The 72,089-nt window shown below is 38.3% G+C and overlaps 1 protein-coding gene and 3 long non-coding RNA genes across 5 annotated transcripts; 1 reads left to right on the forward strand and 3 right to left on the reverse strand.

The window, feature by feature from the left end:
- Positions 1–28,729: 28,729 nt before the first annotated feature.
- On the reverse strand, positions 28,730–31,034 carry LOC141623434 (uncharacterized). Its single transcript, XR_012533373.1, has 2 exons — positions 30,841–31,034; positions 28,730–28,960 (listed from the first exon to the last, which is right to left on the reverse strand). It is a non-coding gene; the product is annotated as an uncharacterized LOC141623434 (long non-coding RNA).
- Positions 29,472–34,104, forward strand: LOC141623433 (polygalacturonase At1g48100-like). The gene is made up of 7 exons (XM_074439542.1): positions 29,472–30,113; positions 31,316–31,447; positions 31,617–31,847; positions 31,948–31,989; positions 32,193–32,400; positions 33,030–33,220; positions 33,427–34,104. The coding sequence occupies exons 1-7, from the start codon at positions 29,712–29,714 to the stop codon at positions 33,817–33,819; spliced, it is 1,599 nt and encodes a 532-aa protein (XP_074295643.1). The 5' UTR covers positions 29,472–29,711; the 3' UTR covers positions 33,820–34,104.
- A 6,235-nt stretch (positions 34,105–40,339) lies between these two features.
- LOC141621471 (uncharacterized) lies at positions 40,340–43,628 on the reverse strand. 2 transcript variants are annotated; one of them, XR_012532359.1, is made up of 4 exons: positions 43,455–43,628; positions 43,288–43,355; positions 42,131–42,216; positions 40,340–40,704 (listed from the first exon to the last, which is right to left on the reverse strand). It is a non-coding gene; the product is annotated as an uncharacterized LOC141621471 (long non-coding RNA). The 2 variants fall into 2 exon arrangements; XR_012532360.1 differs by lacking the exon at positions 42,131–42,216 and having other exon boundaries at positions 40,353–40,704.
- Positions 43,629–50,719: 7,091 nt separating this feature from the next.
- On the reverse strand, positions 50,720–53,927 carry LOC141621472 (uncharacterized). Its single transcript, XR_012532361.1, has 3 exons — positions 53,794–53,927; positions 53,627–53,694; positions 50,720–51,042 (listed from the first exon to the last, which is right to left on the reverse strand). It is a non-coding gene; the product is annotated as an uncharacterized LOC141621472 (long non-coding RNA).
- Positions 53,928–72,089: the final 18,162 nt, after the last annotated feature.

Here is a 72,089-nt window from a genome sequence, read left to right on the forward strand (position 1 = left end):
CTACATCCGGCACACAACGCCGAATGACTTGATCTTGGCACATCTTCCATAGGTATGGCTCATCCCATATGTAGAATCTAGAATCGGCCTTTATCCTATTCCTTTGACTTGATGAGAGTGAGGGTGGAAATTTCTTTGTTACCATATAGTTGACAGGGTTAGCATACCAAGGCTCAACGGCCTTCATAGAATATAGAGATTCAAGTGGTAAGCTACCATCTACTACTCCCATGGTCTTCACTAGATCCTCATTGATGTGAATCCGACTCAAATGGTCGGCCACCACATTAGCACTCCCTTGCTTGTCCTTGATCTCGATATCAAACTCACTCAACAAAAGAACCCATCTCATTAGCCTTGCTTTGGTGTCCTTCTTGTCTACAAGTTGTCTTATAGACTTGTGGTTGGTATAAATGATGAACTTGGCACCCAAGAGATAAGCCCGGAACTTTTCAATAGCATACACCACCGCCAAGAATTCCTTCTCCGTGGTAGTGTAGTTCCGTTGAGCATCATTCAAAAGTGAAGAAGCATATTGTATCACATGAGCAACCTTTCCGTCCCTTTGGCCTAAAACCGCGCTAAGGGCATAATCACTAGCTTCGGTCATGATTTCAAAAGGGAGGTCCCATCTTGGAGCTTGAATTATCGGGGCCGTCACAAGCTTTTCCTTCAAAGAATCGAATGCCAACCTACACGCATCATCAAAAACAAACTCCACTTCCTTGTGCAAAAGCTTGCACAAGGGGTAAGCAATCTTGGAGAAGTCCTTAATAAATCAACGGTAGAAGCCCGCGTGTCCTAGGAACGACCTTATCTCCCGAGTATTAGTGGGATATGGCAAGATTTTTATTACTTCAACCTTAGCCACATCCACCTCAATCCCTCTCTTTGAGACTATGTGACCTAACACGATGCCGCTTTTAACCATAAAGTGACATTTTTCAGAATTCAACACAAGGTGTGACTCCGTGCATCGTGATATGACCATAGTTAGGTGGTCCAAGCAAGCTTCAAAATTATCTCCATGGACGGTGAAGTCGTCCATGAAAACCTCTAAGACTCTTTCTACAAGATCCGAGAAAAGACTCACCATGCAACGTTGAAATGTACGCGGAGCATTACACAAAACGAAGGGCATCCTTCGGTATGCATATGTTCTAAAAGGGCATGTGAATGTTGTCTTGGATTGATCCTCCGGACGTATGGGAATTTGAAAGTATCCGGAATATCCGTCCAAGAAACAATAGAATTCCTCTCCCCCTAGCCTCTCTAGCATTTGGTCTAGAAAGGGTAGAGGAAAATGATCTTTGAAAGTCACGGCATTTAGGCGGCGATAATCGATGCAAACTCTCCACCCGGTTTGAATCCGGGTGGGAATTAAAGCTCCTTCTTTGCCCTCGATTACCATCACACCACCCTTTTTAGGTACACATTGAGTGGGACTTACCCATTGAGAATCGCTAATGGGGTAGATGATTCCCATTTGGAGTAGTTTGATGATCTCTTCCTTCACCACTTCCATCATTGGTGGGTTCAATCTTCTTTGTGGTTGCCGAACCGGCTTTGCTTCCCCTTCCAACCAGATCTTGTGCATGCAAACACTTGGGCTTATCCCTTTAAGATCCGCAATGCTCCACCCAAAAGCTTCCTTGTACTTGTGCAATACATCCACCAATCTCCTTTCTTGATCACCCTCAAGTTGGTTTGAAATTATGAGGGGTAAAGTATTGTTTTCCCCAAGAAAGACGTACTTCAAGTGGTCGGGGAGTGGTTTTAGATTGGGGGTGGGTGGCTTAATGATGGATGGAAGTGGTCTTTCAAGGGAGGCCTCTAGGGGAAGGAATTTGTGGTAGCTAGGATTTGTCTTTCAGCAAAACAAGTATTCGTGGAACAGGGGATTTGGCAGACTGCCATGGGGCTGGCAGACTGCGGTTTGTCCGGCAGACTGCCGTGGGGTTTGGCAGTCTGCCAAATTCCCTGATTCCGCCCTCTTTCTTTTCCTGTTGGTCATCTTCAAGGGTTATTTCCTCCTCTAACTTGTTGACATAATCCTGCACATCATTAGACAACAAAAACCGCAACCCTTCTTTCTCGACATTGTTAGTGAGGGCCACCTCAAGTGGGTCCCTATGACTCAATTGGTAAACTCGATTTTCTAAAGGTTCAATTTTATCAAGAAAGTAGCAAAAACTCAAATCATCGGTCTTTTTCATCGTCTCATACACATTATACTTCAAAACTTTCCCTTCAAATTCCATGGTCAAAGTTCCATCATACATGTCAAGTTTGGTTTTGGAGGTTCTCATAAAAAGCCTCCCTAGAAAGAGGGGTGTAGCCTTAGAGTCCGGTTCCATGTCCAAAACATAAAAATTGGCCGGAAATATGAATTTATCAACCTCTACCAACACATCTTCTACAAGACCTTTGGGGTGAATTGTAGAGCGATCCGCCAATTGGATCACAACATTGGTCTTAGACAAGGGAGGCAATTCTAAGGTCTCATAAATGGAATAAGGCATGACATTAATAGAGGACCCCGAGTCTAGCATAGCTCTAGCAAAAGCTTTGCCTCCAATTGAGCACGGTATAGTTAGCATGCCCGAATCATCGCACTTTTTGGGAAGATTTTGTTTGAAAATTGCCGAGACATGCCTACTAACCATGACTCTTTCAACTCCTTTCCTTAGCTTCCGTTTAGGGGTGCAAAGTTCTTTGAGAAAGTTTGGATACCTAGGAACGGTTTTGATGATAGTAAAAAGAGGAATGTTGACCTCACATTTCCTAAAAGTTTCATAAAGATCGGAGTCTTTATCAAACTTCTTGGGATTTGTGAGGGCACTTGGAAATGGTACCTCCGGTTCATATTCCTTTTCAATCTCTTCAAGTTGATACTTTGTTTTGGTGCTTCCCTCCTTTTATTTGTCAATGCTCAAAGAACTCTTTTCTTTTTCCTCATTAGCTTTTGAAAATGACCCTTTCTCTTGTTCAACCACAAGCTCTTCTTCAATTTGCTCTTCAATTTTAATAACCCTTTCTTGTGACTTGCCCCTTCTCTTCTTCTTGGGAGGGAATTCTAAAGTTATCCCCTTCCTCAATGTCATAGCACTAGCATTCTCTCTAGGGGAAAATGTAGTGGAGGGGATAGAAGTGGAATTCCTTTGGTTTTGCTTGGCAGGTTCTTGGGCAATTTGTCCAAGTTAGACCTCAAGGTTGGCAACCTTGGCATCACTAACACCCTTGTCGGCTTCAATCTTGTCAAACCTCTTGTTTGTTTTGACTTGCTCTTGCAAAATATTTTTAAGCAAGTCTTGAACACTTGGTTCCTTTTGAGAATTGGTGTTGTTACCTTGATTGCCAAATTGGGATGATTGACCTTGGTTTTGGTTTCTACCTTGGTTGTTGAAATTCCCATTCCTATTTCCTTGAGAATTTGAGCCTTGACCTTGTCGGGAATTTTGGTCCCTCAAGTGGTTGAATTGGCCATTCACAAAGCTCTTTGAGGTGTCACCACCCCAACCAAGTCGAGGGTTGTCTCTACTCCCAACATTGTAAGTGTTGCCACTAGGATCATAGTTGTAATATCCTCCCCCGGAAGGATTCCTAACATTGTAATTCCCATAACCCATTGCACTTACATTTTCCACCCCAATGCCTTCTTCAATCATAATGGGGCAAGCTTCCTCCATATAAGGACCTTGGCAATAGTTGCATTCCACTTGATTCCCTTTACCCCCATCTTTGTTTGGATTGTTCACTATCATATTCTTCACTAGGTGCGTTAAGTCATTCACACTTTGCTCAAGATTTTGAGTAGATGAGGAAGAGGTTCCCATTGAAGATGTATTCCTTGTTCCCCTTTGGCTTCTACCATAATTCCTTGTAGTTGAGGCAAGTCTCTCAATGATTTCCTTGGCATCCACTATGGAAAAATTCTCCAAACCTCCTCCGGTAGCGTAATTAACCATTCTTTGATCATCTTGGCCTAACCCTTCATAAAAGTTCACAAGGAGATCATCATCACTCAACCCATGGTATGGGCATTGAGCCACCAACTTCTTAAATCTCTCCCAATACTCATACATGGTTTCACCATTGGGGTCTTGTTCTATGGTGGTAATGGCCTTCTTTGGACGGTTGTGGCGTGAATCGGGGTAAAATTTTTCAAGGAAGGCCGCTTTCATTTCCTTCCAAGTTCTTATAGACCCCGGAGCAAGATAGAAGAGCCAATCTTTGGCCGAATCCAACAAGGAAAATGGGAAGGCCCGTAGTTTGAATTGATCCTCCGTCACTCCATTCGGAATGGCACCTTCACACATCATGTGAAATTCCGAAAGGTGACGGTTTGGGTCATTTCCCGCATGGCCGTGAAACTTAGGCAAGTTATGAATAAAGAAGCCCTTGAGTTCGAAATTTGCATTGGCTCCTAAAGGGGGGTAGGTGATACACAAGGGTTGCTCATCATAATTCCTTGCTCTTATCTCCCGGATGGTTCTCGTGTCATTCGCCATAGGGGGATACTCTACTTCAATCGGATTTACTTCAATAGGATCTTCCGAAGGTGCTTCTTCTACTCGATGTTCCCTTTGTGCTCTTTGGTACCAAGGATTGGTAAATAACCACGAATATGCTCCAAAAGAGTCCTCTTCAACGGGGGTTGAATCACCGTTTTGAAAAGGACTAAACATAAACCTTTACACTACACACACAAGTTAGAACTTCCACTTACTTTCAAAAACAAAGAGAAGAAAAATAACTAACATGTAATTAACAATCAAGCCTTTAGCTATGTTGCCCTTCCCCGGCAACGGCGCCAAAATTTGATAGAGGAATAAACTAGGTCGTTAAATGCTAGAATTAACCTATCAAATTAACAATTTATAAACCAAACTCAACTCTACACTATGCAATTAAGAATAGTAGTAAAGGGAAGTAAGGGTCGAACCCAAGAGAAGGGAATTAAGACTAAAAACTTGAATTTAGACTAATGGAAATGGACAAAGCACAAGACTATAAACAAACAATGGTTATCAACAATGATAAACAATGGATGAACATAGACAAAAGGGGGGGTTTTGAGTTGATTGGTGACATGAAAACAAAGTAAAGTTGCAATCTTGTCTAACAAACAATTTAACAAACACTTGGTGAGCAAGAAAATTCAATATTTAAGAGGACTTGATGTAATCCTTCCTTAGTAACCAACAATGATAAAGTTTGACTCTTTTGTAACTCTCTTCTTATTATCCACCCAATACTCTCTAGTCAAGATGCTAACATACACAAATTAAACCATCCATGTATATTCTTCAAGTTTAATCAACAATTCATTAAACCATGAGTGCAAATCAAACATGAGCATTAAGAATTATGCCAAGATAAGAGGCTAGGATCAATTCTCACAAGATTAAACCATACAAATGAGAAAAGAAACGAAATTCCTACTTATTGCATGAATCCTTTAAACCAAATCAACATACAACAAGCTTGCTCCAAACAATCCTAGATAGATTAAACCATTTCTCTATAATTTGCTATAGTTGAACAAATAACAAGCATGGATGGCCAACCCAAAACATAAACTCATTCAACATAAGACATTAAGCATAAGGAAAGATCAATGGATAAATAAAAATAGATTAAAAGAGTCTTACAGTACCAAAGTTGGAAACTTTGGATGAATTACACCAAGCAAAGAAGGATTTAGCCTTCCATAATCTTGTTACAACCCACAAAATGAAGAAAGATTAACATCCAAACCCAAAGATTACAATTTTCTTCCTAAAGTTCCAAGTTTTCTTAACACACAAGCCTTTTTGAATTATTGCTAAACAAGATGATCTTTAGGTCTCTCAAAATGTGAACTATTTATAGGGTTGCACGAAATTCTAGGGTAATACGGAAATTTGGGCTTCCATTTAAGCCAACGGGCTAAACAAAAGTCACGAGTACAACACATCGGCAGACTGCCGGCTGAATGGCAGACTGCCGTGGCAGACTGCTGGCTGGATGGCAGACTGCCGTGGCAGACTGCTGTGGCTGGTGGCAATCTGCCAAAATGCCTGAACGCGAATTATTTCTTCACTTCCTCAACACGAGTTCTCCACTACTTAGCCTTCATGTTTCCTATCAAGGAATTTCGGCTCCGCAACTGGTTCATGTAAGGCCGTCTCCACGTGATTGCTTGTCTACTAGTGTGGCTAGAGGTTCGTGCTCGGGATTCCGGGTTCTCTCCTCATACGAAGCTCCACACATGAATCAAAATGCATTAGTTATGACAATCATCGGGACGGGAAGATTAACTCTTTATTCCGACAAAATGACCCTTAATTAAAACATACTTGGCCTAAGAAGGCCCTAGTGAATCGACACTTTTTGACTCTATCAGTCACCATGATTTACTTTTAACTTTTTTGTATCCGTTAAAAAACTAAAGTACGAAAACGGGTTCAAGATATACGCCAACTAGCCAAACCAGTGAGACTCGAGATGGGATACGAGAAATAGTTTACACATTGCCAACACAACACCTTGTGATCGAAACGAAACCCAACAGAGAATGTCATGGAGTCACTACTACAAATCCAGGCAACTACAACGCCCCTTTAACAACGATTATTCACGAAAATCACAATAGACGTTGTAGAATGTATGGCGCGAATTTTACTAAAATTAATTACAACGGGCATGGTTATATAACCGTTGTTATAAGTTTTAACAACGGGTCACACATGCACAACCGTTGTTAATAATTTGGCGCAAAATTTGACGCAAAGTTAGTGAAAAGTAATCACAACGGTTACTTTTGAAACTCGTTGTTAAAACTTATTTAACAACGGTTGTTGTTTTACAGTCGTTGTTAAAACATTTTAACAACGGTTTTTGTTTAATAACCGTTGTCAATACTTTCCATACTATAAACCACACAAACACAAATCAGCTACAGCCACAAAACACAAACCTTAATACAAAAACACAAACACAAACACAAACACAGACAAACACAAACACAAACACAAAACACACACTTTCTCATCGTCTCTTTCTCTCTTTCTCATCGTCGCTTTATCTTCTCGCCGTCACTGTTGATTTCATCATCTCTTACTTTCTCTAATTATCAGGTAAATCTCGCCGTCACTGTTGGTTTCATCGTCTTTCATCGTCATTATTTTCTTTTTCTAATTATTTCATTTGCATGTATGTGTTTTTATCGATCATTATGTTATTTCTTTAAATATTATTCGCTTAATTAGCTAGTAAAACAAATTAAATAAACTAACAAAGAAGAAGCAAGATGATAGAGAGGAATGCATGATAAAGTTAATATATATATATATATATATATATATATATATATATATATATAAATTAAAAAAAATTACATTAATAAAAATGCAATTCTTATATTTTCATAGAGAGTCTTATCCTCTTCTATGATATCCGTCCTCTCCTCCTTAGCTATTTGAGGTTCCGTTCGCAGATTGCTATATCGTCATATAGCAATGCAATCTTTCTTGCTGCTCTGTCAAGCCATCTTTTTTGGCGTCCTTCAGTACGGATCGAGCATCCACAAGGTAGCTCCTGAAATTGTCCTCAATGTGGAGCAACCGGCGGATGAAACTGTTGTTGTTCTCGATCATAGTAAGAGTCTTAAGGATGATATCATTCATTTTGTTGATGGATTTTGGAGTTAGTTTGAAAGATTAATTAGGGTTTATTTGGAGTTTGTTTTAGCAGTTAGAGTTTGGAGATGTATAGTGAGATAATGGAATGTTAGTTGAGATAATGCATGTATTTATACTAAGTAATGTGTGGTTTGAGTTGTTTTTTAATTAATATATATGTTAGGAAGTTGTGCCATAATCATCATCATATCTCTCTCTGCTGCTTCAAATCTTATTACAACCCTTCTCATTCCATATTGTCCATTCAGATGCACAGGGATGGCAGTAATAATGCATGCATCGGAATTATAACGGGCCGTAATTATGCATGCATCTAGTAATATTTAATTTAATTTTTTTTTATTTTTTAAAAACAAACAACAACGGTTATTGATAAACAACCTGTTGTCTTTAGTTATAACAACGGTTTTGTATATTACAACCCGTTGTTATAACTTTCCCCCCAAAATTGAGTCACACTTTCCACAACGGGTTTTTGTACTTAAAACCGTTGTTAATAGTTTTAACAACGGGTTCCTTAAGAAAACCAACCGTTGTTAAAACCTTTTACAACGGACGCTTTAACAACGTCCGCTTTTTTATATAACAACGGTTTTTAACCGTTGTTATAGCCTATATCTGTAGTAGTGAGTGGGAATATAGAATGATAGGAAGGCTATAGATTGGCTTGTTCTTGTTGTCATACATGGACCTCACGATATATAGAGTTAAGAGATACACTTTATCTTATAGCATTGAGAAGATATTGAAGAAAATGAGCACCTCACACTTAGCATATGGTTTAAATTGAAATAATGTCGTGTGTGTCAAACGCATGCAATGCAATGCATACCCGTCATAATAATGACATGACCAAATAAAAGAACATGAAACAATACCCTAAGAAATAGGATATTAAATTAAATTAAATGCATTTATATTTTCATGTGGATTTTGTTCAATTAATAATAATAATAATAATAATAATAATAATAATAATAATAATAATAATAATAATAATAATAATAATAATAATAATAATAATAATAATAATAATAATAATAATAATAATAATAATAATAATAATAATAATAATAATAATAATAATAATAATAATAATAATAATAATAATAATAATAATAATAATAATAATAATAATAATAATAATAATAATAATAATAATAATAATAATAATAATAATAATAATAATAATAATAATAATAATAATAATAATAATAATAATAATAATAATAATAATAATAATAATAATAATAATAATAATAATAATAATAATAATAATAATAATAATAATAATAATAATAATAGGGTAAGACTTGAGAGAGTCCTAATTGTGATTCCCCAATCATGTTAGGAACAGTGGAACACCATTGAGTTCTATTAGGAATGAATATAGGAATATCGTAATCTTAGGCATATTTGTTATGTTTGTTAAGCATAATATCTTCTTTGATTTAGTCCTCCTAATTATGAGGATATTGTAACCTATTTATACTGACAAATGTGAAGAGCCAAACACACGATATTCACGCAAATTATATCATGGTATCGAGCTTGGTTCAAAAAATTTTCTCAAAACCCTAAATCATCTTCATCATCTTCCTCACTATGTCGGGTGACAGTGCCGATAAATCTACAGGCGGCCAAATTGGCTCGTCTGAGTTCAAAATTGATCTTCTTTCCCATTTTATCTCGGATCTCACGATATTCTGGGAATTAAAATATCAAATGTTCTATTAAACAGTAACAATTACGACGACTGGAGCCGTTCTATGCGAATGTCTCTCAAATCTCTTCGCAAATTTGGCTTTTGCGACGGTACCATATCAAAACTGACTGAATCAAAATTGCTAGAACAATTGGAGGTGGTGAATTGCAGCATTGTTCAATGGCTTCGACACACGATTGATCTAACTGTTCTGTCCAGAGTACCATATGTGGAAGACGCGGCGACCCTATGGAAGGAATTGGAGGAACGCTTTGCAGTGGTTGATGGTACGTCCAGTCACTCCCTTAAAACTGAACTCAAAAATTGCAAGCAACTAAAAGATGTGTCGGTAACTGAATATTATGGCAAATTAAAATCGTTGTGGGATGCTCTTGTTATTTATGAACCGCCTTTTGCGTGTAAGTGCGGTCGTTGCCTCTGTGACATTTCCTCTAAAGCACTTCAGTGCCTTGACAATGAAAGACTCTGTCAATTTTTAATGGGTCTCGATAATAGCTTGTACGGTACCCTCCGCAGTCAGCAATTTCAATTGACCCGCTTCTGACTCTTAACCGCGGCTATCATGCTGTACTTCAGGCGGAATGCCTCTTTGGGTCTGTTCCGTCATAACCCGACACACCGGACATTGTTGCCTTCGCTGTCCCAGGAGCCTCCCGTACTCCGGCTAAATGGAAGGCTCTTCGAGAGGTCGAGAAAAATGAGCGCAGGAAGTTGTTCTGTACTCACTGTACAGTGAATGGCCATGAAATTTCTTCTTGTTTCATTAAACAAAACAAATTTCCTGACTGGTGGGGATCTCGGTCGCGCACTCTTGCTGAGTTACACCGTAAGAGAGGTGTCGGGTCTGCAACCGGGGCTGCTGGTGGGGGTGCTACTGTTCGTGCTAATGTAGTCTTTGTTACTGTCGATTCCCCTGTTTCTACCCATTCCGTCTCCTCGACCAACCAGTTATCTGGTATGTCTTCTCCTTGGATTATAGATACAGGTGCCTCTAACCATGTCACAGGCGATTTACGGTGTTTTGTGGAGACAATTTCGATACCCGCGCCAGCCGTTGTCCTTCCTAATGGGCAGCAGGTCATGGCTTCTCTTATGTATAGGAACAGTACATGTCAATAATGCAATTGTACTTCGTCGGGTTTTGTTTGTTCCTAGTCTTACGTGTAGCCTTATCTCCGTATCCCAATTGACACTTGATAATGATTATACATTACAATTTGCTAAAGACTCGTGTTATATACAAGACCATTGCTCGAGGACGATGATTAGAGTAGGTGAGATGCGGGATTGAATTTACTTTCTTCGCTTGGATGACAAACTTTCGGTTCATACAGTGGGCATGGTGGGTTCGGCTGATTTGTGGCACCGTCGTCTTGGACACCCGGCTGAGAAAGTGGTTCAATTTATACCTTATGTTCGTACTTTTAACTCCAAATAAAAGCAAGGTGTGCAATGTGTGCCATCTTGCTAAGCAACATTTTAATTCGTTCGATTTAAGTGACAACTAGTTTTGTGACCCGTGCAATGCACGGGTTTTATCAAGATGCTTCTTTAAAACTTTGTTCTGATACGAAAATTTAATGAAGGGGAAGGAAAATGAAAACCAATTTTTTTTCAACTATAAATAAAAGATTTTAAGATAAAATGTAAAATGGTTGACACATGTTGTGAAATAATCCATGTTGTGGTAAGATTTAAAATAGGGAAGAATTTAGTTTGAGAAGTGGGTAGTTAATACAGAGTATAATCCTTCTTAAAACTTATTCATGCATATGTTTGTTCAAAGTGGGTTGTGAAGTTGAAATGTACTTTTTTGTTAGTAAGTCGACGTGTACTTAATGTGATGACATTATAAACAAAGAAGGAACACGTAGTTTTATTTACGTGGAAATTCTTATGTTAATGACAAAGTATACACACTTAAATTCATTTTGGTGGACTATCTTGTGAATTTGAGTTGTTTTACAATTATAATCTACACAACATTCTAAACATGATGATGTAACTTGTTGCCTCAAGTTATATGCATAATCATTTTTCATTGTATTTAATTACTTTGTAGGGTAACAACCGAATATTCTACATCACGTTTCAAACCAAACAATTGTTGTGCTAATCACATACTGCAAATCTGTCGGAATCTTGAAATAGGAAAAATTTGTCTTAGCAATGTAAATCAAACTACTTAATGAATGCACAACATCTTCCATATTGGCTTATTCAATTACATAATCTATACGTACTACCTGCATGTTAACAAAAAAGTACATGTAAGCAAATTAATCACCTTATAAGCAGATTACAAATACTAATCACGTGATTTAGAGATTAGCAAGGAATGAACCAGAGTTGGTTATTTGACTTCATAACTATGAAGTTGAACTTTTTTATTTTACACAGAACTTAAATATTAATTTTTAAAATTTTGTAGCTTTATACTATGAAAACTATGAACAATCAGGAGAAATCAACATGCAAACAAACTAAAACGTTTAAACTTTAGTAGTAATATAGCGCCTTTGAGATCCAAAATTTATATGAAATTGAACCATTGATTTTCAAAGCACAATAAAACGGAGGCGGATGGAATGTTTGTCTTCAAATTACATTTCACATGACCCATGGAGAATTAATGATGAGTAATATAATATGTGTTTGACTTTAGAGAGTTACAATATTGATTTTGTATTTGCTTGGTTCTCTTATTTATCTATGAGGAGATATTTATACAAACTCAGTGAGCAACTGAAAAGTCCCCACTAATACACTTAGTTATGCAAATTCATTGTATCATAATTTCACTAATAAACTTAATTATGATAATTCATTGTGTCATAATTTATACATACCAACTCATAGTCTCTTACTATTCCTAATCAAATGCAAAGAAAAATAACATAAAATGTGGCACTTAAAATTGCTTAACATGACACACATCAAATAATAAACTACTCATCTTGCCTTTTTATTGTATTGTATAGATACTAATAGTTAAGTCATTTATCATACTAAATTTTGAAAAAACAATTAATTTGGAATAAATTTTAAAGGATAACTAAACAATAAAAGTGAAATGGAGAAGGTCTCATTTAAATTCATCATGAACACAAAATTATAAATATAATTATTTTAGTTTTACTTACTAAATATATTGCTAAACAATGCAATTTTTTTTTACATAACTTTATCCTTTATGTGAAATAATTTCATGATTTAAATACATGGTATTACTACCCTTTTAAAATTCTATTATTAGTGTTTAATTTACTTAAGTATTTACAGAATTTATTTGTAAATTACTTAAATTAAATAAATATTTTCTTTTCCATATATTTTATATTTTCCAAAATCTTATCCTTTACGTGAAATAATTTCATGAACTAAATACACGGTATTACTAACCTTTAAAAATTCTATTATTAGTGTTTAATTTCACTTAAGTATTTACAGAATTTGTTTGTAAATTACTTAAATTAAATAAATATTTTTTTTTCCATATATTTTATATTTTCCTAAGAAAATATTTTATATGATCTTCAATACTCATGACACGGCTGTCGCAACCCTATTAAAAATAAAACCAACTGGCTCTACTAATGCAACAGAGTTAAGTCGGGTATCATATCCACAGGGAGGCGGTCACTATCTACTCATTATTCGGTCTGTCTGAAGTCACAAAACGTGGGGTTGAGTTGTTTAAACTAGACTAATAAAAGAAAGGGTTGAGAGAAAATAAAGAGAGAGATGCTAGGATGTCGGGTTATCATGGTATTACACAAATCAGCTAAAGGTAGGTCAGTCGATCTGGTGTGAGAAAGGTAAAGGAAAGGTCCTTCCGGTCCGCTATCCGCCCTAAAATACAACTAGCTTAGCTTCCACCCTCACTAGTGTAGTCTATTGCTCATAACAGGTCTATTCATTCCAATCTTCTGATCTAGGTCTGAACTTAACCAGATTAACTAGTTCAGTTGCATGCATTCAACCAAACGATTATAGGTATATTGTTAATGAAACAATTCTCACATTAAATCTCCTAAACCGACTATCGCCTCATCGTTTTACTACCATGGTTCCCCTAATCCTAGCATTAAGGGATTAGCTAAGCATAACAAATAAAACAAGAATGAGAAATAAGGCAAGGATAAGCATGATGAAGAAATAAGCAAAAGAGAATTAATATAAAAGAGAGAAGAAAGGTTACAAAGAATTAGATCCGGAAAAGAGAGAAACAGTAACGTATGATTAATGCTGAATGAAAGATGTCTCAAACCTAATTAACTCTCTCCTATTTATAGGAAAGATAATTATTAACCTAATACGATATTAAAACCCTGCGGCAGATAGAAAAGTACTCGATCGAGTACTTTAAAACTCCTCTATCGAGTAACTTCTAGCAAAACCTCTCGATCAAGTAGAAAACCTACTCGATCGAACACTATCAAAAAGAGGCCATTCGATCGAAGACAATAGGTGCTCGATCGAGCAAGATAGTACTCGATCGAGTACTTTTCAGCGCACAATCTCTGCTTCGCGCACTGAATTTCAAACGGCTTCCATTTCTTCGTTACTTGGGCAAACAGAGCGTTTCTGGTGGCGTTGAAAAGCTAAGAGGACAAGATTTCATCTCCAATTGGAATCACTTGAAAATCGTTTGTATAACTCAAGATATGGCTATTCAAATTAGGCACTAGTAATTTGAAGCTCTTCTTTTGCTCGCCTAGCTATCTTACTTCTATGTGCATCTCAAAATAGTAGTCTCCAAACTCCGATTCAACTCATATCCTAAATGCATGTATAGGGACATGTATTAAGCTTGATTATGCTCCTCTCCGGTTCATACCTGCAAATAATACAAGACAAACCAAAGTAGACAATTCGGGGGACATTTGTAGCTAAACACTACTAAATATACATAAAGATGCGTGCAAATATGGTACAATAAGTCTATATAAAATGCACGCATCAAACTTCCCTAAACCAAACATTTGCTTGTCCCCAAGCAAACTAAATGCAACTAACTAATGGAACGGAGTAAAGCTCAGAGCTAGCTACAAATCGTCCACCTAAACTAATTTAATGCAGCAAACTAACACTTATAGCAAAAACTGTCAAATGCAAACGAGTTGTAAGATGTCTATAAATAAGCTGAATTGTCGACCTTGCAAGACCTTTAAAATTGGACTCTCACGGGTCACTCTTCTCTCATGAAGCAAAGGGTAAGCATATGAGTGTAAGAGAGAAGAAAATTAGACGCTCACCTAGACTACGACCCACATAAACATGCTTGCAGCTAAAATGATAGACAATTCTAATCACCATGCATACATTCCAACCAAACAGGGCCGGCCCTGGGGCCGTGCAAGCGGTGCAGCCGCACAGGGGCCCCGACTTGAAGGGGCCCGAATTTCAATAAATATCTGTAATAGTTAATAATTAATTTAGCGCGTATTTTTAGTATAATAATCTGGTTGACTCAGTGGTAAGATTAATGGTATATATTGTCAAATGGACTTGGGTTCGATTCCTGCTCCAAGTTTAATTTTGTTAAATTTTTACACAATAGTGTTATTCAATTTTTAGCAAAATAAGGTTGTCAGGAATCGAACCCGGGTTGCAATTATTATTTATCTTGGAACTAACAATTGTACTACTTAATTGTTGTTAAAGAATGGAAAAGAAATTTATCTATGTGCTACATTATTTCTAAAATTGAGAAATAAACTAGCCATATAAAAGTTACTCAAAATAGTTAACATATATTTTTCCTATTATTCTTTTTATAAAAATGGTATCGGGGCCCCTCTTTAAGATTTCGCATAGGGCCCCCAAAACTACAGGAACGGCCCTGCAACCAAACAATGTCTGTCACAGCCGAGGGCTTACAAAAGTTATGGGAAAGTGAGGCTATGGTAAGAGAAGGCAAAACAATTATGGCATTGTGAGGCAATAGTCAAGCTAGCTACCTAACGAAACCATACTAAACTATATCCGATTCTTAACCAATTATAAAATTAAGCACATGTACCCTTCAATTGGCACAAATACTCACTAAACCAAACAACCACTCCTCAAAAGGTATAAGTAAGGCATAGGAGTGAGATCGTCACAAACACAAACTTTTCTTTTTTTTTCTTTTCCACACGGTCCTTTTTTTTTCTTTTCTTTCACGTTTTTTTTCTTTTCTTTCACGTTTTTCTCTTTTTTTTTCTTTTCAATTTTTTTTTCAATTTCAACACATCCTCCTTCCTTCTCTTTTTCTACCAACTCCAAAACGATACAATACAAACCAAACTTGATCAACAAAATATGTACCGCAAAACACACTAAACTAGCTTGACGGGCAGGCTTAATTGGGTGTAGTTAAGGGTCAAAAAGGCTAAGTTTGGCTAATGTGGAGCTAAATGGGTGAAAATGAAAGAAAGGGAAATTGCAAGCGCCTCCCTACATGTGACACCGACCACAAACCGAATGTATGCAAGCAAAAAGCAATCGAATTTCATAGAAATGCAAAAATAGTGAACATCTTATGCAAGGAGTATACTACTCTCAATTCCTACATGAACTGGTCATAAATGACACCAGTTATACGGCTCTAAAAACTTAGAAATTTTAAGTAGTTTGTCAATTTTATCAGGTCAAGTCTATATGTTCAGCTGTATTTTTAACATTAACTCGTAGATCATGCAAAATGACCAAGCTAAAGATATTATTTTATGCAAGGCTTAAGCGAAAAGACAAATTATAGTGCAATTTCATCATTGAAATCTACTGTTCCGACTCAACCTATATGCAAAAATAAACGTGAAAATTTTTGAAATTTTCGAATTTTCTATTTTTTATGAGATTTTTAATTTTTATAAAAATAAACAACAATGCATACAGAAACTAAACGTGGTAACAGAAATGCAATAAAAATGACATGCAGACACAGATATGGATGCATAACATCCCCAAACCAAACCGTACAATGGCCTCATTGTACCCAAAAATAGGGAAAGGAAATGCAAACTGAAAAGGAGAGAGTGAAGATGTGGAAAACTCACAAGATTACGCGAAGTAGGGACCTCCCCAAACCAACCAGCAACATGAGAGGTCGCTAAATAGCCCTAGAACAGCGTCATTAGAAGTAAATCCACCAAATCTACCTGATGGTACTCGATCGAGAGGAGGTAGTACTCGATCGAGTACAAGTGGTTGCCAAAGTGTTCCATCGAGGACGTCAGACACCCGATCGAGTGGAATAGTGCTCGATCGAGTGGTACCTGCAGACAAAAGATGACCAAAAACCAGCCCTAAATCGTTCACAGTCTATGGTTTAAAAACCAATTATTACACACAACAAAGCTAAAATGTTCGAAAATTAACTAAGAACTTAAACTCCGGGTTGCCTCCCGGTCAGCGCTAGTTTCAGACAGGTCCCAGCTCGACCTTCTTTTCTTCATCCAGTTGCTCCAGTCAGTCACAATCAAAGAAACTCAAAGCTCTTAGCAGAAGATCATAAATTTGCGCGTGTGCTACACAAGAGCATAAGTAGCACCAAAATAAAGAAGGATCATATGAAAGAAATCTAAAGTACCGTCTCAGCCTAACAAATTTTTGATGACAAATATGGTGAAACATTATTAGCTTATTTGCCCAACTGGGAGGGGGTGGAGTATTGAAACATAAGGCATAAGTCAAATGAGGTAATTTACTATTAGTCATAGCAATAAGCAAAAGTTATCTCTAATTACCTCAGGTCGGTTGCTCCTAACATCGGAATCATTGATAAAAGAATGTATTACCTCTACCGTGCTAGGAACATTTTTGGACTCAACTACCTTCTCATTCCCCTCCTTTTCGGGTCCTATCCTGTAAATCGCAGCCTCTAACGCGTCCAGCTCGGCTTTGAAAATGGGGGATTCACCATAACCATTGTCTTCGTCCAAATTGTCATTCAAAACGGACCAAAATAACATATCATTGCTCTCTGTGGCCATTACGTTCGATCGAGCAAAGATGGAACTCGATCGATAACTCTCCTCCTGAATATTGCTCGATCGAGCAACCAAATCTGCTCGATTGAAGTCTTCCTTGTGCAAAGTGTTCGATCGAGTAGTGTAATCCATTCGATCAACCACTTCCCCATAGAATCCACTCGATCGAACAGTGTTACTAGTTCGATCGAGTGATTGTTGCTGTACAGTGCAGAAATCTTTGTATCGTGCCTCATTTTCAGATAGACCTTCGTACTCCGAGTCATACAAATCATCAGTGTCGATAGGCAACTCAGGTCCTTCATGGGAAAGACCACTCTCGGTGTAGGTAACGTATACCTTCTCTGCGTGCCTAAAGTTCATCTCAGTAGCTAACTGAGTTATTTGAGACTCAAGCTAATTTATTTGAGCATCTACAAATCTATCATCTTCTTGCAATTGGAGTGCAAGTGCCTTCACCAAAGACTTCAGTTCAGCAATCTCTTCTTTCTGTTTATCAAGAGGAGGAGCTTGTTATTGCGGTGGCCAAACAAATGGAGGATTTTGATAGCCTCGTTCTTGAAGCGGGTGTGGTGGCCCAAATGCAAAGGGTTGACTAGCGTGCCTATGATGCCTAAACGCATAGACTTCGTCGTTCCCCGCCAAGCAAATAACAGCATTGTGCCCAGCAGTATCACATCTCTCACAGTAAACCACCTGTTGCGCCATAGGATGGAACATAGGTGGAAGATCAAAGGTACTCAAGCCTTCCCTTTGATGATCTTCGAACTGTCTAGGTAGGACCTGTAGGGCTTATAAAAACAATACTAGAGAAAAGATGAGAACTGCCTCAAGGAATAAATCCCTTGAGGCTAAAGACAGACAAAATTAAATAAGTAAATAAAGTAGTTGCCTCCCCGACAACGGCGCCAAAATTTGACACGGCTGTCGCAACCCTATCAAAAATAAAACCAACTGGCTCTACTAATACAACATAGGTAAGTCGGGTATCATATCCACAGGGAGGCGGTCCCTATCTACTCATTATTCGGTCTGTCTGAAGTCATAAAACGGGGGATTGAGTTGTTTAAACTAGACTAATAAAAGAAAGGGTTGAGAGAAAATAAAGAGAGAGATGCTAGGATGTCGGGTTATCATGGTATTACACAAATCAGCTAAAGGTAGGTCAGTCGATCTGGTGTGAGAAAGGTAAAGAAAATGTCCTTCCGGTCCGCTATCCGCCCTAAAATACAACTAGCTTAGCTTCCACCCTCACTAGTGTAGTCTATTGTTCATAACAGGTCTATTCATTCCAATCTTCCGATCTAGGTCTGAACTTAACCAGATTAACTAGTTCAGTTGCATGCATTCAACCAAACGATTATAGGTATATTGTTAATGAAATAATTCTCACATTAATTCTCCTAAACCGACTATCGCATCATCGTTTTAATACCATGGTTCCCCTAATCCTAGCATTAAGGGATTAGCTAAGCATAACAAATAAAACAAGAATGAGAAATAAGGCAAGGATAAGCATGATGAAGAAATAAGCAAAAGAGAATTAATATAAAAGAGAGAAGAAAGGTTACAAAGAATTAGATCCGGAAAAGAGAGCAACAGTAACGTCTGATTAATGCTGAATGAAAGATGTCTCAAACCTAATTAACTCTCTCCTATTTATAGGAAAGATAATTATTAACCTAATACGATATTAAAACCATGCGGCAGATAGAAAAGTACTCGATCGAGTACTTTAAAACTCCTCTATCGAGTAACTTCTAGCAAAACCTCTCGATCGAGTAGAAAACCTACTCGATCGAACACTATCAAAAAGAGGCCATTCGATCGAAGACAATAGGTGCTCGATCGAGCAAGATAGTGCTCGATCGAGCATCCCTGCTTCGCGCACTGAATTTCAAACGGCTTCCATTTCTTCGTTACTTGGGCAAACATAGCGTTTCAGGTGGCGTTGAAAAGCTAAGAGGACAAGATTTCATCTCCAATTGGAATCACTTAAAAATCGTTTGTAGAACTCGAGATATGGCTATTCAAATTAGGCACTAGTAATTTGAAGCTCTTCCTTTGCTCGCCTAGCTACCTTACTTCTATGTGCATCTCAAAATAGTAGTCTCCAAACTCCGACTCAACTCATATCCTAAATGCATGCATAGGGACATGTATTAAGCTTGATTATGCTCTTCTCCGGTTCATACCTGCAAATAATACAAGACAAACCAAAGTAGACAATTCGGGGGACATTTGTAGCTAAACACTACTAAATATGCATAGAGATGCGTGCAAATATGGTACAATAAGTCTATATAAAATGCACGCATCAACTCATTTGTCGATTAATTAGTTCTGTAAAACATCTTCTATATATAACAAAGTTATAGTAACAACAATAGTGAATTAATGCCTTTAAAAAAAAAAAGTAGTGAATTAGTGACAATACAATTTTTTTTTTGTTTTTAACTTCATTTATTCTTCTTCGTTCTTAATTTCTTATGTCTTCAGTTTTTTTTTTTTCCGAATACATATAATCCTACACCATATGAAATATTTTGTAATTATTAACTTATAATTAATGCGTATTTTTTTATTGTAGTTTTTTTTAGTTAATTAAGTTTAAAGCTAATGGAATATGTATGGATTTTTAAAGGAAATAAGTGAATTAAATTAATGCAATATAATAATAAATTGATAATTCATGTCATATTAGTTTGCCAAGTCACATTGTTATTGTGTACGTGGATTTTTTTCATCCTATATGGCATTGTCTACGTGTCATTTTTAGGCTAGCCTTTTAATAATACTTTATAGATATTGCTACGGATATTTTTTATTTAATTCACTGCGATTAATGGGGTCCAAATCGTATTTTCTTCTTCTTGCGGTGCTAAATACTTTCTAACTATTGTTGATGATCGATCTCGGTCTGTGTGGGTTTATTTACTTTTGGACAAAACCGAGGTTACTCAGATGTTCATGAATTTTCTATCTATGGTTCATACGCAATTTTCTAAGCAGGTTAAAATGGTGAGAAGCGACAATGGAACTGAGTTTAATTCAATGGCAGCTTATTTTTTAAAGAATGGTATCCATTTTCAAAAATCTTGTGTAGGTACACCACAACAGAATGGGCGTGTCGAGCGTAAACACCATCACATTCTAAATGTAGCACGGGCCCTCCGTTTTCCAGGTAACATTCCTAAGAAATTTTAGGGTGAGTGTATTCTTACTACTGCTTATTTAATAAATCGTACACCATCTGCTTTGCTTGAGCATAAGACACCATATGAGGTTCTGTTAGGGGTCCCTCTGTCTTATAAAAATTTGCGGGTCTTTGGGGGTCTTTGTTTTGTTCAAAATCAAAAAACATACGGGGACAAGTTTGAACAAAGAAGTCGAAAATGTATATTCCTTGGTTACCCGCATAATACAAAAGGCTGGAAGGTATACGATCTTGAGACGGACACATTTTTTGTCTCTCGTGATGTTATATTTTATGAAGACTCGTTCCCAATTTCTACTCCCGAGGACACTGTTCCTTCTCTTGACCCGCATTCTCTCATATTTGATGATGAATCTCCTCATTCTCTTAGTGGGGGGGGATGTCTGACGGTTTGTCGTCACCCACTTCAAGTCCAACGACCCATTCTAAAACAGTGGGTCATGCGGAAATCGTGACAACTGCGGATCCTGATCAGGTTACTGAACCCACCGAGACATTTGAGCCCATACCGAGCACTGATCCCGCAACCACTGAGCTTGGTCGTGGCCAACGCATTAAGTTTCCTAACTCATGGCTGCGTGGATACGTCCTAGGTACGACTCAAAGTCCATCCCCGTCTAACTCATCGTGTCCTCCTTCATCGCCCTCAGGTAATCCTTATTCTTTAGCAAATTATGTCAATTGTGATAAATTTTCGTCTTGCCACAAAACATTCCTTGCAGCTATTACTACCGATGTTGAGCCTACCTCCTTTAAAGTTGTTGTACGGGATGACAATTGGTGTCAGGCTATGCAAAATGAAATTCGTGCTCTTGAAAACAATGGCACTTGAGAATTGACTACGCTTCCTCCCAACAAGAAGGCACTTGGTTGTCGTTGGGTGTATAAAATCAAATATAAATCCGATGGTTCAATTGAACACTATAAATCTCGGCTTGTTGTCTTTGGTAATCACCAGGTGGAAGGTTTGGACTATGGTGAAACTTTTGCTCCGGTCGTCAAATTGGTAACTATCCGCACCTTCCTCGATGTGGTTGTCGTAAAGAAATGGGAACTTCACCAAATGGATGTACATAATGCATTCCTTCATGGTGATTTAGCTGAAGAAGTTTATATGAAGCTCCCTCCGGGTTTTCATAACGAGAAAGTCAGTTAGGTATGCCGTTAAAAAAAGTCCCTCTAAAGCCTTCGTTAAGCCTCTCGGTGTTGGTTTGCCAAACTTACAAGTGCACTTCGTGAATATGGATTCGCCAGTCTTACTCGGATTATTCTTTATTCTCTTATTCAGTTGATAAGGTCCGTTTACATGTTCTTGTGTATGTCGACGATCTTGTTATAGCTGGTAATGATTCTATTGCGGTCGCCGCCTTCAAGTCCTATCTAAGTTTCTGTTTTCATATGAAAGATTTGGGTCTTTTGAAATACTTTCTTGGTCTTGAAGTAGCTCGCAGTAGTGAAGGAATTTTTCTTAATCAGCGTAAATACGCTCTTGATATTATATCTGAGACCGGTTTGTTAGGTGCTAAACCTGTTGTTACGCCTCTTGAACAACATCATCAGCTACGGATGGATGACAGTCCTCTACTCGATGATCCCGCCTGATATAGACGATTGGTGGGTCGTTTGGTTTATTTGGCTGTTACTCGCCCGGATTTGTCTTTTGTTGTTCACATTCTTTCCCAGTTCCTAAAGGAGCCACGGCATGCACACATGGAGGCCGCTTTAAGAGTAGTCCGTTATCTTAAGGGTAGTCCGTGTCAGGGAATTTTATTACGCTCTGATAGTGATTTAACTATTTCTGGTTGGTGTGATTCCGATTATGCTGGATGTCCCTTAACTCGGCGCTCTGTTAGTGGGTGGTTTGTCTTCCTTGGGCAATCACCAGTTTCCTGGAAGACCAAAAAGCAGCATACCATCTCTCTCTCTTCTGCTGAAGCGGAATATCGCTCCATGGCAGCTATCGTTTGTGAGCTTAAGTGGCTCAAAGGTCTTCTTACAAGCCTAGATGTTCTCGTCTCTTGTTCTATGCGGCTACTTTGCGACAATCAATCTGCTCTTCATCTTGCCCAGAATCCTGTATTTCATGAACGAACAAAGCACATCGAAGTTGATTGTCACTTTGTTCATGATGCCATATCGGAAGGCCTAATATCACCGGCACATATCTCTACGACCGAGCAACTAGCTGGCATTTTTACGAAGGCATTGGGTGTTCAACAATTCCATTATCTTCTCCGCAAGTTGGGTATTTTGGATCTCCATGCTCCAACTTGAGGGGGGTATTAGGAATGAATATAGGAATATCGTAATCTTAGGCATATTTGTTACGTTTGTTAAGCATAATATCTTCTTTGATTTAGTCCTCCTAATTATGAGGATATTGTAACCTATTTAAACTTACAAATGCCAAGAGCCAAATACACGATATTCACACAAATTATATCAAGTTCACGAGAGCGTCCCATAAAGTGGAGGAGCATGTGATCCCACACGATAACGGCTCATAAGGTCACATTCACCAAAAACAACCACTTCCCTTTTTTTCCAATTTTACATTATTCTCTTATCATCACATTTGTTCTCATAACAACTGTCGTCTAACTCTAATTGCTGCTATTGAGAGAGAGGTGTGACTAGCGAAATATATTGAAAATATGGAACAAATGTTTTTTTCAGACGTGTGAAAAATACATTGAAATTTACACAAGTCATGATCGATAAAGCAAAAATCACATTTGCGGGTGAAAACATCTGCCGGACAAAACGGCAAAATCCATGCTAAAGCTCATTTGAGACGGAATGTGACCTCCCGTGGCTGTTCTTCGTCGCAAATGGCCGCTTCTCCAGCTGAAATAATAATATTGACTTAAGAATTATAACTCATGTGGACAAAGTCGCAGTCTAAAAAGAGCATTCATGCACTCACACACTCTAATCAAATCTACCCTCAGGATTAAACTTGGTAAAATTGATAACTATTCATAAATATTACCTGATACCAAAGAAGAGTTCAAGCCAAGAAGAAGCACTTGAAAGAAACTTTGAGTTACAGTTGGGCGAAAACGAAAGAAATTCCTTTCCTCGTCCCAAATAACCTAATTCATACCTGTCCCAACACTAAACTAAGGACCAGAGCATAATTTGTAACTCGAATTGACTTGAACCAATATAACCAGACCTGTTGTTTAGTGTTGCAAACTGACCATTTTCCCTAGAGAACTTGATAAAGAATAGACTCGAAAATGCCCCGAATTCTTTTAAACCCGAAAATGACCTGGTCCAAACTTGACCCAGTTGATCCGTTTGTCAGGTCTACTCAGGACTTACCGGGTCAAGCGTACGCCTTTTTAATGTGCTTGGACTTTGGCCCATCACGCAAGCTCATGTTTAGGGAAGGCGATGAGTCCAGGACTAGATCGTTATACCGTAATAGGCCAGTGTTGGATATCATCTTTCTTTGACACAGTGGATCTAAGTTGGAACTGGACCCATTGGTAGTTTCATCTCCTCACCGATGGTTGGTTAAATAGGGAACTTGGAATGGCATCACGCAATGATGATTCAAATAACACGAGTTAGTTTTATTTGAAATTATTAAATCATGGTACTACGTTAACCAAATACGATACGTCATTTCGACCAACCTGTCCAATTGTGCAGAATTCTTCTCACGTATTTGTGGATCACAAGTAGTTCGATCTGAATGGAAAGTCTATTTTTGAATATACAACATCTCATATGAGTCAATGGTTTTTGTCATATCTAAACCATACAATATTACAGTTAATACAAAAAAATTCTTGGGAAAACTGAGCTCAGGTGAGAGCAGTATTTTTGCTAGCATAAATATCGTGTTAAAATTACGTAAAACAGATGGCACTCGCCAGTTTGTGCAATTATGTTAAACTTACGTTAGCCGGATTGGAGTCACGGATTTGAAATTCTTATGAAGATTACAGACAAGGAAGCTTGAGATCATTGTGATTTAGCTGCTGTGTCTGTAAGGCAGATTGTCGCATCTTTGACTAAAATGCTTGATAACTATTGTATAATAAACTCTGCACCTTGTACAATCTTCAGAGTAGAATCTTTGTATTTAAATGACAAGGTCAAGTTCTAATAACTACTGCACTACAATCAACTCTAAAACTGATTTTCATCATTAATAACATTTGTCAAACTATTTAAAATATGAATCGGGATCATCTGTCTCATTTCCTTATTCCGTCTTCTCTCCTCTATTTTTATTTTCTCATACATAATTCTGAATTTTTTTTCTAAAATAGGACTGGGAACAAAAGAAATTAACAAAATAGGGTCAATTTCAAATTAATTATCCAAAATAGGTCCACGTAGGATCGGAATGTCTGGAAATTTGCTTCGGAATAAGTCGCTCAGCCCCAAACCGATTTTATAGAAACACAAATATTTTGGGGAAAAAAAATTTGTAGTCACGCGGAGTCGAACCCAGGCTTTCCTCAAAATTACCACGCATACTCTCAACATCTTATCTATATTAATGCAAAAGAAATGCTAAACACAGGATGCGCCACATCATTCACCCAATTTTTCTTTTTTTTTTTTTTTTTTTTTTTTGGGAAATTCAGGTAATGGTAGGTCCCGTTTACGTGGAAAGAGTTTATTTCTTTAAATCGTCTCTGACAAACATGCGACAAATTATGTCATAGAAAATATTTTATGAAATAAATAGATAATCGGCAGAAGTAAAAGTAATTGCATATGAACGGAATGAATTAAAAATCGAAATAAATGAAAATAATTACATATAATCGGACTGAATTACATAGTTAATGAAATAAATAGATAATCGGCAGAAATAAAAGAAATTGCATATAAACGGAATGAATTACAAATCGGAATAAATGAAAGTAATTACATATAATCGGACTGAATTACATAGTTAATGAAATAAATAGATAATCGGCAGAAGTAAAAGAAATTGCATATAAACGGAATGAATTACAAATCGGAATAAATAAAAGTAATTACATATAATCGGACTGAATTACATAGTTACTAATAAAATTACATAATTACGTGAATAAATTACATTTACTTACGGGATTGAATAACAAATAATGTGAATATTTTACAGAAATTAATGAAATAATTCGTCTTTGCCTTTATGCTTGACGAATATAGGTGTTCATACCTCCAAGAAACTTGGTGATTACGGAAAATACGTAACAATCAATGTCAAATCCCCGAGAACCACTATCATGAAAATTTTCACTTTTTAGAATAATTTGCCTATGTTAAAGTTGATTATTAAATTATATTTCTTTTTTCGGGATGTAAAGTTTTTTATGTATGCAAATTTTATTTAAAATAGTATATTACGTTATTTACTCTTAAACCATTGCACGTGAACACGTATTTGAAATAAGTGTAAACATTAATTATGTAGATCGCTGATTTAAACCAACCAGATAATTACAATAGAAATGCAAAAAAAAAAAAAAAAAAAAAAAAATACATCCAAAAATATTAATACCGGCCCAAATACATACCCGTGTAATTTTGCACGGGTTTAAAACTAGTTGAAGTTTAAACCAGGAGAATCTCGTTGATTAAATAGAGCGTTGAAACGTATTTAATTTTTGTACCTAATTCCAAGACACATTTAGTTTGGAATATTCATTTTAAACGCGTAATTACATCACAAAAGTTACTTTGCACTGATGGTCATTGTCTGAATATAGATGGTCTAAAATCGTGAGTTTGATTCCGATTTGGTACAATATCATTTTTTTTAAAAAAATTTTGCAAAATTGTTATAGTCTCTATGGGGCTGAGCGTCTGTAGGTCAAATCGCTCAGCCGCTCAACGATTCATTTCCGAAGCAGATTTTCATATATCTCGATGCTACATGGACCCATTTTGGGTAATTAATTTGAAGTAGGCCCTATTTTGTTACTTTTTTGGGTTTTCTACCCTATTTTAGAAAAAAAATCCGTAATTCTCTTATTATGTTTACACAAATATTTTTAATGATTAATGCCTATTTGTCAAATGGAGAACTAGCGAGACACAAAATGGTACACGGAAATGAGAGAGAGAACTCGGACTGGCCACTGGAGTATTAGGATTTAGGAAGAGTGATTCATATATCTTAAAAGCAATTGTGACATCAATTTAACCATTACTATTATTATTATTATAATTAATATGTGGTTTCCAAAATGTAAAATTAAAACGCTAGAAAAGTGGACACAATTCTACAAAGTTTTGCAAATACTAGTAACGCAATTGAATGGACACAAATAATGTATCTTTAATTGGCACTCATCAATATTTGGTAGTTGATGGAAGGTACATTTTACGCGAATAGCATTCGAGACAAAGGATAGGATGAAGATGCTTAGCCTCCTTCGGAATTCTTGGTGTCCACCAATTAAGGGTCCAAATAGTAAGTAGTAACAAAGGTAACCTAATCATGATCCCAACGTTTGCAAAGTGACACAATGAGCCATTTTCACAAATCACTGGCTAACAACACCACCGTTTATGTGAGAAGACGGAACCTAAAGTTAGATATCAGCATCGTTTATGTAAGAGGATGTTGAGATGGCAATGGGTGGATATGAACGGGATGAAAACATATTCATATCCATATTCATTCATTTAAATTTTGTCTCATTTATAAATCACCTTTATTTATTTACTATTTTATTATTATACTCACTCTTATTCGCAAGGTCTAAGCGGAAGAAAATAGCACTTATTGGATATTTTCACCTTTAAAATTAAATTTCAGGCGATAAAATTTCTATAAAAAAAAGACTACTTTTTTAATCACAAACCGCACAAGTACCCAACAACTTAAATTCAATACTAATGTCACCAAATTATCAACTATAAAGTTCAAAGTAAGACTTTCAGTTGTGATATTTTAATTTTTTCATCACAAAATTTTAGTTACTTTGGTTTTGAATACATATTTTTTAAATTAATCACAAATATGAATTTAAGGTATTTATAAGATGGTTAAGAGGGTGATGGACAAACAAAATCTACTCGTATATCTCATCCTACGCTCACCCATATCCATACCCTACCTTAAATTCCAAGGAAAAAAATAGTCATTTATATTCCACCTATTTAATTTAGGGTGATGAATTATTTACATGGTAAAGGTGAAACCGCCGTCCCGGGAGCATGGTACCCAAAGTTGGATATCATTTATGATGCTAAAGTCATTTCATGTTAGCTATGTTGTGTCACTAAATAAAGAGGATGACATAAAGTTATAGCGCATTTGGACACTGCAATTTTACCATAAATAAAACATGTTTGTCACAAGAAACAAAAGCTCAAAAACAATGGGCTACATTGTGAGCTCTTTATTTGCATTTGCAGTGTGTGGTTTCACTGTACAGAAATATACAGTTTTAAACCTCGGTGAAAATTCTAAAATGCACCTGTTTGTTTGTTAATAAAACAACTGTACTATTCGACAGTTATTTACTACATCAGTCATTCCTGAACAAACAAACATGTACTTGGTGTAGTATATTTTAGCATCTGATCTTATAAGCTAAGAAAATTACTATTCCAACTTGCACTATGAAAGAGCTCATTCCCGAGTAAAAACAGTCAATCCCTCGAATCCTCTTGAATTAGAGTTAGACAGTAGACACTTAAAAGAGATTTGATTTATTTATTTGTACGGAAATACGAGAGGGCAAGAGTAGATAATCGCCAAGTATTGATCTTAGGGTGTGTTTGGATTGAGTGATTTGGAGGGAAAAGAAAGGGAGGGAGAGTATGGGATTTAAACTCCCTTGTTTGGATAGCAAATAAGGGTGGAAATGGAGGGGGAGAGATTTGGAGGGATACATTTTCCTCCTCCAGCGATATCAAAATCTCTCCACATGAAAAGCAAAGATTTGGAAGGAAATTGTATCCAAACACCCACACCCCATTTTCCCTCCCCTTCCCTTACCTCCCTTTCTCTTCCCTCCTTCCCCCTCCCCTCCCTTTCCCTCCACTTTTGCTATCCAAACACAGCCTTAATTGTTTACAAAACACATACTACTACTACTACTGCTACTACTATATGTATTAATTAAGGAAATAAGAAAGCAAAAGTAGTAGAAACAAGTAAAGTAAGAGTGAGATTCTGGCCCAGGTTTGCTGTTTGTTGAGAAGACAATGTACAAAAAACTCTTGCCCGTGAATGTTGCATGTGAGAGCCATTGAGAGCTGTTACAATCACAGCACCTTAGAATTTGTAGCTTAAGACCCAGTCACGTGCACTCTCTTTGGCATTTCTAGTTTCTACTGCCTTGTGCTGTGCTTAAGAATACCACCACCATTCCACAAAATCAAAGTCCTAAAAACAATAACAAAAACAGAGGACAAGAATTACGAGATAAGTAATTCTAATTACTTCTACATAAATGTAACTACTGTGAATTATCAATATGGTCCTAAATAGTACTCAGTACATTGTATTATTTGTTTCTTTTCCGCAAACAACCATGTGAAAATACACACAAGCAATTCAGTATTTAAGTCATATCGACTGTTCAATTCTCTTGAGGGCCGGGGTACTCCACAACATTAATATTATGCATACAATCTTGTATCTATCTCACCATGCAAATCATGTTTTTGACTCTAAATCATTTCAATGGTCCTTGTAAATACAGTCGAAACAGCCTCAACTGCAGCAATGTAAACAAGCAACAATACAGTAGCATGAAAAACCGGACGACTCACACACATATAGTCACATGCAACTACAAAAGTGACACATGTCAACAATTTGAAGGGACCAACACTATATGCCTATATCGACCATCCAAACTTGACACACAATTTATAAAAGAATAATAATGTCGTATAATAAAACAATGAAAAATAGAGATTAAAGACGACGGAGTCAATAAAACAAATAATGGAAGATAAGCTTATAGTCTTGTGACACTAGGTAATTCCCCACTTATTTAAACCTCAACTGCCTCTGCTTCATCAGTTATAAAAAAAAAAAAAAAAAAAACACCTGCTCTGCTTTCTCCTCCCCAAACCTCTCATATACACCCATTACTTTCTTCAATCTCGCAACTAAAATCACAAACATCATGAATTTTCACTTAACAAGTTTCACAGTAATGCTTCTCATTGTTGTGCTAGTTTGGTCGACTCATGTTGATATGTGCAATGCCAGAAGAAACAGGCATTGGAAACATAAAACATCTCCATCGTCCCCAGTGCTTAAGAAGAAAGGATATAGCAATAACCACCGCAGCCAACACCATACTACTAAACCCAAGACAAAATCTCCATACCATAAGCCTCCTCCATCGCCTACGTCGAGTCCTGCACCGATAGTGGCAGCTCCACCAACTACCAAGGCTCCTCCTTACTACAAAGAAAGATCACCTCCATGTCCTACGCCTGTAGTCGACATTCCGTCACCTGATAAAATCTTTACTGTACTAGATTTTGGAGCCAAGGGTGATGGTAATTCTGATGACACTAAGGTACACTCTAATACCTTTACATTGCACTCATTTCTTGATTTCAAAACTATAAGAAGACTATCTTTGTTTTTACTTCAAATTATATTCTACTGCCCCATAATTGTCTTACACAACTAGTTATTTTATTCCAACATTCCATATAACATAACAATAGCCATCACAAGAAGATTGGATCAGATGTTAACTTAGTTATTTATACAGTGCCACAATGCTCATTTGATATCTACTCGAGAGAACTGTCAATTAAACCCAGTTATAAGTACGTAACACATCTATATCAGAGAGCGAAAAAAAAAAAAAAAAAAAAAAAAAACAGTTTTTTACGTAATATGAAGCGTCTAAAGTATAGGATCATTTCATGTCGGAACATTATGCACCACAGATATATGTGACTGTGAGAGAGATAGAAGAATTGTAGTAACATAGACTCAAGCTAGTATAATGTCGGGATGACAATATATAAAACTATACACCACAGCATTTAGTCACATTTAGCGCAGACTTCGGAGGACTGAACTGACTTCAGCAAAAGCATTAATGTCAATAACATTCATATAGAGTACACTGCTTTATTGACGCATAAAAAATGCTGTATCTTAGTGCATCACAAGTCACAAGGCACAAGCATTCCAAAATAAACAGAACCAGTATCACAAGTAATCAATAAAGCAAATATAACTATAGAACTGGGACATAGGTACATCAATCATATTAGTGGTGTTTTTACCATATACGTAGTCATGCTACTTCCGCCCCAAATTTATTGTCCTCGTTTGAATTACGGTTCATGGAGGTCACCTTTAGCCATTAATTATTATAGAGAAATAAAATTTAAAACTATTTAAGTTTGATTTATTAAAATAACTACAGAACATCTCAGCATCATTTCTAAAATGTTGTAATTAACTAAATATTGTATATTGTGAGATAGCATTATTTAAAGTCGACGACATCGTTTGGAAATATATAAAAGGGATGCAGGGAGTAAATTGTATAGGAAAAGAAGACTGGTAAAAAGGACAATGTCAATCAAGGTTGGGACCATTGATAAAATTTCTAGTTACGGCAGTTTGGGTCCAGATTCCAATAGCAATTATATTCACTAATGCACAAACTACCAAACGAAAAGCAGCAGTAAAAGTTGTGGTTAAGAGATGTTCTCACTGATAACGTAGAGATAATCATACTATTGTGTGACGCAGGCATTCGAAGCTGCATGGGCAGCAGCTTGTAAAGTGGAGTCATCAACAATGTTAATTCCTTCAGGGTATCAATTTCTTGTAGGACCCATTTCATTTTCAGGTCCTTACTGCCAAAAAGACATAGTTTTCCAGGTAATTTCTTAACAGCTCAAACAGTTTTCTGGAGTTGTACATTCGCTAAATAGTTTCTTTAACACCAGCGAACATAATTAGCACTACAAAACAGACAATTACCAACTAAGCAAACAACAATCCATTAGACATGTGAATTTCTTGACGTGAAATTTTCAATACGTTGCAGGTTGACGGGACAATTATCGCCCCGATAGGTCCTAATGCTTGGAGTTCTGATCCAATGTGGTGGATGGATTTCACAAAACTAGTAGGACTTACCATTCAAGGGAAGGGCACCATAGACGGAAGCGGCTCGGATTGGTGGAAAGAGGCCTCACATGAAGAAGCTCCATGGGATGACGAAACACAAATGATCATCCCATTAAATAACACAATGCTAGAAAGTCCGCCAATGCCTGTAATAAACTTCACTCGTCAATTTCTTCTCAAACACATCACCAGTCAGCCATTCAGACCATTGAAATTCAGGCTAATTGACATGCGTAATTATGTTACAGGTTGGAAGTCAGCTCAGTGGAATGCCGAGTGTCAAGCCAACGGTAATTATCAAGTTTAAATCTGACTACAGCTCAATCTTTCAGGAACAACAAATTCCGATGGTCCCTTATGAGGCCAATCCGCAGGCTTTTTTGGGCCTATTTTGAAGCCCAAACTCCAAAAAATAAAATTAGGGGCCGGGCTTATTTAGATTTCTAGGCCATTTAATGAGCTCTACTAATGGCTGATGTATTATGCTATGCAGGCAGTAAGGTTCTATGGCAGCATTAATGTAACAGTCACAGGCATAACGATTCAAAACAGTCCTCAGTGCCATCTCAAGTTTGACAATTGTATTGGAGTCACAGTTTATTCAATGACAGTCTCATCACCTGGTGATAGTCCTAATACTGATGGAATCCACCTACAGAATTCTAAAAACGTGCTCATTCACTCTTCAAGTCTTGCCTGTGGTAATTAAGCTCCTCCCACTTAAAGTAGCTCATACCCTAATTTTATCTCCAAAAACAATCACAATGTTGTGGCATAATACGTACGTCATCTGTCTCGCAATAAGATTAACACCCCCTTTTACCACAAGAATTGAGAATTATTGATGATGGGAAGGCAAAGGGGATAAAATTGGTGATGAGAGGTATGTAAATGGGCCAAAAATGAGTGAGATTTCTTCTAAGATTGTGGTCCTTAGTAGTCAGATTACTGGAACAAACAAGAATACGCCAAAGACTGCGACAAAGTGGTGATGCACTGAGGTTTAAATCTGAGAGTTACCTCCAATTAACCAGCCTGGCAACAAAGTTCAGCAAGTAGTGTAATCTGGATTCTTGCAGGTGGCATTCCACACAAATTATAGACAAGCGTCACCAAAAAACCTTCAAGATGTAGTGTAGTAGAGGACCACACCTACGAACCCCAAAGAAAGATGGAAATACAACCATGGAATCTACCAACGGTCTTCCTGGAAGGAAATAGCAGAGACATTAGTTCCAGATAAACTCAAAGAAGAAAATTATTTCTGTTGTATAGAAAGGTTGATCAGAAAACAAGTTGACCAAAATCTGACAAGAGACATTCTGTGCAGGTGATGATTGTATTTCGATACAAACTGGATGTTCAAATGTATATGTCCACAATGTGAACTGTGGACCTGGACATGGCATCAGCATTGGCAGTCTAGGGAGGTTCAACACTAAAGCATGTGTCTCTAATGTCACCGTCAGAGACGTTAGTATGCAAGGCACGATGACAGGAGTCCGCATAAAGACATGGCAGGTACAAATATCACATTTAATGATTTTTACACAATTAGCATAAATATTTAAAATAGACGGCAAATATTACTTATAAAAAGATGAGTAATATCATCAGTGCATAAGAAACAAGCAACAACACCTCAAGCAATACAACTGTGTAATAAACATTATATCATAGGAAAATTACTTATATAGTTATATGCCTACAACTATTCTATTCTCCAGGGTGGTTCGGGATCTGTGCAAGGAATAATGTTCTCAAACATACAAATGAGTGAGGTTCAGCTTCCGATTGTGATTGACCAATATTATTGTGACAAAAGCAAATGCAAGAATGAAACAGCGGCGGTTGCTGTGTCAGGCGTCACATATCAAAACATTAAAGGAACATACACAGTAAAGCCAGTACATTTGGCGTGCAGCGATGACCTTCCATGCACAGACATAACCTTAAATACCATACAACTAAAACCACTGCAAGGACTCTATCGAATATCTGATCCATACTGTTGGCAGTCATTTGGAGAACTAACCACACCGATAGTACCTCCAGTCGGTTGTTTACAGATAGGAAAGCCGTTGAAGAACAAGGTTCAGACTGACGTTGATATATGTTGAAGACATCATAACTGTATTTTTATGCACGTTTAATTATTGTGGTCAGTCTGATATAGTGTGTTCTGACCCTTTTTACACCATTGGCTAGATAGCTAAAGAGTATATATATAATTATATATTATATATTAAGGCTAGTAGGTTAAAGAGCCCCTATCCAGTAGGGTTAAGTTGATTAGTGTCGAGTGTGGGTATTGCCTGCCAAGAAGGTTATTTGATCAAGGGATTGTTCGTGTAAGATACATACGGAGTATTACATAAAGCATGATATAAAAGTTTGATAAATAATCTTCAGTTCACAACCTCTAAGAGCAGACTGTAGATGTTGTAGGATCTTTTTTTTATAAAAATCATGACAGATCCGAAGAGAAATTGATGAGAACCTAATTTTATAGAAACAAAAATAGAATATGCACATGCAGTTCTAAGTATCATCAGAGGACATTATATTCAAACTCCTTCAGCATCCAAATAATAAAAATTTCATAATTTCATGCAGCTCCAAGTAGGAGATAAACACTGCTGATGGGCATTCCATGCCGAACGCCACCATAAATCCTTTTTCTGTCTACCAGAAAATTATGGACTCTCTTATCCACAGGACAAATACATAAACAAGTAAACAACTACCATGGTCCATACCCACATGAAAATACTATCTTGGAGAGATTATGTTGGGGTTTTTGGTACAAATAATATAAAAATGCAAAGACACAATATTTTTGTTATGGGACTAACCCACAACCCAACTTGTATTATTATTCACACACTAACAATAATACAATCAATCCTCCAACACTTGGCTACTAGCTAAGATTTCAATCTATGCTTAACTCGGGATATTAAGCATACACTCACTCTTACTTATCCAACATGACTAATGACCCTTATTTATATAAGGTCCTAAGTCCTAACTTATCTAGCAACATTAAGAGTCTTAACACTTGCTAACATAACTCCTAATATTTACACTTAGTAACATAAACATCTAAAACATAAATAGTAGTAACTTAAACATAAAGACTCTATATGTTACTACTTACTAGCTTATCAATAAAGTTGGGGTTACATTGCCAATAGATTATGACCTATATAACCTTTTAAGTTGTCTCCATTAGACCCTCAAAAAGGTTGTGTAGCCCCAAACATCAATTTTTGGTTTTCATATGATATACCTTCAGGGGCATCTCAAAATCTTCAAGACCATAATTTTTAAGCATATCCTCTCCTACTACAGTAAACTCTCCGGGTTTGATACACTAAATTCTACAAGAAGGAAGTCAAAGACACAACCATTTCTCAGTGACAGGATAAATCAGGACCCAACTGTTTTTGAGGGTGGTTTAGCCCAATTCTAATTTCTGACCTTGCGAGAGTTATAATCGAAGTGCTATTGCAAGCCTACAACCTCTAAACTTCTATTTTACCTAGGCAACAAAATTGTCAGAAATATACTAAGCAGCTCAAACTTATTTTGAGTACGCTGACACCGGAAAATGTCCTTTGTAATGCTAGTCATTCCAGCATATTTCCAACATACTCCGTATTCCACATCCACAGATATGCAGGTATACATAGTAGGAAAATCATGAGAGATACTGATGGCTAATAATGGACACAAAATCAAGGTTTACAGATAATTAAGGTGCAGGCGTCATTCCAACCTTCAATACACATTTCTTGAACATCTCTTTCGATACTTTTACAATAAGAGATGAAGAGAGGAAGTGACCATGTAGCCAGTACAAAAAAATACTCAATAATATTAGTTCCTACCGCTTGCTTGAACTGATTTACTCCCACCGGCTCAATTTAAAATAGGAAAATTCATATCGAAAGGGCAGAATTGATTTAACTATTCAAGGAAGATGTAATTGCAACCACATGAGTCCTAAAACAACCAATACCATTGCATTCACAAAACACAACTACTGAGACCCCACCCCAATTCACAATCACATTGATATGTTTCCCTAATGCTGAACTGTGAATTTTTTTTTTGGTACGAATGCTGAACTGTGAATTAAAACATTAAAATCCAGTTATTACAAATATAAAGAACGGAAATAGCAAGGGAAAATATACCGTGAGATGGAGGCGATTAGGTTTTGACGGTTTCATTATATTGCTCACTCAATTTTGTATCCACTTCTCTCTCTAGAAATATTCTCTCTAAAATTCCTCTCTTTTTGAATGCAAAGCCCGCCTGATGGTCTCCCTCCGGAGACTGGTTCGATACAATCGTTCACAAAAAATACCAAACGTAAGACTATGCATATTAGCGAGTTTAATGCTTCGAAGGCAGTCATTGCGACTGATAATTCCATGAACATTGAGCCAAATAACAATCAGAGTCCTCCTATCCCAACTCCAACCAAATCTGGCACTTCATATAGTAATATGGTCCAGGGATATGTTAATGATTCAATGAATGATGATATATACGATTTAGATGATATGGCCGTCGATTCGGAAGACGACGACACCACTGATGTAGAAGACGAAGATGATACTTGTCCTACTATAGGTTATCTAAAAATGAGAAATCGTCAATTAGAAAACCTTGGAGGCGGTCCTTGATAATCAAGATGTTCGACAAACAGATAGGTTACCTTTCTCTCATGAGAAAACTACAGGCAAAATGGTCAATTCGAGGTAAACTCACATTGACCGATCTTGGTAATTCCTATTATGTGGCTCGTTTTACTTCTATTGAGGACAAGGACCATGGATGATAGACGACCATTATCTCACTATTCGGAAATGGGTGCCGAATTTTGTCCCGGCTGAGGACAAAATAAATCGATTAACAGCATGGGTTCGTATCCCCAACCTTCCAGTCGAGTATTTCAATAAGGAATTCCTTATGAAAATAGGGGATAAGATAGGAAATGTCATTCGGGATAGACAAAAATACTGAAATGGCAGAACGCGGCCAGTTTACTCGTATGAGTATTGAAGTTAACATAGATAAGCCTTTAATATCTAAATTTCGGTTGAATAAAAAGGTATATCACATCCAGTACGAGGGTTTGCGGATGATCTGTTTTGAATGTGGAAGACTCGGTCATTTGCGAGAAAATTGTCCGGGTGATAAGGTCACGACCCCTACTGAGGCCTCCGACAACCAGTCTCACAATTCAGTCGAAGCTTCTCATGTACATAAGAGACCGAACCAGGCAGGAGTCACTACCACGAAAGAAACAGAGGCTAATTTCGGGGAGTGGATGCTTGTTAAAAAAACCTCCAAGGAGGAAGACAGCTGCAAAAACCGATAGTCCGAATCCGAATCCTTTCCAGACGGGTAACAGCAAGAGCATTTTCAATTTCGGAAAAAATCAGAATAATATTCCGGGCTCGAGATTCTCTTCCCTATCTGAGGAAAGGATTGATTTAAACGCACAAATTCCTCCAAAAGTTTCTCCTATTCCTAGCAATAATCCACCCATTATGCCAAATAATATTACTCCCAATTATAATATTAACCATAATATCCTTTCCACTCCTTCCCACAATATTATACACCATAAAATCCAGAATCGGGTCAACACAAAGCTTCCTAAACAGTCTACTAAATATCTTAAGAAAAATTTAGCCTCTACTAATCTTCCAAAAAATCAAACAAATATTTTGCAGGATATTACAAATTCCCCTTTAATTTATTCTAAAACTATCCCCCAATCCCCTGTTACTACTACTCTGCCCCCAACGACTGAAAACAGACAGAACGACAATGTCCCAAATTATGAACCCCACATATCAATATTTTACACCCCCCCCCCCCCCCTCTCCACAACTCCGGTGCCTACCACAACCTCCTATGGTCGAGATGATCCCCCCAACCAGGAAACACATGGTGAAGCTATCGCCGGAGATGCCCGCTCCCTTTATGAGGGTGATGGTACAGGAGAGTCCAACGATGGACATTACGTTTCAATCAATCGAGAAGGACCCATCGAGTCTCCAATTGGAGATGTCGATACCATGGAATGTTAATCAGGTCTTGTCACTTGTAAGTCGAGCCTATCTATCTTTTCTGAATTACGCACCGTTTTCTATGTCAGACAGAATTCCTATTTTGACTCCAAACTTATCCCCTATCACATGCCTAGTGTGGAATATACAGGGGACTGGAAATCGGAATAAAATTAACGCTCTTAAAGAGGTCGTTAGAAATTTTAAGCCTTCAGTGATTGCTCTACTAGAAACTCATAAAGATGGTAGCCATGCCGAAAAAATTAGTAGTGTTCTGGGATACAGAGGTCATTGTCGGGTCGATGCTATTGGATTTAGTGGTGGTATTTGGCTGTATTGGCGTCCCGAATTGGTTACAGTCAATCTTGTCAAAGAACATTCGCAATTTATTACGGTTGAGATTGCTCGTAATGGAGCCGTCCCATGGTTCTTTACCGCTGTCTACGCTAGTCCTAACCCGCAGAATAGACATGATTTGTGGTCTGAATTAGAGCAATATGCTAATTCTAATAACCACCCTTGGCTTCTCGCGGGAGATTTTAATGAAACCCGTTCCCTAGCTGAACGTCATGGAGGAAATCAGAATATGGCGCGAAGATGCGAATTATTCAATAACTGGGTGGATAATTGCGAATTATTAGAGCTCGAATTTTCGGGTCCTTCTCATACCTGGGCCAGAGGGAACTCGGAGGAGACAAGACAAAGCGCTCGCTTGGATCGTGCTCTTTGTAATAGTGAATGGGGTACCATGTTTGACAATGCTAATGTTCGTCACCTTCCCGCGTTTCAATCTGACCACTGTCCTCTTCTTATTTCTCCAAACGGGTTTGCTCCTCTAAATTCGATACAAAGACCCTTCCGTTTTCAAGCTGCGTGGTTGACTCACGAACATTTTTCGGATTTTGTAAAAGATAGTTGGTCAAGTAATAGTAATCTCGTAACTCAATTATCTAGCTTATCTACTAAACTGCAAAACTGGAATGAAACAGTTTTTGGCAATATTTTCCGCGAAAAACGAGAATTAATGGCTAGGATAGGAGGTTGTCAGAGAGAACTTTCCCATAATCGGCAGAGACATCTTATAAAATTGGAAGCGAATTTACGCAGAAAATTGGATGATGTTCTGGAACGTGAAGAGATTTTATGGTACCAGAAATCCCGTGTGGAATTTATCAAAGATGGGGACAGGAATACTTCGTTTTTTCATGTCAGTACACTTGTGCGTAGATGGCGTAATAAAATTAATTCTTTAAAGGACGATGCAGGTGTATGGGTGGAAAACAAAGACGATGTAAAGCGTATTGTGGTTGATTATTTTAAGAAGTTGTATACAGAGGACACCCCTTATCCTTCAGAGGAGGAAGTTGATATTTCGTATGGTAATTTTCAAGATTATAGCAATGAGCAATGGGAATGGTTGACTCGATACTTTTCAGTAGCTGAAATAGAGAGGGTAATCTTCGACATGGGCTCTCTTAAAGCTCCTGGACCCGATGGGTTTCAAGCGCTATTCTACCAAAAAAACCGGTCTGTAGTCAAAGCCGACGTATGTGCCATGGCCGTGAAAGCTCTAGAGGGAAAAGGTTTTCCAGACGGTCTGAACGATACTCATCTTGTGCTTATTCCAAAAATAACAGCCCCCGAGCATATCTCTCAATTTCGGCCTATTAGTTTATGTAATGTTGCTTACAAAATTGTAAGTAAAACGATAACCAACCGAATTAAGAAGGTTCTTCCGTATCTAATTTCGGAAAATCAAAGTGGCTTCGTCCCAGGTCGCGCCAGATTACTGATAATATTGTAGTATTTCAGGAGGCCATTCATACGATGCACAAAAAGAAAGGAGCTAAAGGTTATATGGCTATTAAAATCGACTTGGAGAAAGCTATGACCGTCTTAGATGGAAATTCATCGAGAGTACTCTTTCGGATATGCTTTTTCCTCCTCTCCTAATTGATACAATCATGGAATGTGTCACTACCTCGTCCATGAAAATCTTATGGAATGGTGAAGCTACTGAAGATTTTACCCCGACACGAGGAGTTAGACAAGGAGACCCGTTATCATCCTATTTATTTGTTATGTGCCTCGAAAAATTACAACAAGCTATTGACGAACGAGTTGCAAAGACCGACTGGCTACCTATCCCTATCTGCAAAGGTGGGCCAAAAATTTCAAATTTATTTTTCGCTGATGATATGGTGTTATTTGCGGAAGCTAAGATTGATCAAGCTATCGTCATCAAATATGTACTCGACAATTTCTGCAAGGCCTCGGGTGAGAAGGTTAGTATTGCCAAGTCTAAAGTATTTTTTTCCCCGAATACTCTGGACTTAATTCGAGCTGAGATCACGGATGTCTTAGGCTTCGAATCAACTTCGGACTTGGGCACGTATCTAGGCATGCCGACTATCAATGGTAGAGTGACTAAGGTTACTTTTGCTCATTTAGAGGAAAAATTCAATAAGAGATTGGCGGGATGGCAAACCAAACATTTATCTTTGGCTGGCCGGAGTACATTAATACAATCAACCCTATCGACTATGGCTTGTGACACCCTCATTTATTGCAGAAAAGTAAACACGTAATTCTACAGAAAAACTGACAGGATATGTTTGTAATTGGTTCAACTAATTAAAAACCTGTCATTTTTAAAACTTTTCTAAACCATTCACAAACATTTCCAGAAGGAGGATGCCAACACCTGCAAATGCTAACAGACTAATTTACATAACTATGCTAAAGCTGCGAGAATAAAGTGATACAAACCAAAGAAAAAGAGGGAGACATATGTCCCTAAAATGTATGTGACTTAAAAAGGGTTTAAGGGTCACCATAAAATAAAACCAGTCTAGGTCCCAAGGTTACTTTGCTCGCTAGCTCGTCCATGTACCCCATATATGCATCACCTACCTGTCATTCGCATTTTATACAAATACGAAAGCCACAGTCAGTGGGGAGTAACTCCGAGTTCTCCCAGCCACGAAATGTCATAATTAATATAACATGTAAACATAAGAATATGAATATGAATCACACACTGCCTTAGCATATAGATGCTAAGGCAATCGTGCTTATCATGTGAACAACAATATAACGCCACATAGTCCTAGCATGTGAATACTAGACCGACTCATACTACACTATCATGTGAATCACATAACATCCAGGAATCCAAACTCTATCAACCATAGCCGGCTTGCATCTCACCTTCTATGATTCATAGAATCATCAAACAAGAAAGGGCAATATATCAAAGACAGGCATAAGTTCTTAGTACGGTCAATAGTCACTTTGTAACTCAAGTCTATACCACGAGGTAGGGAAGGTAATCGAACCGGTATCTTGGCTCAGCGGTTACTATTAAGAAAACATGGCCAAGAGACAACACAACCCTAGCCTAAAATCTGCGCAGACCTAGACATGCGGATACACACCACCGCACCCAAGACTCACAACTTTTTTTAAAACAAAGTGAAGTGAGTACCCTAAGGACACCACCGAAGGGTCGGCTAGTACTTAAGCTGACCCCATACTATCAAAATTAGTACCTGAGGTCATGCCCCAACTTGGATATAAATCCTCTAGTCAGGAACACAAAGGCTATCAAGCAGTGAACATATACTCGTCAGAGACTATAAAGACCTATCTATGATGAAGGCCGAAATACTCACCTAGGACCTAGTCCCAGCTAGTCCCAGCTTGAATACTTTAGCCCACACCACACACGACTCACCACACAAGTCAAGTAAGACACCCACTTAACCTTAAGAGGGCAAAAAGTCCTACTTACCAATATAAATTCTAGCATTCTATCATGTGAAAGGCTTATAATGTCTATTTACAATGAGATAAACCAACAAAGTTCCTCAATAAGTATTTCCAATTCTAACAATATTAACCAAATTAAAGGCTTCGGGGAATCTAGGGCCGTTTTTACAATATAAAAAGCTACTTAAATCAACTAATTACACATGTGAGATAAAAATATAATGAATGGCCTAAAACAAGAAAAAGGCCGACTATCTAATTCATTCAAAATTTCATCCAACCAAATTTTTACCCGCAACCCCACCTGCGACAGTACGGGTTAAATTAAGGGTGACCAATCACTCAATTGATCGACATCGAAGTCGATCAAAGGGATTATGGCTCAGTTTTCGGCACAATCAACAAAGCATTACAATTATCGCTATACAACTCATTTTGCTATTTCCAATTTCTATCATGTGAAAAATGAAAGTAAAACATTATCAATCACCTAAACACTTAACAAACAACAAGCACCACATCTACTACTAATGTGACATTAATTCGTCGAGTAACTCGGAATAGTTACCTTACGCTAGCAAAGAGACAAGTAAAAACTTGAGAAAGCTTCTAAAACCCAAAATTACTCTTCCTCTTCAACCACATATGAGCCACCTAAAATAATTATGTGAAAGGATGATATTAACGAATTATCTTTATATAAAATATGAGACGGAAATTAATTTAATTATATTTTAAATAAACCAAACTAGCGTCAAAACAATTTATAGATACGGCCCAAACTCGCGACTTAGCCAGGCCACTGCCTAGGCCACAGCTAGGCCACGGCCAGGCCACGGCCAGGCCAGTCCCTACTGTCCAGCCGTCTTAGGACGGTTTCCTAGGCCAAACCACGACGGATATCACCCAAACAAAAGACCCAAACCCAACATGTACATGTACTTGAGACGTTAGCAAAGAGGTTGGTTCAAACTAACATAAAGAAACCCGTCAAAACAGCCCGCTAAAACTGCTCGACAAAACCCATTTTCACTATTAAAGAAGCTCATTTGTGACCGTCTTAAGACGAAATTTTAAGCATTAAAATGATAGTATTCACCCAATTAAATTACCCAACATAATCACCCACTTCACCATGAATCCCAAGGTACCAACTTTTCTCAAAATGGATAAATGAAACTTGTATAAAATCGTCTCAAACCAATGTCAGTGATTAACCCATAACGATAGCATTCGCAATACTAACGATGCACTCAACATTAATAACCATCAGACCATGATACTATTACCCAAATCTCACGTACACTCAAATGATTTCAACTACACTAATCTTTACCTTTTACTAACAATAATAATTCAATTCCACTATAAATCGAGAAATCGTTCAAGTCAGTAACCCTTTTAATGCACACACACAATTCTAACATTAACTCCAGAAACATGTACCCCACTATCAGTTAGCAAATTCACCAAAGCTTGGCATGTTTTCCAATCATTGCACTTGTATAAGACCTCACAACCATGAGTACTTGCTTATATACACATTCGTACTACTCTTACAAAGAACAGAAACTCCAAATTGGACATAGACCTCGACAATTATACTAAACTCTACTACAATCCAACACGCCAATTCTAAGCCCATCTCACACTAATTAACTTATACAAAGTATTTACTATATGTATAAAGTACAATCAATAATAAGATCGGTAAAATCGTGTTACCTTAAACGCCCCTTAATCTTCGAATAAATGGTCCACAAGGCACGAGCCTCACCCCGGGTCTTCGAATCCTTCATAAAAGGGCAAGAAAACGGAATAAAGAAGCTAAAAGACGACACTTTTATAAGACGGCGAAAGACGAAACCACTACAAAAAGGAGACTTTCTTACCTTAAAAGGAGGAGGAAGGAAAGGGGAAGAGAATGGTACAAAAATTACGGAATTTGGTTGAGAATGGAGGCGGGATCTGGGGTTTGAATGATCGGAAAATGACGGACTGAGGAACTGTTGTTCAAAGTTGTTGTTGTCTGTTGTTTTACGCAAAAAGGGAAGGGGAAAAGAAGGGTCAGGGGAAACGGTGAGGGAGTAATAATAATAATTAATAATAATAATAATAATAATGATACACCGGCTAGCTTGCTAGCTTCTAATTATACGTACGTTTCTTCATCGTTAAGTAATTTCGTTCGCTTTTAAAACCGTCTCGAGTTAATAAAAATCGGTTTTTAATAAAAGTTTCAGTAATAAAACGAAATTAATAATAAATAAATTTAATGAGTGAAAATAAAATAAACTCAGCTAGTTAACGGAAATAATACGATATTAGCTTGAATCGGAATTATTAGCGATTTTTACAAAACCAACGGATATTAATAAAAATTGCTAATTTAGTGAAATAAGCTCAAAATAGCTAATTGGACGGTTTTGTTCCCAAAATCCATCTCGGGTTCACTTAAAACAACTTTCATAAGGACTCGTAAAGAAACGGAAATTATTAAATAAGTAAACCCGAACTAACTTCAATAAATTCGAACTAACTTTAAATAAACTTATTAATGATTATTAAAATTAACTCCGCCTGTGAGTGTTTTCGGGCATTCGCTGCCGGTCCCAAGCCCGGATAAAGGAGGAGGGTTGCGGTAGGTCTGTGGCAGCCAGCATAAAAACCTCGTCACATTTTATGGACATGAATCGGAATTTGAACATCGTTGGGGCGTCTCCTCAGAAGCGACGCGCTGCACTTCTTAGACCCGGGTGTAGTGATAAGTATGTGAGGGTTGCTAGGTCGTCGCCCGGAAGCGACGCGCCATCTTTACATCTGGGGGTGGTGTCAAATAGGCAAGGGTGCGCTACATCTTCTAGACCCGGGTGTAGTGAAAAATATGCAAGGGTTGTTAGGTCGTCGCCCAAAAGCGGCGCGCCACCTCGAAGTATGGGTGTGGTGTCAAATAGGTTTGGATCTAGGAAGCATGGTCAAGAGCGGGTAAAGAAATCAGGACATGACTTTAGGAAGGGTAGTAGGTTACGGTTTGGTACTTGGAATGTTGGCTCTTTGTGGGGAGATTAGCCGAGGTAGGGGAGGTTATGAAAAGGAGGAGAGTGCATATATTGTGTCTACAAGAGACAAAGTGGATCGGAGATAAAGCAAGGGTGATAGCGCCTTGGGGTTATAAGCTTTGGTACACGGGTAAAGACAAAAGTCGTAATGGAGTGGGTATTGTCATTGATAAAGATTACATTGATGATGTGGTAGAGGTATCGAGAAAGAGTGATAGGATTATGAGTATTAAGCTTGTAGTCGGGGATGAGGTGGTGACGGTTATAAGTGCTTACGCACCCCAAGTAGGTTTGGATGCTTCTTTTCGACGAGCCTTTCGGGAAGATTTGGAAGAGGTGGTAGAACGTGTCCCTATTGGAGAGAAATTGATCATTGGTGGTGACCTCAATGGGCATGTGGGTACTAGTCGAGTTGGCTTTGAGAACATTCATGGGGGTTTTGGGTTCGGGAAGAGAAATGAAGCAGGAAGTGACATATTGGATTTTGCTTTGGCATATGACTTGGGTATAATGAACACTTGGTTCGAGAAAAGACATTCTCATTTGGTGACTTATAGAAGTGGAGGTAATGCTAGTCAAATTGACTTCCTTTTGGTAAGGAATGTGTGGAGGAAAGAGTACACCGATTGCAAGGTCATACCCGGGAAAAGTGCCGCAACACAACATAGACTAGTGGTTCTTGATTTTCGAGGTAAGAGAGACTTGAGGAAGAGAAAGATAATCGGTGAGGCACGGATCAAGTGGTGGAAGCTACAAGGGGGAAACCAACAAGCGTTTTTGGATAAGGTTGGAAGTAGCGATATTTGGTCGGATTGTGAGGAGAAAGATATTGATGCAACGTGGGATAAATTGGAGCATGTTGTAAAGGAGTTGGCGAGGGAGGTATTAGGGGAATCTAAAGGGAATAGACCATCAAGTAAGGACACATCTTGGTGGAACGATGTGGTGAGACAAGCGATAAAGACTAAACGTGAATGCTATAAGGTTTTGGGGAAATGCATGAGTGATGAGAACTTTGAAAAGTACAAGGAAGCTAGACGAGCCGCTAAAAAGGCCGTACGGGATGCGAGGGCAAAAGTTAACCAAGAAGTGTATGCCGGGTTGGACACGAGAGAAGGAGAGAAGGATATCTATAAACTGGCTCGCATAAGAGACCGAAAGACGAGAGATATTGGGAGAGTTAGGTGTGTGAAAGATATGGACGACAAGGTTCTCGGTTCGGGATAACGAGATAAAGGCTAGATGGAGTTCTTACTTTGATAATTTATTCAATGGACATCAGGAACAAGGTTTTGGGGATGTAGAGGTAACACCAAGCATGGTTAACCGGGAATTTGTGCGTAGAATACAAAAGAGTGAAGTTAGAAAGGCGTTAAGGAAGATGGGGTCAAAGAAAGCAGAGGGACCGGATGGTATACCCATAGAAGTTTGGAGGTGCTTCGGGGAGAGAGGGATTGAATGGGTAACCATGCTCTTCAACAAGATTTGGAGGAGCAACAAGATGCCATCGGCTTGAAGGAAAAGCACTCTTGTCCCTTTGTACAAGAACAAAGGTGATGTCCAAGAGTGTTCCAATTATCGGGAAATTAAACTTATGAGTCATACAATGAAGTTATGGGAGCGGGTAATCGAGCAAAGGCTTAGGAGATATGTAGACATCTCGGAAAACCAATTTGGATTTATGCCTGGGAGATCGACTATGGATGCGATTTTTATCATGAGACAGTTGATGGAATACCATCGGGACAAGAAGAAGGATTTGCATATGGTTTTTATTGACTTGGAAAAGGCATATGATAGGGTACCAAGAGAAGTACTTTGGTGGGCTTTGGCGAGAAAGGGTGTGTCGCGAAAATATATTGACCTCATAAAGGACATGTATGGGGGGGCTAGTGCAAGTGTTCGCACTAATGTTGGGAGAACGGAAGAATTTCCTATTACCATCGGGGTGCATCAAGGTTCCGCACTTAGTCCTTTTCTCTTTGCTATAGTTATGGATGAGTTGACAAGGGATATTCGGGACGACATCCCTTGGTGTATGATGTTTGTTGACGATATTGTGTTGATTGATGAGACAAAAGAGGGGTGGAGAGAAAGTTGGAATTGTGGAGGCAGACTTTAGAGACTCGTGGGTTCAGTGAGCAGAGTAAGACCGAGTATTTGAGGTGTCAGTTCACTAAGGTGGCGGGGTTGAGATCGACAGAGGCGGGGAGTATTATTTTTGATGGGAATGTTGTTGAGGGTTGGATTTCTTCGAGATATCTAGGATCTATTATTCAAAAAGATGGGGAGTTAGACGGAGATGTGGCTCACAGAATTAAAGCGGGATGGTTGAAATGGAAGAGTGCTTCAGGGTTTCTATGCGATAAAGATATGCCCCAGAGATTAAAGGGAAAATTTTATCGCACGGCAATTAGGCTTGCCCTACTTTACGGCTCCGAGTGTTGGGCAGTGAAACATTGTCACATTCAAAAGATGAGTGTGGCGGAGATGCGCATGTTGAGGTGGATGTGCGGACATACAAGGAAAGATCGGTTAAGGAATGAGGTGATTAGGGAAAAGGTTAAAGTGGCGCCAATAGAGGACAAGATGATGGAAAACCGACTAAGATGGTTTGGCCATGTGAGAAGGAGACCTATGGACGCTTTTGATTAGGAGGCCGGAGACTTGGAGAACAGAAAAAAGGTCCCTAGAGGCGAGAGGAAGACCGAGACAGACATGGTTGAGAGTGATAGAGCATGATATGAGAGTTCTGGGGCTTGAGGAGAGTATGGTGACGGAGAGGGCACAATGGAGGGAAAGGATACATGTGGATTTTTAGTATTTGATGTTTTTTTGACAGATTTAGTGCTTTTATTTATTTATTTAATTTAAAGAAATTAATTTATTTATTTTTCTCCCCTTTATTACACACTTTTTCAACAACCACTTTCTTATAGATTTTACCTGGTTCATTCCGGATCCTTAACTCTATTTCGGTTTTTAAAAATCGTTTTAATCTTTTCTCTCGATTTAAATTTTAAGTTTTTATAAAAGAAAGACGGAATTCGATTTTAAAACCCCTAAGTTCACCTTGACTTTCCATTACATTTTCGTTCTCCCTTTTGTTTTTTATCTTCCCTTTTTTATTCGCATTTTGAGGCGTGCGTGCACCCATGGACGGTTCGAAAGGATGATTCATGTCAGCCGACCCCAAATCATTTTGGGATTAAGGCTCTGATGTTGTTGTTGTTGAATGATTATTAAAATTAACGTATCGAATTATGATGAAACTAATTAATTAGCTAAGCATATATATAAATCGTTAAACGATAATTAAATTCAAAATAGCAATTAAAAGAATTTTATTCAACTTAATAAAATACGGGGTGTTACAATCACCCCATCTTTTAAAAAGTTTCGTCCTCGAAACTTGAAAGTAGAGAATGAAAGGTTATAAAGGTAAAACTGGACTTTTGAAATTGGTAACCCAAAATATTAAAAGGTTGTGAAAATAAAACTGAAATTGAAATCGGTAACTAAAACATTTAAAAGGTCACTTATCGTAAGAATCAAAATTCTTTAAAAGTTTCAAATAAAATTTTCTGTCAGAACCAGATTCTCATCAAAGGAACGGAAGGGTTCTCGTTACGTATTCAAGAACATCACATTCCAAATCAAAGATAAGGTCAAAAGGCAAATTATTTGTATAAATCGAAAATCAAAATACTTTCAAAACATTAATGAAAAGTTTTCAAATGTATAAGTCTCATTCATGGAACGAAATTGCTCTTGTCGTGCACACAAGAGCGCTAACTTTCCAAGTCAAAGACAAATTTAAAACCGAAAATCACTCGTCGACAAGAGTAGAACAAGTTATTAAACAGTTCTAATAACGAGTTCTAACATCCGATCAACGTTAAAATCAAAAGAAAAGGTAATTTACCCAAATTTTCTTTTGCAAAAAGCCAAAATAGAAATAAAGGTTTCACTTTTAAACCCAATTGGGGGTCAAATCCCTGAAAATGTAACATTAAACTTTGACAAAGAAGTCATAAATAGATCAAAGTTAACAGAAATTGGATAAAATTTAAAAAAAATCTCAGGTTTAGCAACTCAAAACTATGATAAAGAAGTCTATACTCAAAGAGCAATTAGAGAATTAAATCGAATTTTCATTTTCAAATCTTTAAAATAGGTTAGGTTTGCAGAAGTGACATAAACTTTTAAAAAAAATGAATCGAAACTGGTAGCTTGAAAGTTTAGAAGTTGTACCAAAAAGGAAAGTAACTTAGATAGCATAAAAACAAAGTATGTTAAGAGTGCTCAAACTTAACCAACAAAAGAGCTATAATGACTTTCATAGGGTAAAAATTGAAGTCAAAATTACAAGGATGTTAAAGATAGAGTTTCACAAGATACGAGTGTCAAACTTAAAGGAGGAGCAAGATGAAGTGAGGAAATGAGGTTTGAACGGTAACGCTTATGATCAAGGAGAAAGGGAAATTTGCCAACAAGGGAACGCCAGACACTCTTATCTCAAACAACATCACTCAAAACGGTTCCGAAAACTTCCTAACAACAAAACTCATAACCACATCACTCCCAAGGGTTTCCTCAATCGCTTATGTTACCTCATCCTAATCTATTCCCTGAAACAAGGTACTCCACTATAAGTGTGATCTCATCGCTCCAAATCCTCAAACATCCAGAAACAACTTTCACAAGCCTAAGGTCAAGGCTTCCAACAAAGCTATATTCGTATCCAACTAGTGACAACTATGGGTTCCTTAAAAAAAAATAAACCTTCAATCAAGAATCCCAATACCAAGCTCCAAACTCCAAGAGAAGGTTCCTCAAATATTCCACAAGGTTCTCATTTCAAAACAAGGTAGTAACATACCAACCCCAAAATCTGAAAAATCAATAGGATCTCAAGTTTCTCTATCCTTTTACTTATCAAGGATTCCCAAAAGCGGAACTACATGACTACACTCGGCTACGACATCATCCCATCATCTCAAGTACTCAATGCGACCTCAAGGTCTATAAAACTATAGGGTTAACAAATTCTTCTCAATACTAAATCTCTCTCAACTCAAGAACTCTCAAGAGCCAACTAATAATCCCACATTAGCTTTTCTCATATGGTCATACCCATTATCAAACTCTCATGTCCAAAGTGATTATGGAAGCCAATCACAACTCGACTTACTTAGTCAAGGAACTAGGTATAAGAATCACTAAGTATGTCTCATCACCTTACCTAAGTCTTTCTAACATCACGACTTCTCAAAGCCAGGGTTAAGGGTCAAACACAAACAATCTCCTCAAAAGTCGAATTTTCCAACCCAGGTCAACATTCCTCAAAAGAAAGAGTACTATCAAATGGCGTTAAGGGAGGATAAGCAAAGAACAAAAGACAAGTTAGGAGTCCAAGCGTAGCTTTTAAAGTAAAACTGAAGGGAGTTTAGAAGGAGGATAAGCACCAAGAGATTAAGAATAAGGCGAGATACAAAAAGAAAGAGAAACATCTTCAAGGAAGTAAAAGCATTCTTCAAAGGTTGAACAAATCTTCAATCCTCAGCAATCGGCACTAAATCTTGATCTTCGTAAAATATAAGTGTCCTTTCAATGGAATGGAGATACTCTTGGCGATCACTCAAGAACATCAATATTCCAATTCAAAGACATAAAAATACATTTTTACACCAACAAATGATAAAACTAATTATCAGACGTCTCCAATAACAAGCTTTAACACTAATTGACGTTAAAACCAGTGAAAAACATTAAAATATTTTCAAAACCTTTAGTTCAAATTTTTGTTTATAATAAGGGTAATAATTCCATTAGCTATAGATAAGCTCACGGTCATTGATCTAAGAACGCAACAATTATTAAATGACAATCAACAAACAGGTTAGTACCTAACAAAGAACAAACACAAAGAGACTACAACATAAGATCCTAAATCTACCCATCCTACCTGTCTCTCAAGTTTATTATTTTAAGGTGAAGTTATTTATAGTAGGGTGCACAAACGTGCGTCGGGAGCAAATATGCTCTGATACCAACTGTAACACCCTCATTTATTGCAGAAAAGTAAACACGTAATTCTACAGAAAAACTGACAGGATATGTTTGTAATTGGTTCAACTAATTAAAAACCTGTCATTTTTAAAACTTTTCTAAACCATTCACAAACATTTCCAGAAGGAGGATGCCAACACCTGCAAATGCTAACAGACTAATTTACATAACTATGCTAAAGCTGCGAGAATAAAGTGATACAAACCAAAGAAAAAGAGGGAGACATATGTCCCTAAAATGTATGTGACTTAAAAAGGGTTTAAGGGTCACCATAAAATAAAACCAGTCTAGGTCCCAAGGTTACTTTGCTCGCTAGCTCGTCCATGTACCCCATATATGCATCACCTACCTGTCATTCGCATTTTATACAAATACGAAAGCCACAGTCAGTGGGGAGTAACTCCGGGTTCTCCCAGCCACGAAATGTCATAATTAATATAACATGTAAACATAAGAATATGAATATGAATCACACACTGCCTTAGCATATAGATGCTAAGGCAATCGTGCTTATCATGTGAACAACAATATAACGCCACATAGTCCTAGCATGTGAATACTAGACCGACTCATACTACACTATCATGTGAATCACATAACATCCAGGAATCCAAACTCTATCAACCATAGCCGGCTTGCATCTCACCTTCTATGATTCATAGAATCATCAAACAAGAAAGGGCAATATATCAAAGACAGGCATAAGTTCTTAGTACGGTCAATAGTCACTTTGTAACTCAAGTCTATACCACGAGGTAGGGAAGGTAATCGAACCGGTATCTTGGCTCAGCGGTTACTATTAAGAAAACATGGCCAAGAGACAACACAACCCTAGCCTAAAATCTGCACAGACCTAGACATGCGGATACACACCACCGCACCCAAGACTCACAACTTTTTTTAAAACAAAGTGAAGTGAGTACCCTAAGGACACCACCGAAGGGTCGGCTAGTACTTAAGTTTCGACCCCATACTATCAAAATTAGTACCGAGGTCATGCCCCAACTTGGATATAAATCCTCTAGTCGGGAACACAAAGGCTATCAAGCGGTGAACATATACTCGTCAGAGACTATAAAGACCTATCTATGATGAAGGCCGAAATACTCACCTAGGACCTAGTCCCACTAGTCCCTGACTTGAATACTTTAGCCCACACCACACACGACTCACCACACAAGTCAAGTAAGACACCCACTTAACCTTAAGAGGGCAAAAAGTCCTACTTACCAATATAAATTCTAGCATTCTATCATGTGAAAGGCTTATAATGTCTATTTTACGAGATAAACCAACAGTTCCTCAATAAGTATTTCCAATTCTAACAATATTAACCAAATTAAAGGCTTCGGGGAATCTAGGGCCGTTTTTACAATATAAAAAGCTACTTAAATCAACTAATTACACATGTGAGATAAAAATATAATGAATGGCCTAAAACAAGAAAAAGGCCGACTATCTAATTCATTCAAAATTTCATCCAACCGAATTTTTACCCGCAACCCCTGACCACTGCGGACAGTGCGGGTTAAATTGCGGTGACCAATCACTCAATTGACTGACATCGAGTCAGTCAAAGGGATTAAGGCTCAGTTTTCGGCACAATCAACAAAGCATTACAATTATCGCTATACAACTCATTTTGCTATTTCCAATTTCTATCATGTGAAAAATGAAAGTAAAACATTATCAATCACCTAAACACTTAACAAACAACAAGCACCACATCTACTACTAATGTGACATTAATTCGTCGAGTAACTCGGAATAGTTACCTTACGCTAGCAAAGAGACAAGTAAAAACTTGAGAAAGCTTCTAAAACCCAAAATTACTCTTCCTCTTCAACCACATATGAGCCACCTAAAATAATTATGTGAAAGGATGATATTAACGAATTATCTTTATATAAAATATGAGACGGAAATTAATTTAATTATATTTTAAATAAACCAAACTAGCGTCAAAACAATTTATAGATACGGCCCAAACTCGCGACTTAGCCAGGCACTTTGCCTAGGCCACGGCTAGGCCACGGCCAGGCCACGGCCAGGCCGGTCCCCCTCATCGGCCGTCTTAGGACGGTTTCCTAGGCCAAAACCACGACGGATATCACCCAAACAAAAGACCCAAACCCAACATGTACATGTACTTGAGACGTTAGCAAAGAGGTTGGTTCAAACTAACATAAAGAAACCCGTCAAAACAGCCCGCTAAAACTGCGACGACAAAACCCATTTTCACTATTAAAGAAGCTCATTTGTGACCGTCTTAAGACGAAATTTTAAGCATTAAAATGATAGTATTCACCCAATTAAATTACCCAACATAATCACCCACTTCACCATGAATCCCAAGGTACCAACTTTTCTCAAAATGGATAAATGAAACTTGTATAAAATCGTCTCAAACCAATGTCGTTGATTAACCCATAACGATAGCATTCGCAATACTAACGATGCACTCAACATTAATAACCATCAGACCATGATACTATTACCCAAATCTCACGTACACTCAAATGATTTCAACTACACTAATCTTTACCTTTTACTCACAATAATAATTCAATTCCACTATAAATCGAGAAATCGTTCAAGTCAGTAACCCTTTTAATGCACACACACAATTCTAACATTAACTCCAGAAACATGTACCCCACTATCAGTTAGCAAATTCACCAAAGCTTGGCATGTTTTCCAATCATTGCACTTGTATAAGACCTCACAACCATGAGTACTTGCTTATATACACATTCGTACTACTCTTACAAAGAACAGAAACTCCAAATTGGACATAGACCTCGACAATTATACTAAACTCTCCGCAATCCAACACGCCAATTCTAAGCCCATCTCACACTAATTAACTTATACAAAGTATTTACTATATGTATAAAGTACAATCAATAATAAGATCGGTAAAATCGTGTTACCTTAAACGCCCCTTAATCTTCGAATAAATGGTCCACAAGGCACGAGCCTCACCCCGGGTCTTCGAATCCTTCATAAAAGGGCAAGAAAACGGAATAAAGAAGCTAAAAGACGACACTTTTATAAGACGGCGAAAGACGAAACCACTACAAAAAGGAGACTTTCTTACCTTAAAAGGAGGAGGAAGGAAAGGGGAAGAGAATGGTACAAAAATTACGGAATTTGGTTGAGAATGGAGGCGGGATGTGGGGTTTGAATGATCGGAAAATGACGGACTGAGGAACTGTTGTTCAAAGTTGTTGTTGTCTGTTGTTTTACGCAAAAAGGGAAGGGGAAAAGAAGGGTCAGGGGAAACGGTGAGGGAGTAATAATAATAATTAATAATAATAATAATAATGATACACCAGCTAGCTTGCTAGCTTCTAATTATACGTACGTTTCTTCATCGTTAAGTAATTTCGTTCGCTTTTAAAACCGTCTCGAGTTAATAAAAATCGGTTTTTAATAAAAGTTTCAGTAATAAAACGAAATTAATAATAAATAAATTTAATGAGTGAAAATAAAATAAACTCAGCTAGTTAACGGAAATAATACGATATTAGCTTGAATCGGAATTATTAGCGATTTTTACAAAACCAACGGATATTAATAAAAATTGCTAATTTAGTGAAATAAGCTCAAAATAGCTAATTGGACGGTTTTGTTCCCAAAATCCATCTCGGGTTCACTTAAAACAACTTTCATAAGGACTCGTAAAGAAACGGAAATTATTAAATAAGTAAACCCGAACTAACTTCAATAAATTCGAACTAACTTTAAATAAACTTATTAATGATTATTAAAATTAACGTATCGAATTATGATGAAACTAATTAATTAGCTAAGCATATATATAAATCGTTAAACGATAATTAAATTCAAAATAGCAATTAAAAGAATTTTATTCAACTTAATAAAATACGGGGTGTTACAGGCTAATTATAGTATGCAATCCCTAAATTACCAAAATCGATTTGTGACAATCTAGATAGGAAATCCCGCACTTTCTTATGGGGAGGAACTGAAGATAAGAAAAAAGTCCATCTCATTAATTGGGAAACAGTGCAAAAACCGAAATCCATGGGAGGTCTTGGATTACGCTCCTCTCGTCAATCTAATGCAGTGTTCCTAACTAAGCTTGGCTGGCGGGTTTTATCAGAGCCGAATAGGCTATGGGCTCGGGTCCTTCGCGCCAAATATTGTAACGGAAGGTGTGATATTGACATGTTTCAACCACGAGCAAATATGTCCAATGTGTGGGCCGGTATCACTGCCCAATCTGAATTTATTTACAAGGGTACTTCAGCAGCTGTTGGGAATGGACGACGCACCCTATTTTGGGACCATTCTTGGGTAGACAAAGGGTGTCTTTCGGACAAAGCTTTAGCACCTATCCCCGAAGCCTTAATTGGAGCAACTGTAAGCGACATGTGGGATGGTAATGACGACTGGAAATGGGACGTGTTTGGTAATTTTTTACCCGAGGATGAGCTCAAAAAGATAGCAGCTTATTCACTTTATCCCGCACCAGACATGGAGGACCGTATCTTCTGGAATGGAACTTCCACTGGAAAATTCACCATACAATCTGCCTTTGCTATCATCAAGGGAGCATAAATTCCACCCGACAATAACCCTATCACATGGCATATTATTTGGAAACTTCCGGTCCAACAAAGAGTTCGTATGTTCTTATGGCTCGCGGCTCATGGAAGGCTGATGACTAACTATAACCGCGTTAGACGAAACCTCACTGATGACCCGAATTGCCCACGATGTAATCTGGAAAGCGAAACCTCGGACCACCTGTTAAGATTTTGTCCTATATCTGCGGAAATATGGTCACAACTTGGTGGCTTCGCCACTCATCCAACATTCTACACCGACAGTTACCCTGTTTGGATTACGAAAAATGCGACCAATGGCTCGCCCTTATCTTCTCCCGACTGGCCAATGAAGTTTGCTCTTACTTGTTGGTGGATGTGGCGGTGGAGGAATAACAAAGCTTTTGGGAGAGCTAATGACAACCCCACTGACCCCATTTGTTTTCTACTTCATCAGTTCGATATGTCGAAGAGAGCCTTTGATCCTTATTCGCTATTTATACCAAGTCCAGGCGCGTCGATGGAGGAGCGTTATATTCGCTGGCATACACCTCCCATTGGCTGGGTCCTTCTTAACACGGATGGTGCATCCAAAGGCAATCCGGGTCTGGCTGGGTGTGGTGGTCTATTGCGTGACGATACTGGGAATTTTATCTCGGGTTTTCTGTTTTCATGTGGCATTTGTACTTCGCTGAGGGCTGAAATGAGAGCGGTCGTATACGGACTGGAGCAAGCTAGAGCTACGGGGTTCACAAAAGTTTTAGTCCATATGGACAATAAAACTTGTGTGGACTTCATACTGGAAGATCAACTACTAAGCAATAATTTACGTCCTTTGGTTCTACGCTGCAAAGAGCTCATTGGACTGGCAGGTTGGAAAGTTCATGTCGAACACGTTTTTAGGGAAGCTAATCGAGAAGCGGATTGGTTAGCTAACGCGAGTGTCAATGCTCCTACAGCTGCTACCATTCTCGATGATCCACCGGATGGTCTTCGTTCAGTTCTACGTGAAGACTTGTTGGGAGTTGCTTTCCCTCGTCTAGTCGCTATTTAGTGTTTTTATTTCGGGGCTTTGCCCCTCTTTAGCACCAAAAAAAAAATTATATTGCTCACTCACAAATTTACTCACCAATTTAATCGACTACCAAATTTCTAATATCGACCTATCTCGCGGTTTAGCAACCGTGTACACCAGGGTAACCTACCCAAGAGGGATATGGTCGAAGTTTAGAAGCCTAGAAGGTATATTCTCACTCTCAACTCATAAACCAGGTAGTAGTATAGCATTGAAACGGACACGGATACGAAACAAACACATGACACAACCTCCCTGAAATTTACGACATGAAACACATTATTTAAATTTAATAAAATATATATTTTATAGTTATGTACGATTTTATTTTAGAAAAAAAAAAGTATTCCCTCCTATTTACTATAATCTTCCCTATTTCCTAAAACAGATTATTCAATTAATTTTCCCCTTTCTATTTTTGGTAACTTTTACACCTACACAATCACCATTCTATCCTTACTTCCTTTATGTTTTTACAATTTATACTCTTACTTTATTTCCTAACACATATACTAACCCACCTAATTAATCCAACCCATTAACACTAATCATAACCCAAAAACTAACTCAACCCACTTAACCCCTAACCCTAATACCTCCCGCCATATTTAACCCCTAATCACCAAAACCCTAATCTTTACTCTCTCTCTCTCTCTCTCTCTCTCTCTCTCTCTCTCTCTATATATATATATATATATATATATATATATATATATATATATATATATATATATATATATCTCTTCCGCCACTCTCATCTCTCTTTCTCTTTCTAGATCTCTGTCTCTTCTCTGTAAATTTGCCTTCGTCTCACATCTCTTAAGTCTCCTCATCACTGATCTACTAACTTCCCACTCTCCGTTCTCTCAATCACTCGATGGATTTTAACTTAAATCGCCATAAATTTGAAAAAAAAAATCAATTTTGCTCCGGATCTGAGTTCTTTTGATGAAAATCTTGATGACGGTCCTTGTTTGTTCAACGAATCTGTTGATTTTGTTGGGGTTGATGAAGATTGTGAGGGTGAGAAAAGAAATTATGTTGGTGAGGGTGTTGTGTCTGTTTTTGGTGATGGTGTGCTTGAATCTGAGATAGAGGGTGATTATGAGAAAGATAGGGAAGAAATGGCGGACTTTATGAGGGTTGATGTTAAGCGAAGGAAGAAGTATTTGAGGGAAAGGCGTGAAACTCCAGAGCACCGTCGTTGGATTTTGAGTGAATTGGCAAAAATTGATCCTATGTTTGCCATTCAACTTGAAGATGACGGGGGTATGTAAGGAGATGAAGTTACTGCTGATGCCATGCATGGGGGTTTTGTTGATGTTGGTGGTTACAGTCATCCCATAGCTGACTCTTATGATGTTGTTCCTGACAGCGATGGGGAACTTGATACGTTTGTCCCTGATTCTCAGTATTGGCCTTTGTTTGGGCCTGATTTGGAAGAAAAAGACGATGGGAGGTCTAATTTTATCACCCATTCTTCTCCTAATTTATTGTTTTTTTTCTTTTAAGTTCGGTTTTATGGACCGGTGATGTTAACTTGCATGTTATGGGTTTTTATACTCCTTTTATTCACTATCTTAATGCTTAATGATTTAATTTGAGAGATAATAACAATATCCATGCATTACGCCACCACAAGAAATTGTGATGCAGGCTATGCAAGGATTATGTTATCTGGTTATCTTCAATTGAAACTCAAATATTGTTGAAGTCTTACTGCATAGCACATTTGCCTGCTTACATTTCACTTTCCATAATGTGCCCAAAAAACAATAAAAACTTGTGCAAAGTTCAAAACAGTACATAAATTGCATCTGTACAACTACTGCATGCATATTGAAAATCTGCTACGCTTCTGTTTTATTGATGCATGTCTGATCTACTTCGGTTTACTAGAAAAAACTTGTCTGCTCTACATGCCTGCAATCTAAATGCATTCATCCGGTTGTCTTCAAAAAGTTGCATGTTCTCAAAAAGTCGTATGTTCTGCTTCTGATTTATCTTCCCTGTAACACCCTCGTACACCCAGATGCCTTACCAAGGACCATCCCAGTGTATGAAGGTGTTACCATCTCGGTTGCCCGAGATCAAATAAACAATAGAAGAACATTTATTAAAATACTTTAAGTCTTTACAACATAAATCAACGTAACAAGATACAAAGTGATAACTATGATAACTACTAAGCTCGTGCGTCAAGGACCTCTACTCCGGTAGCGTGGTGACTCGATTCCCTTCCAAGCCCATAAGCAACAAGACCAATTGTACATGTTAAACCAACTGCTCACCATCCCCGAATGGATCTCCACAGTTTTTACAAAAAAACAACGGGGTCAGTTACTGTATAATTAAAGTAAGACAAGTACAAAAGGCAACCAGCTGATCATCATCCACCTCCGAACTCCCGATCTCACACAGTAACTGACTACACACCAAAGTGTGTAGCCCTGCCAGATTACCTATCGCAACAAGTAATCCTCGCCGCTAGTGGGGGACCGCAGCCAATCCCCACCTAAGCCCCGCTCATCAACGAGCGATAACCCTGTTCATTAATGTGAACATTCTCTTCTATGGCGGGTTCCACATAGGGCAAAATTAGGGCGTGAAGCCACTCCCGCAAGTGACTCCACTCAACAACCATCACCACAACCACACCAATACCAATGCTCCAACAATGATCAGCAGACAATCAATCGTACACAATACAACACACTCTCAAATCAATTAAACAGGAACTGAGTAGGGAAACCCTACCTTATCGCCAATCCATGAAAATGCATCCAACAATTAGCCAAGCAAGATCCCGAGACGCATTTCTACAAACGGTAACCACATCTTATTACAAGACTACCCCAGAAACCTACTGAAATACGACAACAAAACAACGACTTACCTAGCGACGCGAACCGACGGCGACAACGACGACATCCTCACTAGCATCCTTCATATGTAACCCAATCCCCTTCCATGGTTAGTGTCTAGGCTAGATGAGAGTGTAGAGAAAGGTGGGTGATAGGTGAGAGAGGGATATATTAGGGTTAGAGAGAAATGGAACCGTCAAAAATGAAATAAGACTTGCGAACTTGCGTTTTATAATAACGTGTCAACAGGGGCTATACTCGGTCGAGTACTCTCATACTCGGCCGAGTAAGCCCTACTCGGTCGAGTGTTACCACTACTCGGCCGAGTAGTCCATACTAGGTCGAGTGAACAACTACATAAGTCACTTATCCTCTCGCATATCCCCTCCTAAGGTCTTCCGTGGTCAAAAGATCGGTCAAAGGGTCCTTAAACCGAGCGGGTATTACATTCCCTGACTCATTCAAGCTTCTACTATGTCTGCATCACTATCACACATGTCAATGTAGAATTCTTGCCTTAAATCTGCAACCTGAACTTCAGTAGTAATGGCACCCTCTTTAGTAATGTTACCAACAACTTCATTTTCACCCGTTGGGTCATTACTGCAACCCGCGTGCTCTGTTAGTTTTGAACTATTATCTGCACTAGTAAATTATTCTACCGGTTCACTTATACTACTAGCATGATCAAGATTTGTTACATATCTAATGCATTCTTTTTCTAGTTCTGTATTAGCAGATAGATATTCAGGTAAAAACCTTGTGCTGCTAATTTTGACTTGTGCATGTGAGGCACAGGATAGTCAATCCCACCTTTTAGTTGCATAATTTCTAACATACAGGCCTGCAATGTAATGAACACATAGTTAAGCTTAAGCACTTCTAACTCTTCATAAGCTTTCATAGTATTCTCAACAAGGTTTGAATGTGTGTTTGATTTTTTTTTTTTTTTTGCTGAAGAGATTAAGAATATTATGAACAAGTTTTGATCATGAACATTTAAATCTGGAGAATTGGGAGGCTGATAACTAAAATTAATGTTCCACCCATCTTCTGTTGCATGCTTTCATAAATCTTCATCCATATTAGTTATATGGGGTCTTGTATTATCTTGCTGTATCAGAATATTCTTGCTGTAGTTTGCAGGGCATTTAGCCTTAATAGAAGGCAACACATTAGAAATCAACATTTCTTTGGTGACTTGCTTAGTAATTGAGTCTATATTCTTTGTTTCTAATGTTCCCGCAGTTCTATTTTTTGATTTTTTCTTAGCTGGTACCTCCATTACAAATGGCCATATACCAATTTTCCCATCACAAACCACTTCCTTATTTTGACCATATTTAGGTCTAGTTACAGCGCACATGAACATAACCTTAGTTATAAATCTCTTTGATTGCACACATCTAAAAGGTCTTTTTTTTTTTTCCTTAGCTTGAAAATAAACTGTTTGGTATGTTTATCATATTGAAGTTGTGAAAAACAATAAATTAATCGTTCAAGTTTGTTCTTATCTGTCAACAGTGTCTTGATTGCATTTGAATGTGAATCAATGAGTTTTGCCTTCACCCATCTGCTTATTGTTGATTGACTAACACACATCCCTTCACTAACTTCATGCTGAGTTGTCCTCTTACCCAAGTCCAGTTTCTCTGTAGATACCTCATTTCTACACCTTCCGCCAACCACCAAGTGATGATTGCGCCGCATATTTGGTACACGGAACGATTTATGACAGTCCGTAAGTTTATCGTCAGGTGATAGCTCAAACACTCGAGTCTACCCCTTGGTCGTTATCTACGCACCGATACGGTCGTTTTGACAGTAATTAGAGTTCATTTGGAGTCCGGGTGACACGTCTGTCGCGTACCTGTCAAAAATAACCAACTGGCTCTAACTAATATAGCTAGGGAAGTCGGGTCGAATCCACAGAGAGGTAGGAATTTGTCAGCTAAATCTAAGTTCGTCAAGGTAACCAAATTGGAGGTTTATAAATGTGATTTTCTAAACTAAAGAGAATAAGGAGAAGAGAATAAAAGGGAGGAGATAAACAGATAGAGAAGAACAGCTAAGACAAACGGTTCACCATAATCATCCGGTCGAGTAATCTAGGTCTCAGGTCAATGCAATACGGTCTAAGGGGTAGCGAACGTCACCTTTCGGTCCTTAATTCACCCTAAAGTGTAAACAGCTTAACTTTCGCCCTCACTGCAATACTCTATTGTTCGCCACTAGTCTCGCCTTTTCCAACCTTTCGGTCCAGGTCAAGGATCACTAAGAATTAAAGGTCTAATTGCGTCGACTCAATTAGTCGGTTACAATTAACTGTAGCATTTAACCAACAAAGACAGTACCAGCATTAACCTAGTAAATCGATTACTCTCCCTTCATATTATGGTTCCCCTATAGTCTTAGCATAAGAAAATTAGCTACTCATAATCATTGAATTATCAATAACAACAAACAGATAATTTAAACAAGACATGATGATGAAACTAATAAGGGTTCAATTAAGCAATTATGAATATAAAGAGAAGAAGAATTAAAGCAATAAATAAGATTAAGAATAAAACTAGAATGATAATACCGATCGCAAAATCCAATCCGAGTAGCAAGGTATAGAGGAAGAATAAAATTCAAAGAATAATGACAAAGTATAATCCGGAAACGAACGAACGAAGTGGAGACCGGAGTAACGTAATTACTCTCTCAGTCTTATACTAAAATCCATCCTAAAACCTAATCTATGGACCAATTACAAAAGCCCATGAAATAATTAGGCGGAAATTAACTAAAGCGCAAGAAACCACTCGATCGAGTAGAAATAATCTACTCGATCGAGCACTTCATCACCAAACCCCTCGATCGAGTGGTAACAAACCACACGATCGAGCACCTCTTGCAAAAACTCCTCGATTGGCTCCTTGAACTGGTCGATCGACCAGTCTTGAGTATATAAAGCATTCGATCGAGTGGCTTACTACTCGATCGAGCTATATAGGCACGTTAGACCTCGAATTGCTTCCCAAACTCAGCTCACGCGTCTTCCAAGTGTTAGATTTCCAAGCTCCGGCTCCTTATTTTCCATGAATGCATACAAATGGGGCGGATTAGGTTCGAATTAGCTCCTCTTCGGTCAATTCCTGCAAATTACAATAAACGGACCAAAGTAGAATATTCGGGGGTATTTGTAGCCAGATGCCACATAAAAAGCACAGAAATGCGTGTAAAATGAGGTGAAAACCTTATATAAAAGACACGCATCAAATCTCCCCAAACCAAACCTTTGCTTGTCCCCAAGCAAATATGAATGTAACTAAGGAAAAAATAGTGGAACGGGACCAACGCATCAGCTACAGATCACCCACTAAAACCAATTTAATGCAACAAATGACAAGTGGCAAATGAGAAGTGCAAACGAGTTAAATCAATGTTTCAAACTTACTGAACCGTCGACCTTGCAAGACTCAAAAGATATCGGACTCTCACGGGTCGCTCGTCACTCAAAATCAGGAACAAGGTGAGTATATATGTAAAAGATAGGAAGAAGTAAGACACTCACCTAACTCGACCTATAAGAACATGCATGCAGTTAACATGAATAAAGTCTCTACAACCGTACATATGCATTCCAACCATACTAATGACCAAGACACATGCCGAGGACTTACATTTGGGTAAGTGAGGTAATGGGTAAGAAGGGGCTAAAATGAATTTGGATATGTGGGGTTAATAGCCAGGCTAGCAACAACGGATCCAAATATAAACTGCATCCCAACTTCGTACTCATAACAGCAAGATGAAACGGTTCAAAAATTATGCACTAAACTCACAAAACACCAAAAATCGTCAACTCCCCATAAAATGTAGATAAGACATGGGAGTGTGAATCATCATACAATTTTCATTCTTTTTCATATGTGATTTTTCTTTCTTTTTCTTCTTTTCTTTTTCGCATTTTTTCTTTTTCTTTTTCTTTCGTTCTCTTTTTTTCAATTCAACATTTGTTTTGTTTTTTTTTCTTTCCCTTCAATTCTTCCACCATCTTCTGAAATCAGATGAAATAACCATATTGCAGGGAAACATTCCAAGAACTACTCGTTACTAGCTCAGCTAGGGTAGGAAGTATTATAGAGAGTAGTTGATAGGACAAAAAGGCAATTTGGTTATGTGAGGCTCATGGGTAGAATGAAATAAAGGGGACTGCCTCTCCTAACACGTGTCACCATCCACAGACCGAATGCATACAGGTATTAAGAAGACTAGACTCATGCTTATGCAATTTGATGTTACATGTCTTAAAGAGAGTACTACTCACATCCTAAATGAAACCGGTCATGAATGTCACCAGTTTATAAAGCTCTAACCTCAGAATGTAATGTAGCTTGCCGACATAATGAATCAAGTCTATTCGTTCAGATAAGAAAGAAACAAAAACTCGTAGATTATCCACATAATCATGCCAACTAAATGTCAAGAATATGCAGGGCTCAAGTAAGGGTTCAAAGTAGCGTCAATGTTCAAACGTTCCGACGCAATTTAAACATGAAATTTTTTGAAATTTTTTTGAATTTTATGATTTTTATATGATTTTTTTGGAGTTAATTAAACAACAATGCATGCGGAAATAATAAACGTGGAAGCAAAAATGCAAGAAAATATGCAGACACAGATATGGATGCATACCTCCCCAAACCAAACCGTACAATGCCCTCATTGTACCAAAAAATAGGGAAAGAAATGCAACTGAAAGGAAAAGGAGAAGTGGAGTCGGAAAACTTAAGAAACGTCATAATGAGGGACCTCCCCAAACCGACCATGAACATGGGAGGTCAAAGAAAGTCAAGCAGTAGCTCCATAGACGGAAAACAGCAGCTGGGAGTCAAAACTACTCGATCGAGCAGTTGGAACAGCTCGATCAAGTGATCTGGCGCATGGAAGGACTCGATCGAGTAGAAAATCACTCGATCGAGTAGGCATGGTTTTGGTTCTGGCCGATCGAGGACTATATCACTCGATCGAGTGAAAGCTACCTCAAAAAGTGCTCGATCGAGCACAATATCATTCGATCGAGTACTTTGACCTGCAAAACACGCATTTAAAGCAAGGAAAATACATAGGAAGTTCATAAAACAGCGTCTAAAGTTCAACGTAAGGCTAAGGAAAATAAATAGTTCAACAAAAGTACAATAAAACAGTCCGGGCTGCCTCCCGGAGAGCGCTGGTTTAAGAGGTCCCGCACGACCTTTCTGGCATCAATTAACTGGCGCGTCAAGCTCGTCGAAGCGCAAGACTTCAACACGATTATCTGCTTCACTCGCCTCGCGGTAATGCTTCACATATTGGCCATTCACCTTGAATCTATGACCCTCAGAATCTTCAAGCTCCACGGATCCAAATTTGGTGTTTGTCACCGTATAAGGACCACTCCATCCGGACTTGACTTGCCAGGAAATAATCTCAACCGGGCATTAAACAAGCAAAGCACCTTTTGCCCAACATGGAACTCCCGAGGTAGGATTCTCTTGTCATGCCATCTCTTCGTCTTTTCCTTGTAAATGCGCATTTTGTCATAGGCATTAAGCCTAAACTCTTCCAATTCATCTAGCTGCAAAAGACGATTCTGACCACACAACTTAGGATCATAATTAAGCTCACGAATTGCCCACCAGGCCTTACATTCCAATTCAACAGGTAAGTGACACGATTTCCCATAAACTAGCCTATAAGGTGATGCACCAATTGGTGTCTTAAAGGCGATTCAGAGGCCCATAATGTGTCATCTAGCTTAAGACTCCAGTCTTTCCGTGATTTAGAAACTACCTTAGACAAGATCTCTTTCAACTCGCGATTAGAGACCTCTACCTGACCACTAGTTTGGGGATGATACCCCAAACCTCGCCGGTGTTGGACACCAACTTTAGACAGTATAGAAGTGAGTTTCTTTTCTTTAAAATGCATTCCCCCATCACTAATGACGACCCTAGGGACACCAAATCGGGGGAATATGATCTTTTTAAACATTTTTACCACGGTCTTAGCATCACAATGGGGTGAGGCAATTGCCTCAACCCATTTCGACACATAGTCTCTGACCACCAAGATATACCCGTTACCTTTCTTTTCGGATGGGAACGGTCCTTGGAAATCAATGCCCCAGACATCGAAAACCTCAACCTCTAGGATGCCGTTTTGTGGCATCTCATGTCTCTTTGAAATGTTCCCTGACCGTTTGTAGGGTAATATCCGTATAAGACCCTTTAAATTTAGGACTATAACGTAAATTTAACATGCGATTATCGTCATAAAACATAAATACAATAGAGAAACGATAAGGGACAAGAATTAACCTCGGGTCCTTTGATGCACGGCGTAAAGAACAGAAATCAACAGAGATTTCCTCCTAATTGTTGCACCCAAGACCGTCTGAGAAATGCCCTTGTGCTAGAAGTTGTTCTCTGATTGCCTTGCAATATTGAGAGAACTTGTTGTGAGGTTTTCGAGATGTGAGATCTAGGTTTCAGAGAGAAAATGTCTCCAAAACCCTAGTTTTCTGTAAAATGAAATTGTCTAGGTCAAAAGGAGAGGGAGTCTCTCCTTTTGTTCAGTTCGGCCGGACCGAGGGTTAGCATGGGGAAGTGGGCTTCCACTTCCTCTTAATTTTACCTCGTGGACTGGCTCGAAAATTTGCTAAATGTATATGACGCGGTTTATTATAAATCGTCATCGGTTATCGGCTATTAAAACATCAACTAATAACACGGGTTAGTTGAAGTATTAATACATGCCCGCCAAAAACGATATTGTATAATTAATTCAATATACATTAATCAAATATAAAACGCTTATATTTAATTTTACGAATTAACTGGTTAATTCGCCTTAGCCCACAATATTTAATCCGTATTAAATATAATATCTCAACATCATATTTTGACTAATTACTAGTCAAATAACTCGGACTAACTGGTTAGTCAAATTTGGCATCTACATGACTGTATTTTCATACTGTCACGTCTCTCAAACGTATCCTATAGGTGTGACTTTTAGGGACCAGTTGATCACCGCCATCTGTATGACAATAACGTCAAACTTATCTAGCAAGCCAACCGTTATTGATAAACGTGGATCAACTGATAATAATACCAAAAGTATGCCCTTTGATCCTTTTAGAGATTTATAAGTCCTTGCACTAACTGTTAAGGACACCAACCCCAACAAGCTCTCACTTGTCCGTACAAGTGTATGTGCAATGACGTTATCCGCACTAACTGGAGGACACAAGCTCCAACAAACTCCCACTTGTCCGTACAAGTGTATGTGCGATAACCGATTCTCATATTCATTTAAAATTTCTCCCACTCAATGTAAAACAATTTGCAGATCCGGATCCGTAAAGGTCGTATTTTACAATCGATCTGTATCAAGAGTGGTTTCCCCGACTAGAGAGTAACTTAAGCGATAAAAGGAATCAGTATCCGAGCATGGCCATGCATTTCGATTCTGACTCCTCGAGTGGCCCCGAGAAATATCGAGTACTGATAAAGGCTGAATATTTCCTTCAACTCGACTCCTTCCGATCTAAGCACAACATGAAATGACCAAGAAAAAATCTACTTGGCCCCCTGTTACGGATGACCGTGAGAAAGAAACCAAAGTCACCCAAAATCTGCCATAGTCTCAAGAGACAGTCGATAGTCAAAAGAATCGACTCTTAGGATCACCATGGAAGTCCTATCCACGACCGGGCAACGAATGTTATAAAACATTTAGGACTCCACGTCGATGTCACAATTGTGTCCTACGAAATATCCGTATAAATCGCCTCGTGATTGGTCGAGTCAACCGGTTGACTTATGGCTCGTTGAACCCACCATCAACCAACGTCACAAAATAATTGCCGAGTTATCAGCTCATGTGGGCAATTAAGGACTAAAAAGATATGATGTTTGTTCAGTTCACTTTGTGGTGTTCAAAATTGTCGTACAATTCCACATGAAAAACAAAATATATATATGAGATATCAAAACGATGATGTTGTATAGAGTACAAAAGCAAATGAATCTAATCCATAAAAGAGTACTACAACTTAGGAACACGTTTAATTCCCATGGAATTGACGTGCCCTTCATGCTTATCTTGTCGTAATGCTTTAGTGAGAGGATCTGCTATGTTATCATCTGTAGCAATCTTTTCTATCACCACTTCCTTTTGCTCCACGTAATCCCGGATTAGATGAGCTTTCCGTTGTACATGTCTAGACTTGTTGCTAGACTTTGGCTCCTTAGCTTGGAAGATGGCACCACTATTGTCGCAATAGATGGTGATCGGGTCATTCGAACTGGGCACTACAGAGAGCCCATGTAAGAATTGACGCATCCATATCGCTTCCTTTGTAGCTTCAGACGCGGCATAGTACTCGGACTCAGTCGTAGAATCTGCTGTAACAGTTTGTTTCGAACTCTTTCACCGATCGCAGCGCCATTAAGAGTAAAAACGAATCCAGTTGAGATTTGAGTCATCTCGATCCGTTTGGAAGCTAGCATCTGCAGAATCGGTTGCGCATAGCTTTTGATCGCCTCCATAAGTCAATGCCCAATCTTTAGTCCTCCGTAGGTACTTAAGAATGTTCTTGATGACCAGCCAATGTGGTTCACACGGATCTTTGTTGGAATCGACTTGTCATACTCAATGCATATGCCACGTCCGGACGTGTGCATATCATGGCATACATGATTGATCCTATAGCCGAAGCATAAGGAATCCGTGTCATGCGCTCTTTCTCTTCGGTGTCTCGGTGCCGAGACTTGCCAAATGCACCCTGGAGCCATAGGAAGGAACCCCTTCTTGGAGTTAGTCATGCTGAATCTCTCCAGGACTTTGTCTATGTAAGACTCTGACCGAGAGATAACATCCGTCGTGATCTATCTCGATAGATACGAATGCCAAGAATTCTTTGTGCCTCTCCGGATCTTTCATCCGGAAATGGTTTTTCAACCATACTTTCACCGAAGTTAAGAGAGGTATGTCATTCCCAATCAGGAGTATGTCGTCAACATACAATATTAGGAAGACAATCTTGCTCCCACTCGACTTGATATATAAACATGGTTCCTCGACCGATCGAGTAAATCCATTTTCTTTAATCACTTGGTCGAAGCGATGATTCCAACTCCGAGATGCTTGCTTAAGTCCATAAATGGAACGCTTAAGTTTGCATACTTTCTTAGGATGTACTGGATCGATGAAACCTTCGGGTTGTACCATGTACAACTTTTCCTCCAAAAAGCCGTTTAAGAAGGCGGTTTTCACGTCCATTTGCCAAATTTCATAGTCATGAAAAGCGGCAATCGCTAAGATAATCCGAATGGAACGCAGCATGACTACGGGTGCAAAAATCTCATCGTAGTGCAAACCTGGCACTTGAGTGAAACCTTTAGCAACTAGTCGTGCTTTGTAGATATCTTGTTGACCTTCCACAGAATGCTTTATCTTGTAAAGCCATTTGCATTGAAGGGGACGAACCTCAGCAGGTAAGTCAACAAGATCCCACACGTTGTTCTCATACATGGAGTCCATCTCGGATTGCATGGCCTCAAGCCATAGCTTTGAGTCAGAACTAGTCATGGCACCTTTATAGGTTGCGGGTTCACTACTCGTTAAGAGTAGAACGTCATCTATGTCATGTTCCTCGACCATACCAATGTATCCATGCGGAGGAATAGAGACTCTTCCCGACCTCCTAGGTTCCTCAGAATATTCACCGTAGGGATTGAAGGAATTGGTTCCTCCAATGGTTGCTCGGTATTTGGTTCCGGAATCTCCGATGTGTCGAAGGTTCTATCACTCTTTGCATTCTCGAGAAATTCCTTCTCTAAGAATGTCGCACTAGCCGCAACAAAAACACGTTGTTCGGTTGGCGAATAAAAGTAATGACCAAGCGTTCCTTTAGGATAACCTATAAAGTACGTCTTGACCGATCGCGGGCCGAGCTTATCCTCGTGTCTCCACTTGACATAAGCCTCGCAGCCCCAAACCCGTATAAAGGACAAGTTGGGGACCGTTCCCTTCCATAGTTCATATGGAGTCTTGTCATGAGCTTTAGACGGACTTTGTTAAGTATTAGAGCGGTGACAAAGAGCATAACCCCATAATGAATCGGGTAAAACCGTGTGACTCATCATGGATCGAACCATATCAAGTAGTGTTCGATTTCTCCGTTCGGACACACCATTCAACCGAGGTGTTCAGGTGGAGTTAAGCGTAGGGCAATCCCACAGTCCTTTATGTGTTGATCAAACTCGTGAGAAAGATACTCGCCACCACGATCCGAACGCAGTGTTTTAATCTTTCTACCCAATAGGTTCTGTACCCTATTCTGGTATTCCTTGAATTTCTCAAAGGATTCACTTTTGTGCTTCATTAAGTAGACATAGCCATATCTACTTAAATCATCCGTGAAAGTGATGAAATACCTATAGCCTTCTCGTGCGGTGATTGACATAGGACCACATACATCCGTGTGTATGAGCCCTAATAGGTCGCGCCGCGCATTCCAACACCTTTGAAGGAAATCCGAGTCATCTTACCGATGAGACATGATTCACACGTGCCAAATGATTGAAAATCAAAGGCCGAGATAGCTCCATGTTTGATGAGCTGTTTTACGCGTTTCTCATTAATGTGTCCCATACGGCAGTGCCATAGATACGTTTGATCTTTGTCACCAACCTTTAACTTTTTATTCATTACGTGTAATATTTCGGTCGTCTGATCTAAAACATAAATTCCGTTCATGGAGACCGCCTTGCCATAAATCATATCGTGTAATGAGAAAATGCAAGTATTATTCTCTATTACAAATGAAAATCCAAGTTTGTCAAGTGCGTAAATGAAATAATGTTTTTCGAAAAGATGGGTACATAATAGCGATTATATAAAAATAACTCAAATCCGCTAGGAAGCGGATCACGTATGTTCCCCTTGAGACGGCAGCCACTCGTGCTCCATTCCCAACACGTAGGTCCACCTCACCCTTAACGAGGGGTTCGATGTTTCGAGAGCCCCGCACATGATTACACGGATGAGAACCACAACCAAGTATCAAGTACCCAAGTTCCGTAACTTGCGTGGTTAATCTCAATCATATGAATAAAAGTAGAAGAGAGAGAAGACATACCAACAGGTTTAACACGACCTGCCTTTAAGTCCTCATGATAAACAGGACATGTACGCCTCCAATGCCCAGTCTTGTGGCAATGATGGCACTCCATGTTTTCATTCTTGCTCTTTGTCGCGCCTGATGAGGTGCTCGACTCACCAGCCCACTCTTACCGAACCCGACTTCTAGAACTTCGGTTTACCCTCGCTAGGTTTGCCCGAGCTTTGCCCTTACCTTTCCCCTTGTTTGTCACAACGAGAACATCCTGTTTCAAGCTCCCACTGAACTTCATGTCCTTCTCGGTGCATACGAGAAGGGAGTGCGATTCATGGGGACTTTTCTTCAAATCATTCATATAGTAATTCGCTCTAAATTGCGAAAAACCATCGTGGAGTGAGTGAAGTATGCGGTCGATAACAATGTTCTCGCTGATGTTACGATTAAAGGTCTCGGTTCTCGACATTCTCAATCATGCCGAGAATGTGTGGGCTAACCGGTTGGCCCTTCTCGAGTCTCGCATCAAAGAAGCGAGTGGTATGCTCATAGGTCACGATTCTCGGTGCTTTCGAGAATTCCTTGGTGAGCGTGGTGAAAATCTTGTTCGCACCATGGGCTATGAAGCGTTTATGCAAATTGGGTTCCATTGCAAAAATGAGTACGTTTTTAATCGCACCCGCTTCCATACATAAATCATTAAACTTGGTGATTTCGCAGCTCTCAGCCGTGGGACTGGGTTTGCCGGGATGGGCTCTAATAGATATTTGAGCTTCCGTCGGCGGCGGCAGCATTCCGTAATGCCGCCTCCCAGTCCGCGAAGTTTGATCCATCATTCTTGATCGAGTAGACTCGATTCATCCGATTCATGAAGATCCGAAGCCGGGACTCACGGTCCAATGTGGCACTTGGCATTGGGTTATCAGTAGAACCACCCATTTGTTATTAGCGAGTTTAAAAACGGTGATCTCGCTGAAAAAGAAAGAAAAACAAAAACGAAATAAGCAACTCATCGAGGTGATTTAAGTCTATTAAAATTCATTTTAATCGTGTAGACTCATTGCACTTGCATAATTGATCTCCCTCAAGAATAATACAAGTGATCCCAAGACTCAATTTCCGTAAATTGATAAGCCAACTGTTTAGCTAGTTCTTCCGTAAGAACTCTTGGTCGATAGATTTCCGTAAATCCTATCTATAGTCCACCATAATCACAGGATCGTACGAGTGACCATAGTGTTGAGATAAAATAAGTCAATCAGTTCCAACTTACCCGACGTAGAAGGGGTCATATTATGCCTACCGACGAAGAAGGGACTCATTGGAGTTTGACCTATAAAGACCGTTCTCAATTTTTGTTTATACGAGGAAGATCCCATCAACTAAATTATAATTCATATTAAGTGAACGAATAACTAGCGTCTGCGTGAATGAATTAATTTGGGTGATGGCTTATAATGAAACGTGTGACATACGAATGTCAAAGAAAACTAACTCGTGACCTCTATATGTGTCAGTTTTCATGCAATTATTAGGTGGTTTGGTTTTTAGGCGGAAAATGATGCATACTATCGTTACGATAAAATAAATAATTGAATGCAATACGTAAATAAAATTTCCTAGTGTGGCCTATCCTAGTAAAATAAAACATAAAACAACTTTGGAATCCACCGTTGGACCCGAGAAGCTTGTCTTGATGTTCCATCTTGATCCAAGTAGCGGGAGTGA

The sequence above is a fragment of the Silene latifolia genome, chromosome X (genome assembly GCF_048544455.1).
Source record: "Silene latifolia isolate original U9 population chromosome X, ASM4854445v1, whole genome shotgun sequence".
In the NCBI taxonomy this organism is placed as follows: domain Eukaryota; kingdom Viridiplantae; phylum Streptophyta; class Magnoliopsida; order Caryophyllales; family Caryophyllaceae; genus Silene; species Silene latifolia.

Bases quoted from the DNA above. Each gene is read 5' to 3' on its own strand.
- LOC141623433 (XM_074439542.1), top strand. From the start codon at position 29,712: ATGAATTTTCACTTAACAAGTTTCACAGTAATGCTTCTCATTGTTGTG. The intron at 31,990-32,192 runs GTAATTATCAAG...TATGCTATGCAG, and splicing joins TGCCGAGTGTCAAGCCAACG to GCAGTAAGGTTCTATGGCAG. The intron at 33,221-33,426 runs GTACAAATATCA...TCTATTCTCCAG, and splicing joins TCCGCATAAAGACATGGCAG to GGTGGTTCGGGATCTGTGCA.